The sequence below is a fragment of the Marmota monax genome, unplaced genomic scaffold (assembly GCF_021218885.2).
Source record: "Marmota monax isolate L192 unplaced genomic scaffold, Marmota_monax_Labrador192_F-V1.1 WCK01_AAM20220418_F8-fsc00615, whole genome shotgun sequence".
Taxonomy (NCBI): Eukaryota; Metazoa; Chordata; class Mammalia; order Rodentia; family Sciuridae; genus Marmota; species Marmota monax.
The window spans coordinates 88,667-160,755 of record NW_026695016.1 but is presented as its reverse complement, the minus strand read 5'-3'; the positions used below and the strand labels follow the sequence as shown (position 1 = coordinate 160,755).

Sequence of the window (72,089 nt, the reverse complement as noted above, 5' to 3'; positions counted from 1 at the left end):
AGGGGGGAGATGCTGAGAGCCATTAGCCAAGTAGGTATGATGCATGGCAATTTCCTTGCCAGCATACCCCATGTTGCTTAGAGGAAGGACTCTCCATTGTGGAAATGGCTTTGCCTTGGTCACTTGCAATGACTTTGCTTGAAATGTGACCTTGCTCAAGGACCAGGGCGGATCCAGGTTTAGGGTGTATCCTGCTGAGAATAGGGAGTATCCTGCTGCCTCAGGCGCGCCCACTTCTTGAGTTCCTGTTGAGTTCTCACGGGATTCAGAGAGTATTTTTGGGATACACTTCCGAGTGGAAGTGAGGATTTTCCCCAGAACGTGCGTGTAAAGTGCCGGTGAGAGTTCGGGAATAAAGAGTTGCTGTTTGAATCTACAAGGTGTGAGTGGCTCGTGATTTTGTGCCCAGCCAGACTGCGGCAATAAGGTAGCTGGTAGCTGCGGCCCCTAGATAGCTTCAGGTTAGGGGCTGGTCACCAGAAAGACCAAGCCTTGGTTAGAGTTGGAGCTTTCAGCCCTATCCCTACTTCCTGGCATCATCAATGGGTAATGATGTAATCATTCACTACCTCATAATAAAAATTCCATATGATCCTTAGATGACAAGGTTCAGAGAGCTTCCAACTGGTGAACATGTCCAGATTCTTGGGGGATGGATGTGCCTGGAGAGGACATGAAAGCTTCATTCTCTTCAACCACATATATATATATATATATATATATATATATATATCTTCCATTGGGTGATCCCTGAGTTGCACCCTTTATGATTAACCTGTAATAGTAAGTGAAAATGTTCTCTAGAGTTCTGCAAGTTGTTTCAGAGGAGGGGTTTGTGGAAATCCTTGCATTTGTAGCAAGTCAGACAGAAATCCCAGTTAAGCACCCAGGAATCAGTACATGAAGTTGGTGTCTAAAGTCAGTACAGTCTTGGGGTTCTGATCCCTTAAACCTGTGAAGTTTGAATCTAACTCTGGGTCATTAGTGTCAGAATGGAATTAAGTTGTGGGATACCTAATTGATTTTCAGTCAGACATTTGGTGTTGGCTAAGACAACACATATTTGGTGTCAATGGAGAAAAATAAACCATGAGAGGTTTACTTTCCTCAGTGACTAAGGAGATCAATACTAGATTAATATTAGAGCTTGGACCTCCCCAAGATCATCACCTGCCAGGTGGGAATCATCTTTATACAAATGGTGAACTGCAAAGGGAAAAACTATTTCCGTTCAGTTTCCTCCTGCAGCCCCCCACATTGTGACAAAAAGATTAGAAGTTCAGATGGTTTCTTCATTATAATGATTACTACACTCAAACTTTGTGAACTTGTAACTTTTGTAGCTATTGGTGAAAACTGGAATCCTTGACTTATTGTTTCTGAATTTGGATTTTTTGGAGACAGGAAAGTTTAAATAGTTGTTTGTAGAAAGAAATGGTTGAGATAAAATATGCTTTACAAAAACACTGTGGGGGGGTGGGGGGGGCCCGCCCGGCCCAGGGCTGGTTCCACCCTCTGGGAAGGCTGAGTATTTTCAGAAGCCAGGGGCGGGGCTTGGCGGGGGCGGAGATCCCCTCTCCAAGGCTTTCTGGAGGTGGTGAGCGAGCTAATGTGGGACTGAGCACAAGTGCGCTGGAGCTCCAGACCGGCATCCGCCAAAGTGCCAGGTGGATCTCAGAACATGACTGGGTCCTTCCTCCCCGAAGTTACCCATGCAGGGCACAGGAACCCCGTAGCCTCATCTGCTCCCGAGTACCCTAACGCCAGCATGGGCTGATGCCCTGCAACCGCTCGAGTTGGACAAAGCCCAGGGAACCCACTTTTGCCCGCGGCGGAGCTTTGGGAGCCCGAAGCTCTTGAGTCCAGAGACCAGGCTTTCTCTAGCCTCTTGATTGAAGTGTGTGGCTTCCCTTTTAAGTCTTTTTCTCCCTCACCGTCTAGTGTGGCTGAAGTGGCTTTTCTTGCGCTTAGGATTAGGGGCTCCAGCAACATCCCTGACCCCAAGTCCCGGGAGGAGGCAACCACTTGGAGCAAAGGGGCTCAGCCCCACAGTGGGTGGCATTTTCTCTTGGGGAAACCCTGTCCCCTAGGGGCCTTGTGTGGGCTAGACTGTGGATCCAGAAGGCAGCGTTGGAGACCTGCCTGGGGTGCCCCTAGAAAGCGGTTTAGTCCTCTTGGTGCAGACAAGGGTACCTATGGTCTGAGTACCCTTGGCCAGATTCCAGGCAACCTGCAGGTTTGGGGGATGATAAGCGGGGCGCGGGAGGACTGGAGGCCAAGAAGGTTCGCTTTAAGACCTAAAAAAAAAAAAAAAGAAAAGAAAGAAAGAAAAATAATGTGTGAGACACTCTAAATGCTTAAAGCCGTTTCTGTATACACTTTCCTTCCACATTCCTGCAGGCAGGTGAGAATTAGGGGACAGTTGCAGGCAAGGGGCACTTAGCTCTTCCCATGTCCTGATGCTAAAAGCCCTCTCTGCCACTCTGGCTGACCCAATGGACCAGAGGCAGCATGGTTGAGTGGCCTTTCCTAGTGGCGGCGGGCAGTGCTTGGGTTTAAGCAGATACTGACTACATCAACATTCTTAGATGACTTGATCTGGAAGAAGAAGTACATTTAAAACGCTGTCCATTGAAGCATAAACCATCTGGAGTGCACTATGAAATAAGTAACCCTCTTTTTTTCCCTCTGTATTTATTTATTTAATTTATTTACATATTACAGTGTAATGCATTACAATTCACTGGGCTTGACCCTCAGCACCACATAAAAATAAATAAAATAAAGGTTAAAAAGTGCTTTAAAACTTTTTTTTTTTTAAAAGAGTAGAATACATTTTTATTATATAACATTTTATTTATTTTTAAAATTTTCTTTTCATGGAATACATTTTCTTTTTACAATTCCCACAGTGGGAAAGTAATTTATTATCATTTTTAGTTTTATATTTGTGAACAGATTATTGTAGGACAAATACAACACATTGGAGAATTATATCTGTTTGGAATTTGTAATATTCTGGTATGTCTACAAGGAATACTTCTCTAACTTGAGCATCTCTAAATTCAGAAGCTCTCAAATCTTTCCTTCCTAGGATACAGAAATATGTAATTTGAGATTTTGGCATTTCCTAATTTTAAAGTTTCCCTAGGACATGAAACCTTTAGTAGCTAGTATCAACTGAACAGATAGGGAAGTTTGCAAAAGAAAACACTATCTAATTTTTTGCAAAGTCATGAATTAACTGTCTTTCCCTTTGTCCATTATTTCCAAGACAAATGCAGAAATGCTCGTATACTGATAATAATAAAGCTAAACTCTCTTTAACAGACTGACAAAAGCAAAAACTCATATATAAAGTTTAGTTATACCGTGAGTCTCATGAACTTGAAGACAACCCCATTAACTCACTAGAATGCAGAACTAGGTCTCATAATTTCTTGAATACATTCCCTCTCAAACCTCTTCCTCAACAATTAAATTCTAAAATAACCATGTGATTAGAAGATTTGCCCAACAATGAACTTTCAGTTATTTCCTCCTTATTGTGAGTTGAATGACAGAGCAGAGGCAGAGGCATACAATCAATTCCCAATTCAAAAATGTCAAAGCTTCCACAGCATGGCAACAGCTTTGCAGATGCCCACATTATGATAGTTGAAATAACCTCGGCCCAGCAAAGGTTAAAGCTGAGAGTGCCAAAAGGCCTGCTTTGGCAGCTTTCTGTGATGCATCCCCATGAACATAATCAGTGACAACTTGTCCAAGGTCCCAGTGACTATGAATAGTGAAGACTGCAGCCAAAGAGTAGTGCATTGCAGAGCAAGGATTCAAATATGCAGCTGGAAGCAGGCCCAGGAGCAAAACACTGACAACCTTCTCACTAGTCCAGTGAACAGATGCAGCCTTGGAACGAGAATGGCGGTTTGGTGACAGGTGAATGTGCTGTGTTCTAGTCCCTCATGGGGTAGGTTGGTCCTGGAGAAATGCTGAGACCTGAGCAGGTCTGACCAATGGGGTTCAGAGGAATAGAGCTCGGCCTCCCTGAGCACCACAGAGGACACCCAGCCTCAAGAGAACTGCCATCTCGCTTTTGAGGGTTCAAGGTCGTCCATCAACCCCTTAAAACTTTTTTTTAGAAAAAGTGGTAAATGATACAAATGTACAGCTAAAACCAGTGCAATGAAATAAATCATGGCACATTGTTTTAGAAGATGCAGATTGTTAGATTTTATCAGAAGTGATCTCACAGGGATTCAGGGAGGAGCAGGATCCAGGTGTCTTTGAGGCCAGATAATATTTCATTGAAGGGGCTGAAAATCTCAGTCTTAGTCTATTGTCTGGATTGCCAGAACTTTAACTTTTTCCCCTTTAAATTTTTATTACAGAAAACTCCTATATATTTAAAATTAGAGTATTACAGTGACCCTGCTGTGATCTGAATGTTTGTGTCCCACCAAAAATCATATGTGGAAACCTGCTATCTAGTGTCCTAATGTCAGTAGATGGTACCTTTTGGGAAGTCCTAAGGACTTCAACCTTTGAATTGGATTTTTGTTCTTAGGAATGAGGTTAAAGGGAGCATATTAGGCCTTTTTGCCCTTCTGCTTTCCTTCATGTGAGGACACAGAATTTGTCCCCTCTGGGGATGCAGCCACAAGGTGCTATTTCAGAAGCAGAGAAAAGCTCTTACCAGATACCAAACCTACTAGCACCTTGACCATGGACATCCCATGCCCCAGAACTGTGAGAAATATACTATTGTTTAGAAATTACCCAGTCTGTGATATTTTGTCATAGCAGCAACAATAGACTAAAAGAGAACACCCATATATTTTCACCTGGCTTCAATAGTGACCATATACTGTTATTTATTTTCATTTCCCCTGGCCTCCTTCATGGGTCCTAGACAGCCAACTTCCCCACCCCCTTTAAGTGTGTAAGAATTAAGTTTGGACAGAACTGTTTTTTTCCCCCACATAATCACAGTACTGTAGTACTGTTGTTACAGACAACAGCATCAGCCACCAGTCTTTCTTTTTATGTGATATCAGGTCTTCCTCAGTTTTCCAGCCATCTGGAAAGGGTCCTTCACTCATAGGGCATCCTATTTACCTTGGTTTTCCAAGTGTTTGCCTCTTCTCCCTGCCCCGGTTCAAATTGTTCTTTAGCCACACCCTAGTATTCCCTTGTGCTCTGAATTCCTGGAAGTACTGTTTTTTTCTGCATTTGTGTGGACCCCCTGTGTCCTGGCCACACAACTTGGGGCTCCTGTCTTGGAGGCTTGGAGTGTCTCTGACTCCCCTTAAGGTCATATTGCACACAGATATAGGAAAGTTAAGCTCATAGCACCTTGTGGTTACATCCCCAGAGGGAACAAATTCTGCTCAGCCTTGGTTACTCTAGGCTTCCCAGTTTCCTTGCTCCCCAGAACCATCTTTTGGTGTGTGCTCCTGGTACTCCTCCAGGAGAAGCATACTGAATCATACCATGGAATGGGCCATTCTCCACAATTCTTAGAGCCCTAGATTTATTAGAATAAACTGGACATTAGGGTGGGGAAAGGAGAAAGAAGAGAGGAAGGCATTTTAGCTTTTGGGGGTATCCTTCCCTCACTTTTACAAACAACAACAAAATACTTAGTTTTGTGCTTTTGGGTTTGAAAGTTTTGATATCTCACTTTAAATTCAGGCTGTGGGTGGATAAAGTGTTTACAACAATGAGAGCATATGAAGATATGAACATCCATGACATGCAAATAATTCATAAGAATGGCTGGGGGTGTAGCTCAGTGGTAGTGCTTGCCTAGCAGGTGCCAGGCCCTGGGTAATGTCTCCAGCACCAAAAGAATGGGGAAGAAATGGGACAAAGGTATAGTAGTTGGGTAGATTGCAGAAGAACACATACAAAAGGTCATTGACTTATAGGAAATTTTTGGTTATATTATCAAGATAGCATTGTTTGGAAAACAATGACCCTATGCTCTTCTGACTCCTCTAATTGGCTGATGTTAAAAGTGAGTAAGTAAGAGTGTGTAAACCTCAGTGTGGGGAGTGTGGCATTGTGGTGCATAAATTTTCCCATTTAGGGCCATTTGGCAATGCTTATTAGCATTTAAAATTACACATCTGTGGTCTGCTGAACAGTATGAGAACTATTCCTTGTGCATGCCACTGTAATGGTGCAACCTTGGAAACATCTACCTGTCTTAGTGAGAGCTAAATAAACCATGTGCCTTCTCAACTGTGGGTTAATACATAGTGGTTAACATGAATACTGAAACCAGTGTGTTCTAATGAGGGATATTTCAAAGATGTACTTTTCTGGATGGGAGAAGATCAAATTTATAGAATGACAGATTTACACTGCATATAACTCTCACTTCTCTCCCCATTTATCCATTGTTAGCCACCTCAAGAATAAGATGTTAAAATGCCTGTAATGCCAGCTACCCTGGAGGCTAAGGCAGGAGATTCTAAGTTTGAGGTCAGCAAGACCCTGTCACAAAATTTTAAAAAAAGGGGGAGGGGCTGCTGAGTATGTAGCTCAGTGCATCTGACCTGGGGCTTAATCCCCAGTATTGTTAGGAGGGACACTTCAGTGATGGGGAGGGGTCACCTGGGGAGATGAGGAGGTCAGCTCCTCTCTTACCTGCAGTTGTCTATTTACTTATTTATTTTAATGAGGAGGCCACATTCATAGGAGAACAAAAAGTTTGGCGTATTTTGTACCATTTTCACCTCCTATGCCTAGTGATCACCATATTGTATCCTTCCATTAAGCTCTCAGGGAAAGCATTTATCTCTATAAGTTGGAATTCAGTGGGCCCTTCACATCTGCAGATTCAACTAACTGCAGATTAAAAATAAATAAATAAATAAATAATAAAATAAAACAAACCAAAACTTCTAGGAAGTTCTAAAAAAACAAGTTGAATTTGCCATACATTGAATAGTATGTGAATCCATATAAATAAGATGATACATAAGCAATCTGGAGATGATTTAACTTATACAGAAGGATGAGTGCAGGTTATATGCAGTTTCACCATTTTTTGTAAGGGACTTGAACATCCCTGGTTTTGGGCATCTCAGGGGTCCTGGAACCAATCCCCTGTGGATACTGGGGGATGACTAAATGAGTAGGAGGTTGCCGACATGGTAAGTGCCTTTCCCTCATTGTCTTCCACCTTGCTTCATAAAATGTCCTTGTCTGGTTCTGACCTGAGGGGAAGGCAGGGAAGAGGTGGGATCAGTTTGTTGAGTAGAAATGCTGGCCATTTATAAACTCATTAGGGGCACATTTAGATCTTTGGGACATCTTATGAACAATCAGGGAAATGGAAGGTTGGTGTTGAAGGAAATTTGGCTTGGCTAGTTCTGTGGGTTTTCAGACTCCCCATAAGGGAATCTGGGTTTTGCAAAATAATTGGTGCACACTCCATTTTAGACATACTTAAAGATATCTGGAAAACCTCCATTCAAGTTCACTTTTAGCCAGACCAATACTGAGACCATGGGCATCTCTGGATATAGCTTGCTTTGATGTAGACTGAAGTAGACATCTTTGTATAGTTCCAGAACCTCGGAGTTTACTACACAAAATATGAATTGTGTAAGTGGTCACAAAAATCTGAATCATCTTGATATTCTGACAGTAAAGCAAAATACAGAAAATATAAAAGAATGTGGATGTGGAAACAGGATTATAGGTGTCTTTTGAAATGCAGTATCCAGTTTTTATGGCTATTAAGATGGAGTCACGTTTTGACTTTTTCATAAAGAGAATATTAGAGTGTTATGTGTTGAATTAAGGCCCTCCTGAGGTGGGGGTGGGGAGATATGTTGAAGTGCCAACTCCTAGTACTTTAGATTGTGATCTTATTTGTAGAAATAGTTTTTACAGAGGTGATAAATTAAGATGAGGTCATTAGGGAGGGCCCTCAAACAATAGAACTGTATCTTGTAAAAGGAGAAGTGGACACAGACACACTCATTGGAAGGAGGTGATATGGAAGAAGGTACTGAAGGTGACACAAGGGGACAGGGCTGTCTAAGTCAACAAGAGTGTGGCCTGATACTGTCTCTCTAAGTGCCCTCTGAAGGAGGCAACCCTGTCAATTCCTTGATCTGAGACTTGCGGTCTCCAGAACTGTGAGGCAGCAGGTTACTGTTGGTAAAACCTCCTGGTCCATGGTACTGGTTATGGCAGCTTTGGTAGCCCTTTTCTGATGCTATATCAATACTGTAGCTCAGTGGGAGAGCTGGTACCTGGAATGTGTAAGGCCCTTAGTTCCATCCCCTGTATCTGTTCCCCACCTGTAAAAGAGGATAAAGGATTATTTGGCTCACCATGTTTCTGGGGGTTGGAAAGTCTAAGAATGTAGTGCCAGCAAATTATGAGGGCCTTCTTGTTGCATTATAATAGCACACACATCACCTGCTGGGACAGGGCAAGTGTGCCAGCTCAGGTCTCCTTTCTTTTTCTTGGAAAACCACCAACACTCTCTTGGGGACCACACCCTCAAGACCACATCTAATCCTACCAAAGGCTCTGCTTCCAAATGCCATCAGTATATGACTTTGGGGATTATATTTTCAGTGCTTGAACTTCTGGGGGACACACTTGAAACACAGTGAACTTACATGCATGCACACACACACATAATGTAAGTGCTTGCTCAGCTGATACTGCTTGCTATGGGTTTTACTTTTAGAATTTCTGCATAAGAGTTTACTTGATCAGAAGGTTCCACTAAAGTGTTACTTTGCTGAGTGTTTGAGCTCTGGGGAGGTAAGCTGACTGAGTCTGGCCCCCAGCACTGGTCCTCCCAACCAAGGCCAGCCTTGCTGGATGAGGCATATGCCATGTGGAACAGCTGGGGTTGTAGGCAAGGAATTCAGTATGCCCCCAACCTGATGTGGTCATCAGTTGGCATTAGAGCATATCTCTGTTTTTCTGGAGAGCCTGTCATCTTGTACTCACTGTGGCATACACTGGCCACTCCTGCTTTTCAAGGCCTGTTCTCTAGATGTCATTGATTAACTGTCCATCTGCCTATGAACCCTCCTCTGGCTTGTAGCTCGGGAGAGATTGGCCTTGATTAGGTTTTGGGACTTTGATAGAGGTGTGTGATTCCACAGTGGGGTCTCCCAGATATCAGAGCTGAATAGGAGGCTCCCCAGAGATCATGCTGGTGGGAAGACACCCTCATTGAGCCTCCATGGCCTCCCAAGGCCTAGCTCCCTGATGCCAGTACCTCTGCCTGTCTTTTGGCTTTTGCTTCTTTTATAGGGACCTGTGCAAAAGAAAAGACAAAATCCAACAAAAGCAAGGATCCTTACCAGGATGGGATTATGTGATTGTCAGCCTGTGTGATTTTAGGGCTGTTAGTCTGTGTGATTTATGCAGGACCTGGAAACACTTGAAGTAGAAGCTTATACAGATAACTCAAAAACTGATACATTTTCAAAATGACCATTTTCTCTAAACCCTGATTTTGAGACATTAGAATCTGCCATTTTGATTTGACTCCCCCAGTCAGCTGAAATTGCTTGTGTTCAAAACAAGGTGCCTATCCACTGTAAGGCCCTGGGACAGGAGCATCTCTGTGGGGACATTGCTGTTTCTACACTACCAGCCCTTCTAAGATGAAGAGTCAGTTGCCCTTGGAAATCTCCACTCACTGCTGTCTCCAATGTGAAATATTACTGTTGTATATTAAGATTGCTGAAGCAAAAGTTAGTAGGACCAGGAGTAATTTCCTTTCTCTGGCATCATTGTAAAATATTCAGTAGTCATTGAATTAATTATCATCAATAATTTGATAAACAATACTTCTATTTTATACCTTTATCTTATTTATTTATTTATTTATTTATTTTTATGTGGTCCTGAGGATCAAACCCAGGGCCTCGCCTGTGCTATGTGAGTGCTCTATCGCTGAGCCACAAATCCAGCCCCAGATAAATAATACTTCTATAAAAAACTTTATGAATCCTAAATGCTTCCAAACTACATGGATTATTCACAGATATTTGTTTTTAAGAAGTGAGAGGACCACAATTGTAAACACCATCCATTTATCACTTAGGGAAGAAAAAAACCAAGATTGGTGCAAATAAGCATATAAGAACATCTGAATATCAGAAGCATAGTTAGGCTAAAGTGATTTTTATTTCTTAGCATAATAACCACTTATACAGTGATTCTATGAAAAAAGAAATCAGCTTTAGTGTGCACAGCTGAAAATAGACTCAAGGTTAGGTTTTTGAAACATTAACATGTTTTCTGAAGGAAAAACTCTAATTAGCTGTAATGTGCTTTATAAAGGAAAAAAAAAGCATAATGATTTTTCATTATTTAAACTGATTTCAGATCAGACTGTTAGGAATATTCTTGCAGGCATTTTTATACATCAAATTCATTTTTATGAAACCCTTAATCCTTGTCTCAGTATTTGCATATATTGTAAAGCCATTTTCATCAATAGCCTGTTGATGAAATGGCCTGTTGATCCTGACAAAAACAGTTTTACAATATTCAGCTTCTGAATTTTAGAAAACGTTTTTACCTACCTATCTACCGACCTGCCTACTTACCTGCCTACATATATTTATTTTTTCCAGGTGAAATCTTAGAAATTTGGAACTTCCTGCAGCTGAGGAAAATATAGTTTGCTTGTTCCTCCAGTCTAAGTAAGACAGTAAGAGAGTTTTCCAGGCCCTTGACCCCTTTTAGAATTACTTAATCTGCATATCCCCTCAAATGAAAAACAATTCTGGACAGACTTCCTTGGTTGACTACAGCCCCTCAGTAATACATTTGTTCTTACTTTCATCAGTACTTTAAAATTCTGTGTATACAAAATTGCATATAAATAATATCTTTTCTGCATGCATTATTTACTGAACTACATTTAAAAGTTGTTCAGAATATTCATGTATTTCATTCCTCAACACATCAAAATGGAACCTATTCTCTGGACTGAAAAAGAGAATGTATATAAACTCCTCCCCCCATGAACTTTGACTTTTCTTGCTCCTTTCAGAATGACAGTTTGAATGCCATCAGGTGCCTATTCTCAAGGCCCACTCATAGAGTGGCTCTCATTGTGTGGACCAGAAAGAAAATCTGGACTCAGGAGGAATTTTGCATACTTAAGGATCATTTCTATATTAGTAGGAAAGAGTTTTGGGACTAGTCTGTAATTCCAATATCTGTCATTCCTGATGGCTGGTGGCGTATGAAGGCCTCTGAGAACTTGTGAACACCAAAGATCACATTTCCCAAGGTTGTGCTCTCAACTGGCTTTCCATCCATAATCAAGCAGATTCCCAGTGTCCTTGCTAATTTGGACTCCAGTTCTGAACCAAGGGAAATAAATAAATGTTCTAACATACACAGTAGAGAGGATGTGGAAATCCCTATTACAGCACATTCAAAATTCATAAACTTGGCACACAGAATCCATGTTATGCAGAATCCAGCCCCACTGCATCCCTGTCCACCTGTGCCCTCACTTGCTTCTAAAGGTACATGCTGTGCAAGAGTCCCACATTGTCCCTGAATGCAGCCATCCTATGTGGGTAGACTTTGCACCATTTAGCATGACTAAAGCTTAAACCACTTTGCCAGATTCAACTGTTTAATTCCATGACTCTCAAACCCCAGTGAAATATACAATGGAGGAGGAGAGCAAGGATGATTTCTGAGATCTTATGTTTCAATTCACCATGGGTTGGAGTGATATACTATGGTTATATCTTGCATTACAAGGTCCAAAGGGGCACATTACTCCTGGTTCTAGGCTAGTATATTTATTTCAGAAATGTAGAGGACTTATTCGAGCCATAAGCCAAGTTCAAATGAAAGCACTTTTGTTTTCACATCTAGAGCTCCTTTCCTATTTTAACATTGTATTCAAGAATTACTTTATACATCCAGCTTCTGGCCATTGCCTTAACTCAGATATGTCATACATTTATCTGGATTCTAATGTTGCCTGTAAAATTATTTCTCAATGCTTAAGAATTCACTTTTAATTATAAATAATGTGGTAACTCTACAAGAACAGTTTCCATTTAAGAGTTGCAAGATAGCAAGTTAGTGCCCATCAATTGAAACTCTTATTAAATTGCATTTGGTATGAACTTAAAACAATAATTGATTTTATAATTAATGATGTCTCAAGTTCCCTTTAGTGGAGTAGATTCACACAGTAGTGTTTCCTTTTTAAGATCGTAGCATTTGTGATGTGCCTTACATACTTTTTGAGAAAAAAAATTAGAGTATGTGAAGTCCAAACGACTGAAAACATTTAGCTGAATACATACTTGTTTTTTTTATTAAAAAAAAAAAAAACTTCCTGTGAAATATCTGGGTTTGAACTTCCAGGAAAACCTGGGAAAAACACAAAATCTGTTTTTAAAGATTTATTTAAGATTTTATTCCAAATGCTGTGAATTCAGTTAGAAATAAAAGTTAAAGCACTGGGGCTGGGCTTGTGGCACAGCGTTAGAGCACTTGTTTAGCACATGCAGGGCTCTGGGTTCGATCCTCAGCACCACATAAAAATAAATTTGTAAAGGTATTATATCCAACCACAACTAAAAAATAAATAAATATTTTTAAAAAGCTCTGTGAATGTAGCTCAGTGATAGGGCAATTGCCTAGCATGTTGAAGGCCCTGAGTTCCATTTCCAGTACCATGTACAATAAAAAAAAATTAAAAAAATAAGACCAAGCAAAGGAAAAAGGCTATGGTTTAAAAGAGTGTACTGGGGAAGAACTCAAAATTGTAACCAGCTGAAGTTTTTTTTTTTTTTTTTTTTTTTTTAATTTGTTTTTCCAGTTACATGTCTAAGAGCCTATTTGGCCTAGCAACAGAAAGAATCAAGTATATTGCTTCCTGATTTTAAAATAATTAAAATCATGTGATTCTACAGAACCTCTAGAAAAATCAAAATTCTGGAGGAAGAATTGTTGCTGTCTTCTCACTGACTGTCCTGTTTCCTGTTCAGTACCTTATGAAGAAAAGATTTTCAGCCTGCTTGAAAGGCAAATTTTAATCATCCCAATTCTTATTCTCACCTGTCCACTGAAAACTTCTATTCAGCAAAAGTGTTATCACGTGGAACTATTAACACTAAGAGGAAGAAGATAGGCTCCACTGTTTGTGGATTCTCCCCAGTTTGATCAAACTGCATAAAATCCATTTTTCTTTTTTTCCATCTTTTTTAGCCTATTTGTTATGCAGGCAAGTAGATGAATCCAGCCAGCCAACATTCAGGCAAGGTTCATAGGTTAGGCTGCCAGAAGGAAGATCCTAAATGAGCAGTATAGTTCTAAAATTAAAACCAATATCACTTCAATGAATTGCCAGCTACATTTTACAGGATCAGCATATTTTTGTAAAGAACCAGTATGTAACTTTATTTCCTTGGCTTTTATAATATTTCTTGGTAAACAGTAGGTATTGAATAAGTTCTTCCTGGATTAAACTGATCAGGACTTTAGTTGGAGAGTTTTTTCATACATATTTTAAAACCTCTGTATCTAAGTTATATCAACTGTGACATATATTGAATTCAAAGCATTTGAAGAACTGAATTCATTGTAAGAAGACAACAAAGGGGTCTTAATTTTCCAGGTGGGTGTATGAGGATAAGTGATAAGAGGAGGCAGAAAAGCAGACTGAGAAAAGGGTTTCTCTCCAACTACCAGGAGAAGCTCCCCCTTTTAGAACTCATTTCTGAAGACACTCCTATCCCTGCTTAAATAAGAATGCTAGTAAAATTCAACAAGCCACCACATTCAGAAATGTCTCAGAAGGAATCCACAAATTAGAAGTTGAGGACATACCTGCATTAGAAGAAAATAATGTCTGTAGAATTGTCAAAATTGTACAATTCCATGCAGTAAAATTCAAAGAAACAGGCATCACAATGGTTTCTCTGATGCACACAGCCAGGAAAGTCTTTTCTACATGCTGAAACACTTGCCCATAAAGGAGTCAGAATTCAAGAGACCTTCTGGTTAAAGGGCTGAAGGGTAGTGAGACTGTACCTGTTTAGCCAATCCCAGGATCCCAGCAGGAATCTGGGAACCCTGAAGGTAAAGCAATAGTCTTCAAACTTGGAAATGAATATAAGTCACCTGGAACATTTTAAAAACTAACAATTCCTCACCTCCTCAACTGAAATTTTGACTTCCTAACTGAAACTTACTCTGAGCCCCATCAAACCAGAGCACTTAGGATACCCGTGGAGGGTATTTTTGTACTAAAGTACTCAAGGAAGTCAGACCATGAACTCCAAAGAAGAAAATGCACAGATTTGGGTCATCAACCTCCATATCTGTGCAGTGATGAACTCCTGGACTAGGCAGGGGAACAGCTCCCTGCAACATGATATTGCAGTTTGCACAAGGTTAGTCTTGGTGTCTACAGTGTGCTCTGTGGTTGAGGTTGGCACTACTACTGGACAGAGTGGGACAGTGAGAAGACACAATGCAAAACCCCAAATCCCAATCAAGGGAGTGCTTGGGAGTCACAACTGGGATGAATGGCTGTTGACTCTTATTATTAATGATTTTGCCCTTAATACTCAGTTTTAAAGATTTTAACTATCCGTAGCAAAACCAGCTGGAGATTATCTTGATTGCATAAATTTGATATACCAATTTCAAAGGGCAAAAATCTGTTAGTATAAATGCAAAAGTTACTGGATTCTATAAAATTCTCAAATTCCATATTCAAATTGTTAAAAGGCAATCAAGCATGAAATTGAAAAAAAGTTTTTGTTCACAAACTTGTTCACATGAATTACTAAAATTTTGTTAACTGTCAAAAATTCTGTTGGCAGAGGTCCTTCTCCCATCCCCGCCCTGGACCTAGTGTTGTCTGCTCCCCCTAGGGTGCCATGGCCTCAGCTCCTGCACCAGCTGCTTCACACCCTGGAAAGCGAAGGTGAGGTGGCAGTGGGCCCAGAGGCCGAGCAGTTCCCAGAGACCTCCGAGCTGGAGGATGCCACCGCCTAGGACCTGTCCTCCTGTCTCAGCAGCACCCTCAGCTTCACCAGCGCTGAGCACAACAAGGAGGCCGGCCCGACTGTCTCCCTGGACAGACAACGCGAGAAGACAGAGCGGAGTCCCTCACCTGATGGGCAGCGAGGCAGTCAATTCGTGGCCCGGCAGCTACAGGATTTCTGGAAGAAATCTCAAGACACTCTGGCGGGTGCTCTTTTAGGTGACCAGCGCCAATGTTGTCAAGGACCCGCGCTCCAATTCTACACCCTCGCCATGATGTGTCCAGGGCTACCAGATCGCCAGCCAGCCCAGATCTCTTGCCGCTTCTCAGACTTTGAGCAGCTGCATCGAAACCTGCAGCTGCAGTTTTGGGGCCCAATGGCTGCCATCTCCTTCCCCCCTTATAGGCCTGCACCAGAATTTTACTGAAGAAATGATTGCCGGCCTTAGCAGAGCCTTTGGACATTTGTTTGGGCCACCTGCAAGCCGTGCCTGAGCTACGCCATGTCCCAGATCTGCAGGACTTCTTTGTGCTGCCAGAGCTGTAGAGGGCACAGAGCCTCACCTGTTCCGGCTTCTATCGTGAGGCCCTGGCACTCTGGGCCAATGCCTGACAGCTGCAGACCCAGCTGGATGCCCCACTTGGGCCCAGACTGTCCTCTGCTGACCCTAGCCTGGCTGGCTGTGTGCCACCAGGAGCTGGAGGACCCTGTGGAGGCCTAGGCCTGCTGTGAGAAGACCCTGCAGCTGTTGGGAGAAAAGAGCCCCCATTCTTTCCTGGCACCCTTCCTAGAGGCTCATGCCTGGCTCCCCTGGCACCTAAGTCTGGACAAAGGCCACTCAGAGTCCCTGCTCCAGGACCTGCAGGAAGCAGGCCTTACCCCTATGCCACTCCCAGTCTCAAAGTATTGCTCATCAAGGAGGTGCTAGGCTAACCCTCACCTAATCTTAAATCCACTGTGGGGAGAAGGGCTGCCCCGGATTTGGGGAGCAGGGGACTGAAGAGGAGGACATGGAAAGCAGCTAGAAAGCTGCAGGGGTACTGAGAGCCCCCAGAAATTCCACAGAGAATTTGCAGTAGACAGAAGAAATTTTGTTGTTGACTTGGGCTGAGGACAAGCTTTGGCTGGGGGTTGGTACCCAGGGAATGGTACAAGGAGGAAGTCTGACACAGCCCCTCTAGCTTATTCACAGCCAGGGGCCATGGCCCAGGTCAGGATGAATGTGTTCTTTTCCATGGGCCTCTAAGCCAGCAAGTCAGCCTGACTGAAGTCTTGCAGTTGAGAGCCAGAGGAAGGGCTGTAGTTCTGGCCCAAGGAAATTAAAGACCAGCCACTCCAGGAAAAAAAAAAAAATAATTCTGTTAATTATGCTACAATAGAAACCCAAACACATTTCAAGGGTGCATATGTATATTTGTGTATGTGTATGTGTGTGTATCTAGTAAATGCTAAATTAACTGTTAATTATATGATTATAATCATGTTGATTTAATCATTCCACATTATAGATATGTACCTTTTAAATGTATACAATTATTATTTGTCAATTAAAAATAATATTGTTTTAGCTTTTCTTTTTCTTTCTTTTTTTTTTTTTGTCACTGTGACCAAAGTACCTGACAACAACTACTTAGAGAAGTAAATATTTATTTTGGATCATAGTTTTAGAGGTTCAGTCCATGATTAGCCGACTCCATAGCTCTGGGCCCAAGGTGAGGCAGAGCATCATGGTGGTGGAAGGCATAGCAGAGGAAAGCAGCTCAAGACTTGACAGCAAGTAGGAGAAAGAGAGAAAGCATATTTCTCTTCCCAGGGATAAAATATAAACCCCAAAGTTATGGCCCCAGTAACTTACTTCCTTCAGCCACACCCTAACTGCTGCCTGTAGTTACCACCTAATTAATCCATATCGGTGGATTAATCCACTTTTTAGGTTATAATCCTCATACTGTAATCATTTCACCTGTGAACATCCTTGCATTGCCTCACACATGCACTTTTGGGAGTCACCTCAGATCTAAAGCATAACAAACATTAATTTTAAAAATCATAGTTTTATTCTATAAATATTGCTTCCAAATGCTACCTCATAGAGCAACATATTTATTGTGTGAACAAATAATCTATTTTGAATAAACTTTAGACAAATTTTGCCCTGCAATACCTCAGTTTTCTCCAGTGAAAATAGAGGGAAAATTATATAATTCTTTCTCTCTTATATTATTGTTGAAATATTGGAAAATTGCTACACAAAGTTTTTAAAATGTAGAAAAGTCCTGAAAGAGTTCAGGTGATCATTTATGTAGAGGTATATTTTTCTAAATGACCATATCACTTTAAATACAAGAATTTAACAACTTTACTATCATATTTGTCCATAAATTTATAACAACTTGAATTTTGAGGACAAGACAAAGATTGCATGAGAATTTGTTTTCATTTTTATTATCTTAGAATGAATGTTTGGTAATTTGAGAATTTTGACTGAGGATAATTAAAGCAACATAAAAAAATTACAAAGCTAGACTCCCTTCTATTAAGCTAGGGACTCCCTACTTTATAATAAAATAGAAAAACAAACAAACAAAAAAAAATGCCATTGCCAAGATGTAGGTATTTGGTGTTTCAAATAATCAACTAGGACATTCTAAAACTGCCATATAAATTTTCTTGCATTGTTTTGTGATATAGATGTACTTCTGTCTGTTGCTTCCTGCCCATCTCCCTGCCTCCTTCCTTCCACTTTGAGAAAACCAGGAACAGTTCCCTGCTAAATGTGGGCATGTTCCTGGAGAACACACTGCTGTCTCAGGAGCTCCATCTGGGAAGGCTCTTGTTTCTAATGAAGCATATGATTTTCCTCAGGGCTGTGTCTTTGTGGTCACAGTCTCTTCATGGAAGGAAAAACTGGATTTAGGGCTATGATATGGTTTTATGTCAGCTGCTCAGAGCAAGTGCAATCAATCCATTCCTAGCAAGAATATTTATAAATGAATCCTCATAAAATATCATTTCTTTTTCAACCAAAATGGACAGTAATTTCTTTGATGTATTCAAAAAATGCATAAAAATTACATAAAGAAAAAAGGAAGAATTTTACTTTATTTTCAGAATTTGGATTCATATGATGCTGAAATTTTCAATGTAACTAATTTATGGGAAATTATTTCTAGTTTAATACACTGGGTTGTTGTCAAAACAACCTTAGTTTTGTGATTCTTCTTTATACCCCAGGTACTTGTATGTCCTTTCATAGAGCTGAGGATAGACTCTTCTACTATCTGGCCAACAGGCAGAGCGGGAGGATTCAGAGCAGGAAGATTGGTATTTCACCAACCAGCCACAGGATACTCTGTCTCTGATTTTTCCTAGAATGCATATGCTCCTGGTATATAGTACCCTTCCAGACATCAGACTCTCATTATAGCTCCCCTATTTAATGCAATGTTTATCTGAAATTATTTGAATAGTAATAGAGTGTCTTGAGTGTCTTTCTAAAAAATTTCCATGAAACAATCACTTCTTTTAGACAGGTGCACACATGCTTGTAATCCAAAGAGCTCAGGAGGCTGAGGTTGGAGAATTGGACCACACCTATCTTTTGTACTCACTTTCTTATTTGTATTTTTGGAGCTGGAGTTTTTCTTCCTGTCAGCATTATATTTTCAGCCTTCTGCATATTCCACATGTTAATTTACTCAGTCAACAAGTTTTAAAAAATTACAGAACATTTGCTATATTCTAATAAGTCAATATGCAGGTGGGAATTATTATTTGGATACACCTAATTAATTTCACTTTAGTCTATCAAGACAAAGACCTAATATTTTTGTTATTAATTTTATACCTTATAATAATTGGATATACTAATATTGTTGCTCAATCGTAGATGATAATACACTTATTTTTCTTCTTTGCTCCTTATATGTAAGCATCTCAACTATCTATTTGCCTTGCCAAAATAAGCTCAAAGGATAAATTTATTGAGAGAGATTTGGAAGAACCAGTTTACTCCAACAAAATGTAGTTTTTCAAAGGCACTGCTAAAAATGAAATGGCAAGTGCCTGGGAGTAAATATTTGAAAAAAATACAAATAGTTTGTGATTTTTTCAGTTTTTTTTTTTTTAATTTTTAGTTGCAGTTGGACAAAATACCTTTATTTTACTTATTTACTTTTATGTGGTGCTGAGAATCAAACTCAGTGCCTCACATGTGGTATACAAGCACTCTACCACTAAGCCACAACCCCTGCTCCGACTTATTCGGTTTTTGTCCAAACTCATAAAAAAATAAATTGTAATGGTAATATTGAGAGTCACTTAATTTGATAATGTTTTTAATGGAAACTTAATTTACCAAATAGTAATCCCACAGGTCAATTAATTGTACCACAGAGTAAGTATAAAGGGAAGAACTGTCTACATTTTCATCCATACCTGTGTGCATTTGTGTGTGCAGGTGCTCAGGAATTATGAAGGAGTTTACACTGTATGTAAGACATGACCCCAGGTGCTGGGGAGAGATAAAATAAATGTGGATGGTGGCAGAAACTGGGCTTGTCAGAGGTGCATGAGCTGTAAGAGGAGGACATGCTGGAAAACCTACCAAGGTGGAACAGCAGGTCAGAACCATAGAGGAAGGAATAGAGATCCCACAGAAGGAACACACACCAAACCATAGGAAGGCAAGATGTTCCAAGAGTCCACTGGGGGTGGGGTGGATACAGTCTTTTGAAGAGATGCCAGCATGGCTTGGTGGTTGTTGTTGAGGCCAGTCTGGGAGCAGTGGTAAAGAGAAGGGGCCTTTCAAGGAATGTGAGCATGTTTCATGTGATGTGAATGAACATATGAGTCCTGCCCAGGAAAGTAAGGTCATCAGGTAAATAACCTTTAGCAAGATTACTGTAGCAACAGGACAGCAAATGGATTAAGAGATGATTTGGAGACAGGGACACAATGAAGACAACAGTGTAAGTACCAAAGATATGGATAGATTGAACAAGCCTGTGACAAGATGATTGAAGAAAACCAGAGCAAATTCAGGAGATGGAACTCTACCTCATCCTTCAGCGTCAGACAGTGTTGTTCTCTCTAGGGACCCACACTAATGTCTCCTTGCATATTCAAGTGAAGATGGCATCCCTGTAACAGAGATACACTCACCTAGAGGTTAATACTCACTATCCTATCAGGAATGTTGTGGGATCTATGTTGGTGTCCAGACATCATATATTGTAGAAGACTTAAAAAAATATTCAGATAACAAGCAGCACATGTACCCAGGGTTTATTATCCTGACACAAACACCTGGACCATGTCCTGGAGAGTTTCTTTCAGCTAATAGAAAATATGTGAAGTTGAAAGAAGATTTAAACTGATTATGACAAGTTGATTCAAACAGCTAAAATCTGAGGGATTTTATTTACAGAGATATGGTATTCTAGAAAACAAAAATAGAGCAATATGCCATAGTAAGACTTTCTGACCTTGTACAGACTTTTTTAACATCCTTATTTTGTAATATTGTTATAATAGCACATTACTAGTGAAAATATTTCTGATAATGCAAATACCTAGTGCCAATACTTTGCCCTAAGATATTGTTTATTATTCTACACAAGGTCATGGACCAAGACTATGTTTCTGATTTTGTTCTTTAAATCAATAGGAGATAAATTTGATAAAATTCATTGAGAACATACTTCTGGGTTCCAGGCATGATATATGTATGTATGTATGTGTGTGTGTGTATGTATGTATATATATATATATATATATATATATATATATATATATATATATATATATATATATAATTTTATTAGGTAGGTTACTTGTATTAACTATATTTTCAGAGAGGAAAAATAAGATACCTGAGATTACACAGATGGTGTGAACCTGTGGAACCAGGCATCTGCTTATACCCACACCACTCCTATCAGAAAGTGTGATTCATCATGTTAGCACATCATGAAATTGCTGCTGGAATCATCTCTATAGCCTCCATTTATACCCCATATATGAAATTCTGAAAAATTAAATTAGAAAGCATCTTCATTTCAAAATAGAAATACTCGCTAATATCATCAGCATGTCATAGTGTCAGTAATGGTTTTGTTGAAAATGACCAGCCAGGAACCGACTCATAATCCCCCAGCACCATCCAGCAGTGTAGAGTCTACAAGCATAATGGGAACTTCTTTTGCTCTGAATGGTTAATGAAATGTCTGTGGTTTCCAACTCCAGAGGCAATAATAGCCCAAGTAAATTTGGCCTCCTGGGTGTCAAGGAGCGGAATGGATACAATGACCATGCTGAAATGTAATAACCCTCATCCACCTGCACATCCCCTGCCCTGCATTTTCCTTTCTGGTTCCCAACCCCACCCTGGTTTTTATCAGGCTTGTACATCTTGTATTAGACGCTGCTTTGAGTACCAATTAGACACTGCAAACCAGGCTTCTGGAAAACTATGGTTCCACACTGCTCCCAGGCATCCTTGCCACACTGAGTAGAATCTAGCCTGGCTTAGATCCAATTTGGAGTCTCAGGTCCCTGGATACAATAACTTTGCCTCATATGATCCTAATCCTTCTCTTTCTGCTCTTTGGTGTTGGGGTGATTTTCTTGACACTGTTCTTTCTCAGCTCCACTTCAGGTGCTCCTTCACCATTAGTAACATGTGCCATGATTCTTATGAATGCTTTGGACTAGAAATCATGCCACACATTTCACTACTAAAAGGAAATGAATCACTCAAAATCAGCCATCTGACCAATGGGTCAACAGATGAAAGTTCAAATACAAAATATTTCAACTACAAAATATTTATGAAATTCACATTTCCCACACATTTTCAAAATAGCATATTTAAATATATAGTCATATGTTGCTTTATGAGGGGCACACATTCTAGGAGGTGCTTCCTTAGGTGATTTTTTATCATTGTGTCAACAACATTAAAAGTGTATTTATACAAATCTAGATGGTATAATAAGCTACCATACTCATAGGCCATATGGTACAGGCCACTTATCCTTGGACACAAAGCTGTACAGCATGTTACTGTACTGAATATTGTAGGCAGTTGAAGCACAATTGTATCTGTATATTTCAACTTAAAAAAGGCATGATTAAAATGCATGACAATAAGAATTTTTTAGTTTCATCCTAATCTATTGGACTACTCTCATATATGCAGCTGTCATTTATGGAAATGTCATTATGGGGTGCACGAGTATATTAGTTTCTTCAGGTATTGGGTAATTACTGAGTACCATTAGTAGGCCACCACCAAGACAAAGACATGTGGTTCTGTTTCAGAAAGTTTAGAATCTGAGAAGAAGACACATAACCAAATATCTTTCACATGAAGCAGATAATCTGAAAATAAATGCTTTTCATAACATATTAAACTATTTAATGATTTGGTGCACTGTGATTTATTGTCAAGGTGATATAGATGAAGCACCTGGTCAAGGATCAGGTCACAATCACTTCCTTGTTCTACCACTAGTCAGTTGGAAGGACATAACCTCCTGTCAAGATTGTTAGGCCTGCTGGGGTTGTAGCTCAGTGGTAGAAGCATGTGTGAAACCCTGGGTTCTATATTCAGCACCACATAAAAAAATAAAAATAAATAAAATAAAGGTACAATGTCCATCTACAACTAAAAAAATACCAAAAAAATACTGAAAATCTTATATATTAAAAAAATATTGTTAGGTCTGTGAAGATCATTAGGTATGACCAGTTTTGCAACATGGGTTAAACAATGAAAATCGTATTTGGGGATTTTACTTTCCAAATACATACTGAAAACTCACTATTTCCCAGAACCTCCTGTATTCTCTAGAGTCAAACAAAACAAACATTCTCTGATTTCTTGGGACTTTATATGAAGGAATAAACAAATAAGTGCATTGTGTTTCAAATGGCAATAAGGGCCAAAGTCTAAAATAAAGCATTTCTCAGTCAGTGTGGTTGGGCAGTTTGACCTTGATCTTGGAGATGCCAAACAGTATTTTGCCTGAGGTCAGTTCAAAGTAGCAAAGACAGAGCTGAAAAGGGGTTGACACTGATGTCAAAATTTCATCACTTGAACCCAAATTTTAAATAAAGTATTGTGATTTGTAAAACAATTTGAGTCAACATCACTCTTGTTACTTAAGTCCATCTGGTCAGGTTTTCTATCTCTTATAACTGGGAAAATGTTTGCTACTGTAGTTAGTGTACAATTTGTAACTGAAAGGTACTTGGTTGGTGCTGCACTTTGAGTGAGTAAACCTCTAGAAAATCCATGTTGAAATCTGATTGCCACTGTGTTGGGAGCAGGACCTTGAAGAAGCTATTAAGTTGTTAAGATTGGGGACCCTCTTCCCCTCAGAAGTGGGTTTTTTCCACAAGAGAAGCAAAGCTGACCTCATATTTTGTCTCTTCTCCAGGAATACACTTGCCTTTCTACTTTTCTGCTATGTTATGATACAGCACAAGGCCCTCACCAGATGTGGCCACCCAATTTTTGACTTTTAGGCCCTAGAATTGTGAGGTAATGGACTTCATTCTTTATCAATTACTTTGTGTTGAGTATTCAACAGAAGGACTAAGACACTAGCCATATCCCTACTCTTAACATAAATATTTCTTGCTACTCTTTATATACATATTAAGTTTTGAAAATATTAGGATGAAGTAGTCACCATCTTACAACTTCAGATCCATGAAACTTGTAAATGGGATCACAGAGGAAAACCTTAAAGCAAGCAAATCTTAAGAAAAGCAGTGGGAGGAAGGGCACTTCTTTGGCTAGTCATATCCATAGAGTTCAAGCCAGAGAATCCATGGTGTCACATCCAGTCATCCTCCATCTGAGAACATGGTGGAGGAGAATGCCCATGAAGGATCCTATAGTATCTCTGAGGCAGGAGGAGCCTGTTTAAATTCTTCCCTAGAGAATTGGATTCTGGTTAGTGGGGTGTGTGTGTGTGTGTGTGTGTGTGTGTGTGTGTGTGTTTCATGTTGAGATGCATGCTATCTGACAGCTTTTCCACTTCTTCCTGCTTTACCCATGGTCACAAGAAAAATCCAGGAATTTAGAAGAAAAATCAATGAAATCAATTATCAACAGTGACATCAATCTCTCAAAGATTGGATTTTCAGATTTACAAATCTGCAATTCACCATGACAAAGAATAATAAATTACTGTGACCATAAGTTTATTTATATGATACAGAAAATAAAGCCTTATACTACAGTTCAATAAAAATCATTTCCCTTTATCCAAAAGGTGTTTGACTCTTAAATCTGTTAACTGTATTGTGTTCTATAGCTGATATTTTATTTCCCATATTTTCCTTTATATTTTAAGAAAGGAAATAGTAATTTGGGGTTTTTTCTCTTAAATTTTCTTAAGTAAACCTAAAACTCTTGTCAATGTATCACCTTCTATCCCAAATTTTAGGCCTCTTACTCATCACTGTACATCTTACAGCATAAAAACATGTTCTGAAATGTCAAAGTTCACAAGCTGTTCTTATCAGAACATCCATGAACCAAAACAACACTGCAAAGATGCCTAAAATCCCAGACACAGAGTACCTCCCTAGATTTATGACATTACACAGGTATTTGTTTTTATTTTCATTTAGTACTACATTAAGTACAGCAATTTTCTTATACTCAAGTTTTAGAACAGATAGTCTAGCAAGTATAAAGCCATACAACAAATGTTCAACTCTGATACTCTCCAAACATCTGAAGGAAGGTCTACAGATACATACTGTTTTTCTTAAGCCAGCCAACTCTGAGAAAACAATAGTCAATAGCTATCAAAATATTTTCTTCCAGAATATATTTGATTTAAAACATTTTCTTTGAACTGAATCTAATTATTGATTTGTTTTTGCTAATTGCATTCTTATTGTTTTAACTGTTGTTCTATAACCTGTAGCCCACCAGGCATTCCCTGGGGTAGTGCTGTGTTCACCAGAATCAGGAGGAGCACTGTGCTGGACACTTGCACACTAATGTTCCAGGACACAGAGAAGGCACTTCAGTAAGTGAAGGCCACATTTCAACTGGTTGGGGGCAGATGGTGGATCTTTATTGCTCATAGACTCAGAAACCAAGACTAGAGAATATCCCTTTTTCATGGTAGCAAGTAAGAAACAACTCCATTCCATATAACTGAATTCTGCTTCAGTCACCTTTGCCTTTCTTGTCCCTGCCAACTGCAGCAATTTCATCCACAGAGCTCTCTACCCATCACCTCCTCAGGACACACAGACAGACACAGAGGTATATAGGTGCACAGGTGCACAGCAGAATCCCCAAGAAGGATCCCATTGGCAACTGGACCTGAACTCAGGAAACAGCCTGATAGCCATTTACTGACTGTGCTTGTGAGTTCCTGGAGGGGCCACAGCTAAACTCAGTGGGCATATCACTGTACCAACTGCCAAAACAAGTGGTCCCAGAAGTTCTCAGTTTTTGTTTTGTTTTGTTTTGTTTCTGCCTAGACCAACCAATGAACAAGGAGCTACAAGTCTCCCCTTTTATCTTGAATTATTCCTTATCTTGAATTCTCCTGTTGACATCAGTGATGGTTTTACTACTTTGCCCATCAGTTCACCACTCCTAGAAATGCTGTATTCAGTTTAACTTTACCAAGCTCCTAGACCACCCAAGGATTTATTGATGCTAACAAAACAAACGAGTTCTTTAAAAGCTTGAGTCCTGCAGGCAGCACCTAATCTAACATCATCAGGAAGCAGGTTGCCCTGCACAACTCCAACAAGTGGATCTACTGCTTGCTTACATGTTAGAGAAATTCTCTCTTAGGTCTTGAACACCCCAAGAAATGAGAGTTACAAAGGAGCATGTGGGGACCTTCAATCTTAGCCAGAGCTCTAGGGACCACACAGGGCTATGAAATCATGATAGAATATCCCAAACAAGGTCCACCAGCCCCAGGAATCAAGGTATTACAAATTCCTTCTTCAGAGAAGATAACCAACAAGTCAGGTGATGGAACTACATACAACACAGTTTCTGAAAGCCAAATCCTTAAAAAAAAATGTTTTATAAATTTAAATATCTGACATTCATAGTATTCTCCTCAAAGAAATATTAAAAAATATTATATTTGTCAGTCAAATTCCAAACTTTTTCCAGGTTTCTCTTCATGAGTTAGATATAACTAGTACTCCTTCTGTATACTTCATTCTGAAGTATGACCAAATAAAAAATGTTTAAAATTCACAGCTCAGATAACATATATTATACTTCTTTAAAAGTTGTGGCTTTCATATCAATGTTTAAAGCAGCACAATTCACAATAGCTGAACTATGGAACCAACCTAGATCTCCTTCAGTGAATGCATGGATTTAAAAAAATTGGCAAATATACACAATGGAATTTTACTCAGCATTAAGAAAGAACAAAATCATGGCATTTGCAGGTAAATGGATGGCATTGGAGAAGATAATGCTAAGTGAAGTTAGCCAATCCCCCCCAAAAAAAAAACCAAATGCTGAATGTTTTCTCTGATATAAGGAGGTTGATTCATAGTGGGGTAGGGAGGGAGAGCATGGGAGGATTACATTAATTCTAGATAGGGAAGAGGGGTGGGAGGGAAAGGGAGGGGGCAGGGGATTAGCAAGGATGGTGGAATGTGATGGACATCATTATCCAAAGTGCATGTGTGAAGACTTGAATTGGGTGTCAACATACCTTATATACAAACAGAGATATAAAAAATCGGTATATATGTGTATTAAGAATTGTAATGCAAAAAAAAAAAAAAACAAAGTGCATGTATAAAGGCATGACTTGATGAATATACATGAATATACAGAGATATTAAAAATTGTGCTCTATATGTGTAATAATAATTATAATGCATTCTACTGTTGTATTATTATTTAAAAATAATAATAAAATCAAATTTAAAAAGTTGTGGCTTATAGTGTTGAAGAAAATGTGAAGGTGGATTCTAAACAACTGGTATAATAATATAATACTTATTTAGTTTCTAATTCAAAATACTTAAAAATGTCTACTCTTTTATGCTTCAGTTATTTTATATCAGCTGCTCAGACTGAAAATACTCATTTTCCAAAGATTCTTCCTCCAAACTCCAAACTCATATTCCAACCAAAACACTGATCCCTGCTCTGAAGTCATTTCCCCAACATGTTTGCCTGGATCAAGAATAGCTTCCCATTTACTTTTATTTGGGCACCAGCTCTCATAAGTAGCCTTCCTACACCAGTTGATTTAATTTGGAACATAGAACTCTCCAGGCAAACATCAAACATGCTACTGAGACAAGAAGAGTTTGACTCAGTTACAACATCAGCAAGGAGCTTAGTTGCTATTAGCCAAGGTGATAATTTCTTTGTACAGTATGTTGATCCTTGTAGCATATATGGAATTATTTGAGATTGGGTGTGTTCCTGTAGCAATAAAGAGTGTTGACAGCACTTATCAAATAAGGACAAACAATCCATGTCTACTAAATGACAAGATTCTTGAAAGTAAACTCTTGGAAAAGAGACATGTGAAAAAAAACACTATTAGACATGTATGTAGATAAATGCTCATGACTTTATGCTTTTAGCAATGGGAGACTCTGTTAAGAGTCTCCATTCTGCATGCCCATGATTTGCACCAAGTGTTTAAGGTTGATTGTGTTTTCAGGTAAGAATAACTTGCATTCTACAGCTGTCTATTGTGACACTGTGTATATTTATACATGAAACTGATAATATTGTGCAAGAACTTATAGGATTAATACACTGTCACCAAATATGATATAAAGTAATGCTTTTCACAGAAGAGACCTGATGCTTCAATGAAGAAAGGGTACAAATCTTCAAATCAAGATATCAACATGATTATTCCTCAGGTAAAGTGCTAAGTATTACATGAAGATCATGAGTTTGTTTCCCACCATGGCTAAAAAAATAGGCTTAGTCTGCAACCCTAGTCATGGGCAGGGACATCTCACAAACAGGTTTTTGAACTTAACAGAGAGGAGGGGAGACATCAATGGATGAAAACATTATTACTCTCAGAAGAGTGATTCAAAGTGCGTGTCCTACCTGTGGTGCGGTGGGCCAGAAATATGTGTTTAGACTTTATACTTGAATGTGAAGGGCACTTTTGACTGGGGTAAAAAGCAAAGGAGGTTTCTAGAAAGAAATTACAGGTGTGGAGATTCCAAGTCAGACCTACCCATTGAATTGACTCCCTGGATCTCTAATTGTGGTCACTCATCAAGTATCACCATCAAGGACTGAAATTGTTAACATGCACTTCAGTCCTCTTTGGGTTAGTGATGGTGCAGCAGCTGTCAGTCAGAGATTGTGCTCTACCCCTGACTGACAGCTGTCAGTCAGAGATTGTGCTTTACCACTGATCCAGCTGTGAGTTAGGATCCAATTGTGTAGTTGCTACATGGGAGCAAGGTGAACACTGTTCTTTAGAGTGACAATCAATCTATGAGACACATTCTCAGCAGTGGATAAGCAACCAAAATATGAACATTTTATTATTCACCCTCTTCTTCCTCCAAAATTTCCTGAAATTATTAAAGAAATGGTAGATTCACAGGGAAAATGATGAAACAGAGAGCTACCTCCTTCCTCCACTTGTGCCTCCCATTAGGAAGTAAAGGAAATGATAATTGCTTATAAAGAAAACAGAACTCTAACTCAGAATCCTATGTTCAGATATCCTCTGGAGTTCCCTTTGAGAGAACAGCTCAACATAAAACACTTTCATTTTGACTAAGAACAGATAATTTGAGAGGGCACCCCAGATAGTTGTTCACATTTTTAAATATCACATTCTATGTTATATTTTGTAGGTTGTATATCATTCAACTTAAACTAAAAACAAAACACCACACAAGCACATGCTACTGGCTATGAGAAACATTTTTCATCCTGTGTAGAATAGCAGAATAATTCTTTTGACTTATTGCCTACATTTTAAACCATCTTGTCAAAATATGCCTAATCTCTAAGAGGACAAATGCTTTAAGCAAGTCCTGTTCTGAGAGCTTGTCTTAGGACCAGTATTGGGTCTATGGGGAAGATTATTTATACATTTTTAAAATTTACATGAAGTTCTCATTACTTTCATGTTGATGCATAAGAACATTTCAGTATAGTCATAAAGCTTATAGGAAAGGATTATTTGAGTTCTCAAAGCACTTCTTAGGAAAATGAAGGTTAGCTTTCAAAAGGGTTTAGCAACACTGAGGTCCATGACTTCTTATTGAAACCTGAAATTTTACCCTGTCTGAAAACTCCTCTTTAAAATTTCTCACACCTAGGAGGCTGAGGCAGGAGGATTGCAAGTTTGCAGCCAGCCTCTGCAAATTAGCAAGACACTAAGCAACTTAGGAAGACTCTGTCTCAAAAATTAAGAAGGATTTGGGATGTGGCTCAGTGATAAAGTGCCCTAGGGTTCAATCCCTAGTACAGTAAAATAAATAAATAAAGTATCTTACAGAATGGGACAGAAACTAGAATACATTTCTACCATGACTTGCTAATAACAAATTTCAAATACAAGTTTAAAGTGCCTCACTTGTACATACACACACATATACAAATACTTCCCAAACAGGAAACAAATATTAGCTTATATAATTAGCTCATCTAATGAGATTAATAACATTTATTCACCATTATTTCTATTTGCACAAGTCAGACTATCAGAAAGGGAACCCTAATAAATTATCAAATGTACTTTTTCTAGTCTCTATGAACCTTGAAAGCCATAAGCCATTTAAATATAATCTTAACATTTAAAGAACTATCAATAGCCATCTCTTCTCTGTGGGGATTGACCTTATTATCTAAAATGGTTGTGGCAATGTAAATTTATTTTTTAACATTTAGTTTGAAAATTTAAATATATCTAAATAAAAAGAAGGCAATATATGAAAGCTAGTGTTGATATTTAGAGTCAGCCAGACAGCCACAGGGAGCTGAGCTTAGAAACACATTCACTGCAGGCAAGTGTACTGCCTCTCCCCACAGAGCACCTGCACATGTGAACCCTTAGCAAGAATGCTCAGTGTCAGAAGGGGCACCCTCTTGGGTTTCAGGGAGTGCAATACAAATGAAAAACAAAGAGTAAAACTGCTAACAACGTCAATATCAAAGCGGTCTGCTCCTCTCATGGTAAAGGTTTCTGAAGCCAAATTTTCTCCAGTGACTTACATTTTAACTGTAGTATAAATACTTTTCTACAAGCAAATTTTTAATTTCTTAGCAAAATGACAAGTGCTTTCTTTCAGTACCTGAGAATTAGGTTTTATGTAAATGAACTATTTTAATTTATTCCTGGAGGTGGTCACTTAATGCTAAGTTAATATTATATTGGAATCCCCAATTAGCATTTCAGTGACTGCACACACATTACTTCCTTAAATGAGTGAATACTAAATTATCAATCTATGGGGCATGAATAAATGTGGGTGGAAAGGATAAGTTTGTAATACTATTCCTTCAGATTAACTTTCCTGATGATGTTTGGGCTGGACTCCTGTCCCCCAAATATAAATCTGGATAATCAGCAGCAAGGTAAGTTTTCTAACTTGCCTTTCAACACTTTATTGAAAGGCTTACTAGTTTGTCTTAGTGTTTACATGGGAAAGGAAGAGAGACAGAGGGGATTTTCTGAAGAAAAACCTCAAGGAAAGCCCTATGATGGAGATTTTGATCTGAATGAAAATTTTAAAAATTTTGTTAATAAGTGTCAGATTGAAATATCTTAAAGTCTGCTGAATCAGTTTATCTAGTATCTCATAGCTTAACCCAGAACTGAGAAATTTATGTGGCTGAACTGAACCCACAAAATTTGTAACCAGAACAAATCACAAAACTCAACCATATGAACTTTTAAACGAAATCATGATATGTCCATATATGAAAATACAAGGCAAATTTTTACATATAATTATACTGCACTGATTTTAAAATAATAGAAGGGAGAGCAGTAAGGGAGAGGAAGGGAGCCAGGGGGAGGAAGAACAGGAGGGAAAGAGCAGGTACTAGGGAATGAGGTTGATCAAATTATATGATGAATGTATGTATGAATATGCCACAATTAATACCAGTATCATATATAATTATAATGCACTAGTAAATACCATGAAAATAAATGAATCTGAATGGCAGGTTGCTTTTTCTTTAAGCAAAAGCCATTTCCTGGGAAGGGGTGGATACTTCTCTGAATATGCCAGAAAGATCCAGTTCAGTAACTGAATTCTCTGTTTTCTGGTCCGCCCCTTTGTGCAGAGCACCAACTTCATGCATCTAGGCTATGAAGGAGAGAGTTGGGTCTGTTGTTTCTTTTTCTCATATACTTCTTATGAAGCACATTAATAATAAAATGGCATTAAGTGACCACAGTGTCATGCTCTTCTCAGTACTTCAAGAAGTCCACTCACCTTATCTCTCAGTATTCTTATGCTAATTTTCAGTTTTATTAGAACTTTAACTTTCTCAAAGAATCCACAAACCAGCCGCTTAAGTGAAAAGCATGATTTATACATGTTAGATATGACAAGAGGAAAAACTATTGTAAAACTGCAATTGCATACAGTGAATCAAAATGCCTTCTGCTGTCATATATATCTAATGAAAATAAATAAAAAAAGTTTAAAAACTATTCTGTCTTAGCAGTAGTGCTTAGAGGTATTTTTAATGCCTCATTTTCAGAAACAGGCCAGTGATTATATTTGTAAATATTAACAATAACAACACAATTTCTAAGTTTTCAATATAAGTTTTAAAAGACCCTGTACTGAGCGCTGCTGGTCTGCAGAGACAAAAGAGCGAGTATCCAGAGGAAGACTCCCACCATAGGCTCCATGTCCACATTCTCAGGGGCGCTCCCACCCACATCCACATTTTGCTGGGTGCAGAGGTCTGGTGCGCACCCTCCTCTCTTCTCCTCTTGGACCCGGAGTGTAGGTACAACCTACAGCTGAACCCACTCACCCAGCCACCCAGCGCTCCTTGCCCCTGACACCAGTGGATCCCCGCGTTCCAGTCGGCTCTGGGCCAGCCCTCCTCGGGTGCCGCTAGAGCCCCTGGTGGCAATCCAGAGAAGTGCAGGAAGCGGAGAGGATCCAACAAGGCGGCGGGCGCGGAGAGATCAAGTCTCTGACCTCTCCAGCTGCGCGGGCATAGGGAGTCGTAAATTGTCTAAATGCTGATTGCTCAGGATCACTAGGCAATGCTGAGCTGACGTGGATCTGGGGAGAACAGTCTGGGGCCCTCAGAACACACACACACCAAGCATTCAAGTTGGCCTGCTTCTCGTGACTCAGCACTAACAATCCTGCTGAAATAACTGGTCGGCCCGTCTGAACATACAGAGGTAAAAGCCAACCGAGCCTACATAGGCAGTGGCCACAGGATTGAAACAGGGCTTGGGAAAGTCAGTCAGGACTCACCCGTTGCATTGGTCACCCGGCAAAGGGAAAGAACAGTCACCATTTGCACGGGATACCACCTTGGCAGAGAACTGACGAAACGGGCGGAGGAGATAACTTCATTGAAACCAACGCGACAGGTGTGTAATCCCCTAGCCATCTCTCTCCACACAGCGGGGAAACCTTAAGAGCCCCTCCCAGCTCTCCCGTAAGGGCCCCTCCTAGCTCTCCTGTGAGCTCGATAGCCAGACCGAGGGAATCAGGAGTGGCGCGGGACTAGCGGCGCAGAACTCCCGGCTACCGCTCCCACCAGTGCTAACAACTGAGGTCTCTTGCACCAGCTACTGGGGACGTGGCTACCGGAGGGCAAGCAAATTCACTGGGGGTTCTCAGCCCCAAGCTCTACAACCTTAGGGTCTGAGGGAGGCAAACAGGGAGAGTGTGCCCAGGCGTTCATGAAAACAGGGCTCCCAGGAGCAGCAGACCTGGCGTGTAACCAGTATTGTGGTAAGTGTCACAGGTGAGTGGGGCCTGGCTTGAGGAAACACAAGAGAAGGCCCTAGGCACTCAGGATTGGAGACCCGCTCAGTCTGGGACGAAGAGCTGCTGCACAGTGAATGGTTCCCACCTATTGAGAGGAGAAGCTTGGCCCAGTGGGCACAGCTCCACCTACTGGAAGAGAAGTTAATCGAAATCTATGACTGCATTTATTACTATTATTATTTTCTTTTTCTTCCATTTTCATTTTTTTTGTTGGTGTTGTTGTTCTTTAACTTTTTTAATGTTTTTAATGTTTTAAAATTATTTTATTTTATTATTATTAGTATTATTTCTTTAAATTTTAATTTTCATTTTTTTATTATCATTATTATTTTTAATTTTTTTTCTTTCTTTCTTTCTTTTCTATTTTTTTTCTTTTGTCTTTCCATTTCTTTTCAATTTTCTTATTCCCCCTTCCTTGAATTCTACCTGCCTACTCTCATTCTCTTTAGTGACTTCTTCCCTTCCCTTCTAATATATTTCCTCCCAAGCATCAAATAAATTTATAAGAGTAAACAGTAACTCAGCAGTCAAACAGAAAAAGAAGTAACATGAGCAGCATAAAAAACCAAGGAAGAAAAGGAGTACAAACAATGAAGGACAGCCTAAATATTCAGGAGGATCTAGAGTCATTAGAAAAATGGTCATATAAAGAACTCAAGGAATACCTTAGACAGATGGAATGGAACCTTAAAGAGGATACAAGACAGCAAATCCAAACAGTGAAAGAACACATTGAAAATGAATTACATAAACAGATAAAAGAAGGAGTTAAGCATCTTTATCAAGAGACAGAGATCATAAAAAAAATCAAACAAAAATTCTAGAAATGAAGGAAACGATAAACCAAATTAAAAACTCAATTGAGAGTATCACTAACAGAGTGGAACAAGTAGAAGACAGAACGTCAGATAATGAAGACAAAATATATCATCTTGAAAAGAGTCTAGCCAACTCAGAAAGGCTGGTAAAAAATCACGAGAAAAACATCCAAGAGTTATGTGATAATATAAAAAAAACCAAACTTATGAGTCATCGGGATAGAGGAAGGTACAGAGATTCAAACCAAGGGAATGAGTAACCTGCTGAATGAAATAATTACAGAAAACTTTCCAGAAATAAAAAAGGAAAAGGATATACAAATTGTAGATGCATACAGGACACTGAGCACACAAAATCACAGTAGACCAAACGCCAAGACACATTGTTCTGAAGATATCCAATATACAGAACAAAGAGAAAATATTAAAAGCTACAAGAGAAAGGAGGCAGATTACATTCAGGACTAAACCAATAAGTTTAACAACGGATTTTTCATCACAGACGCTGAAAGCGAGAAGATCCTGGAACAAGGTATTTCAAACACTGAAAGACAATGGATGCCAACCAAGAATTCTGTATCCAGCAAAATTAAGCTTCAGGTATGACAACGAAATAAAAATCTTTCATGATAAACAAAAGCTAAAAGAATTTGCAGCCAGAAAACCAGCATTGCAAAGCATCTTGAGCAAAACACTACATGAGGAAGAAATGAAAAACAATAACTAAAACCATCAATGGGAAGTGCCTCTGTAAAGACAGAGGGTGGGGGGAAAGCTAATCATGGAGAAACAAACTAAATTACAAAAAAGAAGAAGATAAATAATCAAACATGGCTGGAAGTACAAACCATATATCAATAGTAACTCTAAACGTTAATGGCTTAAACTCTCCAATAAAGCGACCTAGGCTGGTAACATGGATTAAAAAAACAAATCCAACAATATGCTGCCTCCAGGAGACACATCTGATTGGAAAAGACATACACAGGCTGAAGGTGAAAGGTTGGGAAAAAATATACCACGCACACGGTCCTCGTAAGCAAGCAGGGGTGGCCATCCTCATATCAAATAAAACCGACTTCAAGACTAAGTTAATCAAAAGGGATAAGGAAGGACATTATATACTGTTAAAAGGAACCATTCACCAACAAGACATAACAATTATCAATACTTATGCACCAAATAATGGTGCTGCGACGTTCATAAAACAAATTCTCCTCAAGTTCAAGAATCAAATAGACCACAACACAATAATTATGGGTGACTTCAACACACCTCTCTCACCATTGGACAGATCCTCCAAACAAAAGTTGAATAAAGAAACTATAGAACTCAATATCACAATCAATAACCTAGACTTAACTGACATATATAGAATATATCAAACATCATCAAGTGGATATACTTTTTTCTCAGCAGTACATGGATCCTTCTCAAAAATAGACCATATATTATGCCATAGGGCAACCCTCAGTAAATATAAAGGGGTGGAGATAATACCATGCATTTTATCTGATCATAATGGAATGAAACTGGAAATCAATGATAAAAGAAGGAAGGAAAAATCCTACATCACATGGAAAATGAAAAATATGTTACTGAATGATCAATGGGTTACAGAAGACATAAAGGAGGAAATCAAAAAATTCTTAGAGATAAATGAAAATACAGACACAACATATCGGAATCTATGGGACACAATGAAAGCAGTTTTAAGAGGGAAATTCATCACCTGGATTCCTCAAAAAAAGGAAAAACCAACAAATAAATGAGCTCACACTTCATCTCAAAGCCCTAGAAAAGGAAGAGCAAAACAACAGCAAATGTAGCAGAAGGCAAGAAATAATTAAAATCAGAGCGGAAATCAATGAAATTGAAACAAAAGAAACTATTGAAAAAATTAACAAAACTAAAAGTTGGTTCTTCGAAAAAATAAATAAGATCGACAGACCCTTAGCCATGCTAACGAAGAGAAGAAGAGAGAGAATTCAAATTACTAACATACGGGATGAAAAAGGCAATATCACAACAGATGCTACAGAAATACAGAAGACAATCTGAAATTATTTTGAAAACCTATATTCCAATAAAATAGAAGATAGTGAAGACATCGATAAATTTCTTAAGTCATATGATTTGCCCAGACTGAGTCAGGAGGATACTCACAACTTAAACAGACCTATAACAATGGATGAAATAGAAGAAGAAATCAAAAGACTACCAACCAAGAAAAGCCCAGGACCAGATGGGTATACAGCGGAGTTTTACAAAACCTTTAAAGAAGAATTAATACCAATACTTTTCAAGTTATTTCAGGAAATAGAAAAAGAGGGAGCTCTGCCAAATTCATTCTATGAGGCCAACATCACCCTGATCCCGAAACCAGACAAAGACACCTCAAAGAAAGAAAACTACAGACCAATATCTCCGATGAACCTAGATGCAAAAATCCTCAATAAAATTCTGGCGAATCGGATACAAAGGCACATCAAAAAAATTGTGCACCATGATCAAGTAGGATTCATCCCTGGGATGGAAGGCTGGTTCAATATATGGAAATCAATAAATGTTATTCACCACATCAATAGACTTAAAGATAAGAACCATATGATCATCTTGATAGACGCAGAAAAAGCATTCGACAAAGTACAGCATCCCTTTATGTTCAAAACATTAGAAAAACTAGGGATAACAGGAACTTACCTCGACATAGTAAAAGCTATCTATGCTAAGCCTCAGGCTAGCATCATTCTGAATGGAGAAAAATTGAAGGCATTCCTTCTAAAATCTGGAACAAGACAGGGATGCCCTCTATCACCACTTCTATTCAATATAATTCTCGAAACACTGGCCAGAGCAATTAGACAGACGAAAGAAATTAAAGGCATAAAAATAGGAAAAGAAGAACTTAAATTATCACTATTTGCAGTTGACATGATTCTATACCTAGAAGACCCAAAAGGGTCTACAAAAAAACTAATAAATGAATTCAGCAAAGTGGCAGGATATAAAATCAACACGCATAAATCAAAGGCATTTCTGTATATCAGCGAAAAAACTTCTGAAACGGAAATGAGGAAAAACACTCCATTCACAATATCCTCAAAAAAAAAATAAATAAAATACTTGGGAATCAACCTAACAAAAGAGGTGAAAGATTTATACAATGAAAACTACAGAACCCTAAAAAGAGAAGTAGAAGAAGATCTTAGAAGATGGAAAAATATACCCTGTTCATGGATAGGCAGAACTAACATCATCAAAATGGTGATATTACCAAAAGTTCTTTATAGGTTTAATGCAATGCCAATCAAAATCCCAACGGCATTTCTTGTAGAAATAGATAAAGCAATCATGAAATTCATATGGAAAAATAAAAGACCCAGAATAGCAAAAGCAATTCTAAGCAGGAAGTGTGAATCAGGTGGTATAGTGATACCAGATTTCAAACTATATTACAGAACAATATTAACAAAAACAGCATGGTACTGGTACCAAAACAGGCGGGTGGACCAATGGTACAGAATAGAGGACACAGAGACTAATCCACAAAGCTACAACTATCTTATATTTGATAAAGGAGCTAAAAGCATGCAATGGAGGAAGGATAGCATCTTCAACAAATGGTGTTGGGAAAACTGGAAATTCATACGCAACAAAATGAAACTGAATCACCTCCTCTCTCCATTCACAAAAGTTAACTCAAAGTGGATCAAGGAGCTAGATATCAAATCAGAGACTCTGCGTCTGATAGAAGAAGAAGTTGGCTCCGATCTACATATTGTGGGGTCGGGCTCCAAATTCCTTAATAGGACACCCATAGCACAAGAGTTAATAACAAGAATCAACACATGGGACTTACCTAAACTGAAAAGTTTTTTCTCAGCAAGAGAAACAATAAAAGAGGTAAATAGGGAGCCTACATCATGGGAACAAATTTTTACTCCTCACACTTCAGATAGAGCCCTAATATCCAGAGTATACAAAGAACTCAAAAAATTAGACAATAAGATAAAAAATAACCCAATCAACAAATGGGCCAAGGACCTGAACAGACACTTCTCAGAGGAGGACATACAATCAATCAACAAGTACATGAAAAAATGCTCACCATCTCTAGCAGTCAGAGAAATGCAAATCAAAACCACCCTAAGATACCATCTCACTCCAGTAAGATTGGCAGCCATTATGAAGTCAAACAACAACAAGTGCTGGCGAGGATGTGGTGAAAAGGGTACTCTTGTACATTGCTGGTGGGACTGCAAACTGGTGTGGCCAATTTGGAAAGCAGTATGGAGATTCCTGGGAAAGCTGGGAATGGAACCACCGTTTGACCCAGCTATTGCCCTTCTCGGACTATTCCCTGAAGACCTTAAAAGTGCGTACTACAGGGATACTGCCAAATTGATGTTCATAGCAGCACAATTCACAATTGCTAGACTGTGGAACCAACCCAGATGCCCTCAATAGATGAATGGATAAAAAAAATGTGGCATTTATATACCATGGAGTATTATGCAGCACTAAAAAATGACAAAATCATGAAATTTGCAGGGAAATGGATGGCACTAGAGCAGATTATGCTTAGTGAAGCTAGCCAATCCCAAAAAAACAAATACCAAATGTCTTCTTTGATATAATGAGAGCAACTAAGAACAGAGCAGGGAGGAAGTACAGGAAGAAAAGATTAACATTAAACAGAGACATGAGGTGGGATGGAAAGGGAGAGAAAAGGGAAATTGCATGGTAATGGAGGGAGACCCTCATTGTTATACAAAATTACATATAAGAGGTTGTGAGGGGAATAGGAAAATAAACAAGGAGAGAAATGAATTACAGTAGATGGGGTAGAGAGAGAAGATGGGAGGGGAGGGGCGGGGGATAGTTGAGGATAGGAAAGGTAGCAGAATACAACAGTTACTAATAGGGCATTATGTAAAAATGTGTATGTGTAACCGATGTGATTCTGCAATATGTATTTGAGGTAAAATTGGGAGTTCATAACCAACCTGAATCTAATGTATGAAATATGATATGTCAAGAGCTTTGTAATGTTTTGAACAACCAATAAAAAAAAGAAGTGCAGGAAGTGACACAACACTTGCCTGAGGAACTTTTGCAATTAAAATAATAACAATAGTGATAAAACAGGAAAAGATAATTTTCATAGTTTTCTAAGACCAGTGTTCACACTAGTAGTACTAGAATTTTAGCTGAAACATGTAAATTCTGACTGACTTTTCATCTATCTTCACTCCTTCTTAGGGCTTCAGGGAATCGGGAAAGCTCACCATCCAGCAATCAGCAGTGATGAGGAAAACACTGACAAGAAGCTTGCTGGGAGGGTGCATTTGTTAATTAGAAAAATGCTACAGGAGTTAGAATGATCTTCATTCATTCATCAGATGCTTTTCTGGTGCCTCCTGCATGTCCTGGGATCTGAATCTTTAATTTCTAATCTTAAAGCAAACATAAATTAAGGATTTATGTTAAAGGTCCAACATTAAAAAAAAAAAAAAACACAAACTATAAACCAAGCATTTGTGTGTTTGTGTGTGTGCATGCATAGAGCCAAGTATACACCAAATAGGGGAAAGATCTTGAAATTGGCATGAGCCTCCAATAAGAGAAGAAACCAACAGCTGATATGCAGAACCAACTGTCACTAATAAGGAGAACTGTAGATACAGTCCTCCTTAAAGAAACGGAAAACTTGGCATTTCTTGACCAATGCCTTCAGTCCTCTTCACACAGCTGGGCAAGCCCAGGGCACTGGGAAGCTTGAGGACCTGCCTCTGAGAGGAAGAAGGATCATGTTGGCCAGCTGCTGTGAAGGCCTGTCTCAAGGTTCTTCACAGGTTAAACACAACTTCACTCGTCTCCCTTCTTCATTAGCTATTTTCTTCCTATAAGTTCTTATATCTTTTTTTTTTAATTTTTTTATTGTTGGCTGTTCAAAACATTACATAGTTCTTGATATATCATATTTCACACTTTGATTCAAGTGGGTTATGAGCTCCCATTTTTACCCCATATACAGATTGCAGAATCACATCAGTTACACATCCATTGATTTACATATTGCCATACTAGTGTCTGTTGTGTTCTGCTGCCTTTCCTATCCTCTACTATCCCCCCTCCCCTCCCCTCCCCTCCCCTTTTCTCTCTCTGCCCCCTCTACTGACATTCATTTGTCCCCCTTGTATTATTTTTCCCTTTCCCCTCAATTCCTCTTGTATGTACTTTTGTATAACTCTGAGGGTCTCCTTCCATTTCCATGCAATTTCCCTTCTCTCTCCCTTTCCCTCCCACCTCTCATCCCTGTTTAATGTTAATCTTCTTCTCATGCTCTTCGACCCTACTCTGTTCTTAGTTACTCTCCTTATATCAAAGAAGACATTTGGCATTTGTTTTTTAGGGACTGGCTAGCTTCACTTAGCATAATCTGCTCTAATGCCATCCATTTCCCTGTAAATTCTATGATTTTGTCATTTTTTAATGCAGAGTAATACTCCATTGTGTATAAATGCCACATTTTTTTTAATCCATTCATCTATTGAAGGGCATCTAGGTTGGTTCCACAGTCTTGCTATTGTGAATTGTGCTGCTATGAACATCGATGTAGCAGTGTCCCTGTAGCATGCTCTTTTTAGGTCTTTAGGGAATAGACCGAGAAGGGGAGTAGCTGGGTCAAATGGTGGCTCCATTCCAGCTTTCCAAGAAATCTCCATACTGCTTTCCAAATTGGCTGCACCAATTTGCAGTCCCACCAGCAATGTACAAGTGTACCCTTTTCCCCACATCCTCGCCAGCACTTGTTGTTGTTTGACTTCATAATGGCTGCCAATCTAACTGGAGTGAGATGGTATCTTAGGGTGGTTTTGATTTGCATTTCTCTGACTGCTAGAGATGGTGAGCATTTTTTCATGTACTTGTTGATTGATTGTATGTCCTCCTCTGAGAAGTGTCTGTTCAGGTCCTTGGCCCATTTGTTGATTGGGTTATTTGTTATCTTATTGTCTAATTTTTTGAGTTCTTTGTATACTCTGGATATTAGGGCTCTATCTGAAGTGTGAGGAGTAAAAATTTGTTCCCATGATGTAGGCTCCCTATTTACCTCTTTTATTGTTTCTCTTGCTGAGAAAAAACTTTTCAGTTTAGGTAAGTCCCATGTGTTGATTCTTGTTATTAACTCTTGTGCTATGGGTGTCCTATTAAGGAATTTGGAGCCCGACCCCACAATATGTAGATCGGAGCCAACTTCTTCTTCTATCAGACGCAGAGTCTCTGATTTGATATCTAGCTCCTTGATCCACTTTGAGTTAACTTTTGTGAATGGAGAGAGGAGGTGATTCAGTTTCATTTTGTTGCGTATGAATTTCCAGTTTTCCCAACACCATTTGTTGAAGATGCTATCCTTCCTCCATTGCATGCTTTTAGCCCCTTTATCAAATATAAGATAGTTGTAGTTTTGTGGATTGGTTTCTGTGTCCTCTATTCTGTACCATTGGTCCACCCGCCTGTTTGGTACCAGTACCATGCTGTTTTTGTTACTATTGCTCTGTAGTATAGTTTGAAGTCTGGTATCGCTATACCGCCTGATTCACACTTCCTGCTTAGCATTGTTTTTGCTATTCTGGGTCGTTTATTTTTCCATATGAATTTCATGATTGCTTTCTCTATTTCTACATGAAATGCCGTTGGGATTTTGATTGGCATTGCATTAAACCTATAGAGAACTTTTGGTAATATCGCCATTTTTGTGATGTTAGTTCTGCCTATCCATGAACAGGGTATATTTTTCCATCTTCTAAGATCTTCTTCTATTTCTCTCTTTAGGGTTCTGTAGTTTTCATTGTATAAGTCTTTCACCTCTTTTGTTAGGTTGATTCCCAAGTATTTTATTTTTTTTGAAGATATTGTGAATGGAGTGGTTGTCCTCATTTCCATTTCAGAGGATTTGTCGCTGATATACAGGAATGCCTTTGATTTATGCATGTTGATTTTATATCCTGCCACTCTGCTGAATTCATTTATTAGCTCTAATAGTTTCTTTGTAGACCCTTTTGGGTCTGCTAGGTATAGAATCATGTCATCTGCAAATAATGGTAATTTAAGTTCTTCTTTTCCTATTTTTATGCCTTTAATTTCTTTCGTCTGTCTAATTGCTCTGGCCAGCGTTTCGAGAACTATGTTGAACAGAAGTGGTGAGAGAGGGCATCCCTGTCTTGTTCCAGATTTTAGAGGGAATGCCTTCAATTTTTCTCCATTCAGAATGATGCTAGCCTGAGGCTTAGCATAGATTGCTTTTACACTATTGAGGTATGTTCCTGTTATCCCTAGTTTTTCTAGAGTTTTGAACATAAAGGGATGCTGTACTTTGTCGAATGCTTTCTCCGCATCTATCGAGATGATCATATGGTTCTTATTTTTAAGTCTATTGATGTGGTGAATAACATTTATTGATTTCCATATATTGAACCAGACTTCCATCCCAGGGATGAATCCTACTTGATCATGGTGCACAATTTTTTTTGATATGTTTTTGTATCCGATTTGCCAGAATTTTATTGAGGATTTTTGCATCTAGTTTCATTAGAGATATTGGTCTGTAGTTTTCTTTCTTTGAAGTGTCTTTGTCTGGTTTAGGTATCAGGGTGATGTTGGCCTCGTAGAATGAATTTGGAAGTTCTCCCTCTTTTTCAATTTCCTGAAGTAGCTTGAAAAGTATTGGTATTAGTTCCTCTTTAAAGGTTTTGTAAAACTCTGCTGTATACCCATCCAGTCCTGGGCTTTTCTTAGATGGTAGTCTTTTGATGGTTTCTTCTATTTCCTCAATTGATATTGGTCTGTTTAGGTTGTCTATATCCTCCTGACTCAATCTGGGCAGATCATATGACTTAAGAAATTTATCTATGCCTTCACTATCTTCTAATTTATTGGAGTATAAGGATTCAAAATAATTTTTGATTATCTTCTGTATATCTGAAGTGTCTGTTGTGATATTGCCTTTTTCATCCCGTATGCTAGTAATTTGAGTTCTCTCTCTTCTTCTCTTCGCTAGCATGGCTAAGGGTCTGTCGATTTTGTTTATTTTTTCAAAGAACCAACTTTTAGTTTTGTCAATTTTTTCAATTGTTTCTTTTGTTTCGATTTCATTAATTTCAGCTCTGATTTTAATTATTTCTTGCCTTCTACTTCTTTTGCTGTTGTTTTGCTCTTCTTTTTCTAGGATTTTGAGATGAAGTATGAGATCATTTATTTGTTGTTTTTTTTCTTTTTTTAAGGAATGAACTCCAAGCAATGAATTTTCCTCTTAGAACTGCTTTCAATGTGTCCCATAGATTCCGATATGTTGTGTCTGTGTTTTCATTAATCTCTAAGAATTTTTTAATTTCCTCCTTGATGTCTTCTATAACCCATTGATCATTCAGTAACCTATTGTTCATTCTCCAAGTGATGTATGCTTTTTCCTTCCTTCTTTTATCGTTGATTTTCAGTTCCATTCCATTATGATCAGATAGGATGCATGGTATTATCTCTACTCCTTTATATTGTCAAAGAGTTGCCCTGTGACATAATATATGATCTATTTTTGAGAAGGATCCATGTGCTGCTGAGAAAAAAGTGTAACTGCTTGATGTTGGGTGGTATATTCTATATATGTCAATTAAGTCTAGGTTATTAATTATGTTATTGAGTTCTATAGTTTCCTTATTCAACTTTTGTTTGGAAGATCTGTCCAGTGGCGAGAGAGGTGTGTTGAAGTCTCCCATGATTATTGTATGGTGGTCTATTAGACTCTTGAACTTGAGAAGAGTTTGTTTGATGAACATAGCTGCACCATTGTTTGGGGCATAAATATTTATGATTGTTATGTCTTGTTGGTGTATGGTTCCCTTAAGCAGTATGTAGTGTCCCTCTTTATCCCTTTTGATTAACTTTGGCTTGAAATCTATTTTATTTGATATGAGTATGGACACTCCTGCTTGTCCAAAGTCCATATGAGTGATATGATTTTTCCCAACCTTTCACCTTCAGCCTATGTATGTCTTTTCCTATCAAATGCGTCTCCTGTAGGCAGCATATTGTTGGGTCTTGTTTTGTGATCCATTCTACTAGCCTGTGTCTCTTGATTGGTGAGTTTAAGCCATTAACATTTAGGGTTATTATTGAGATATGGGTTGTTCTTCCAGCCATATTTGTTTATTTATGTTACTAAACATGGTTTGTTTTCCTCTTTGATTATTTTTCCCCCCTTTACTGTCCTACCTCCCACTGTTGGTCTTCATTGTTATTTTCCATTTCCTCTTCCTGTAATGTTTTGCCAAGGATGTTTTGAAGAGATGGTTTTCTAGCTGCAAATTCTTTTAACTTTTGTTTATCGTGGAAGGTTTTAATTTCATCTTCCATCCTGAAGCTTAATTTCGCTGGAAACACAATTCTTGGTTGGAACCCATTTTCTTTCAGTGTTTGAAATATGTTATTCCAGGATCTTCTAGCTTTCAGAGTCTGTGTTGAAAGATCAGCTGTTATCCTGATTGGCTTACCCCTAAATGTAATCTGCTTCCTTTCTCTTGTAGCTTTTAAAATTCTCTCCTTATTCTGTATGTTGGGCATCTTCATTATAATGTGTCTAGGTGTGGGTCTCTTATGATTTTGCACATTCGGCATCCTGTAGGCTTCTAGGATTTGGGATTCTGTCTCATTCTTCAAGTCTGGGAAGTTTTCTCGTATTATTTCATTGAATAGATTGCTCATTCCTTTGGTTTGAAACTCTGTCCCTTCCTGTATCCCAATGACTCTTAAATTTGGTCTCTTGATGTTATCCCATATTTCTTGGATGTTCTGCTCATGGTTTCTTAACAGTCTTGCTGAGCTGTCTATGTTCTTTTCAAGTTGAAATACTTTATCTTCATTGTCTGATGTTCTAAGTGTTCTACTCTGCTGGTAGTATTCTCAATTGAGTTTTTAATTTGGTTTATTGCTTCCTACATTTCTAGGATTTCTGTTTGTTTGTTTTTTATAACCTCTATCTCCCTGTATAGTTGATCTTTTGCTTCTTGGATTTGTTTATGTAATTCATTGTTGGAGTGATCTTTCATTGTCTGATTTTGCTGTCTAATGTCTTCCTTGAGACTCCAGATCATCTGAAGCATGTATATCCTGAATTCTTTATCTGACATTCCATCTGCTGCATCTATTACCTCTTCTAACGTTGAGTTGACCTGCATTGCTTGTGGTCCTTTCTTTCCTTGTCTCTTCATACTGTTCGCATTCCTTTCTACTTGGTGAAACTGTTGTGCTATTGAATTTTCCCCCTATATATTTATATTGGTCTTGTATAGTTGCAAAGTCTCCCTCGCAGGCGCGGGCGGCGGCTCTGCCCCTCCTCCAATTGGGGCAATGTGCCTACCACGCCGGCAGGCCGCTGGGCCTGCTCTGCCGGTCGGTAGCAGGTCCGTCTACCTTGCAGGCATGGGCCGCGGCTCTGTCCCTCTGCGGGCCGCTAGGCTTGTTCTGTCGGTGGTCGCAGTTCTGCCTGCTTTGCAGGCGCAGGCAGCGGCACTGCCCCTCTGCAGGCCTCTGGGGCTGTTCTGCCAGTGGGTCGCAGGTCTGCCTACCTTGCAGGCGTGGGGGGGGCGGCTCTACCCTTCCTCAGGCCACTGGGCCTGTTCTGTCTGTCGGTTGCAGGTCTGGCCTGTTCTGTTGGTGGTCACAGTTCCGTCTACCTTGCATGCGCGGGGGGAGGGGGCGGCTCTGCCTCTCAGCAGGCCGCTGCTCCTCTTCTGCCGGTGGGTCACAGGCCCGCCTACCTTGCAGGAGTGATTGGAAGCTCTGCCCCTCCGCGGGCCACTCGGCCTTTTCTGTCGGTGGCCACAGTTCCGCCTACCTTGCAGGCACGGGGGGTGGGGGGCGGCTCTGCCCCTCAGCAGGCCGCTGGGCCTGCTCTGTGGGTGGTCACAGTTCCGTCTACCTTGCCGGCGCAGGGGGAGGGGGCGGCTCTGCCTCTCAGCAGGCCTCTTGCTCCTCTTCTGCCGGTGGGTCGCAGGCCTGCCTACCTTGCAGGAGTGATTGGAAGCTCTGTCCCTCCGCGGGCCACTGGGCCTTTTCTGTCGGTGGTCACAGTTCCGCCTACCTGGCAGGCGCGGGGGGTGGGGGGAGGCTCTGCCCCTCAGCAGGCCGCTGGGCCTGCTCTGTGGGTGGTCACAGTTCTGTCTACCTTGCTGGCGCAGGGGGAGGGGGTGGCTCTGCCTCTCAGCAGGCCGCTGCTCCTCTTCTGCCGGTTGGTCGCAGGCCCGCCTACCTTACAGGAGTGATTGGAAGCTCTATCCCTCCGCGGGCCACTGGGCCTTTTCTGTCGGTGGTCACAGTTCCGCCTACCTGGCCATAAGTTCTTATTTCTACATGTTTTATTTAAATCTGAGAATGTATTTAATTTAACTTTCACACTGGCAGCCAATTTGTTATTAAATCTTCTGAATATGAAAATATTGTGAATAAAATATAGAATTATTACTATTAAAAGTAATTTTTCCCATAATCACTCAAGCAACACTTCCTGGGGAACCAATAGACTTCAGAGAGAATAAATGTCACCTTTTTGTTAAAACTACACATCTCAGCATCTATTTGGGTTCTGTCTGATAAGCTGTGTTCTCTGTAATTAGTTCTTGGAAACTTGGGCTTTAACAACCAACAGATGATGCATCAGATTACAAAAACCTCAACTCAAGAAGAATATTATCATAGGCTACATGTTTGTGTTTACCCCCAATGCACATTCTAGGTATTTGAGACTTTGTTTCAAATCCAGCCTGCCCAGCCTATGAGGACCTTCTGTAGCTAACAGTGGTGTCTCAGACTTGAGAAGTTCAAGTATACAAACAATACTGAAAGGATATTTTGAAAAGTGCTTACAGAAACATTTTGTCTAACTATATAGAGACAGACTCACAGACATGTTCCTGGTGTTCTGCAGGAATAGAATTAGAGTTGTCTGGGATTAAAATGGATATCAGAGTTAACAGGCCAACACTCCATTCAAACACTACCATGTCCTCAGTGTGGTCCTTGATGGTGTCCACCTGTGAGAGCCGCTGGAATTTCTTTAGTGCTCAGGCAGGTCCACCAGGGAAAAAGGGAGACAGAACCTCCTTCAATCACAGCATGAAGACTGTCATTCACTGACCCACCATAGGGGATTCCAGGGGGAAGATTCTAGTGAATGAAAGACATAAAAGGTGACTCTGATTTATATTCACTCCTTTGGGAGTAGAGAGAAGGGAACAGAGCTGAAAGTTTTTTTTTTATTAAAAATGAAATTAAAAATCTAATCTGGATGTATAAAGAACATTGAGTCATAAAGAGGCAAAGTTTCTAAACATAATTTTATTTTTTTACTGGTTGCTCAAAACATTACAATGATCTTCACATATCATATTTCATACATTTGATTCAAGTGGGGCATGAATTCTTATTTTTCCCACATGTACAGATTGCAGGATCACACTGGTTATACATCCACATTTATACATACTGCCATACTAGTGTCTGTTGTATTCTGCTGAAAACATAATTTTATAAATGAAGAATATAAACTTCACATATTTCAATATATAAAGTTTAAAAAAGAATAACACCAATAAGTTTGGATTGAAGATCTCATTTACTAAATGGAGCAATTAGTATAAAAACAGAATGCCAGTCTACACAACGCAACAGTTTCAGTAGAAACTGAAAGAGAGTTTAAAATGTTATGAGTTTAGGTATTGAAATTGTTAGGGCAGATGGCAAAAAGCTAAGAAACTCATCTGCAAATGTATATACTTAAATTCTTGTTGACCTCAAACAAGTAGTGTGAAGTAAGTATATATTTACTCTGGGACAGGTAATTTTTTTTTTGGTGTGTGTGTGTGTGTGTGTGTGTGTGTGTGTGTGTTTGTGAGGGGGCTACTAGGGATTGAGTTCAGGTGCACTCTACCACTGAGCCACATTCCCAGCTCTATTTTATTTAGAGATGGTCTCACTGAGTTGCTTAGTGCCCACAGTTGCTGAGGCTGGCTTAAGACTCAGGATCCTCCTGCCTCAGCCTGCTGAGCTGCTGGGATTACAGGCATATTCCACCACACCTGGCACAAGGGATATTAAAAAAATTGGCAGAGAGAATTGAGTTTAGATTCCATCTACCTGGAGATACTGCATTATTCACACTAACCAAACATATAAATATGTGATAGGCTCTAATTACCAAGTAAAGTTTTTTTCTTCAAAAAAGCTGGAAGAAAAGAGTTGATGTGTGTTTTTTCTCCTATGAAGTTAACAGATTAATATTATCATAGGCTTCATGTTTGTGTTTTCCCCCAATGCATATTCTAGGTCTTTGAAATAAAGTTGTATATAAATGTGATTGTGTTATGAGGTGGGGCCTTCCCAAGATGAGCTTGACATATTCATGCTACACTCATGAATGAGATTAGTGTCCTTATTAAAGAGATTCCAATGAGCTCCCTGGTTGGTTTTGCCATATGAGGGCACTTAACAAAGATGCCATGTACAAAGGAGAAAGTACGTCCATATAATTCAATATTATTCAGTCTTAGAAAAGAAGAGAATTCTGACATCACCACATGGATGAATCTTGAAAATAGTAATGACATAGACACAAAAAGAAAAAAATATTTTTTTGTGGTGCTGGGGATTGAAAAAATAAAATATTGAATGAGTTTATTTATTTGAGATATACTAAAATCCAAGTCTACTAAAGTCTGCTATGGAAAATTTGCATGAAACCTAAACATATTATCCAGTATGCTTTAAATAATTTGTAGATTGCTTATAATACTTAGTACAATATAAAGGCTATGTAAATAATTGTTATATTGTACTATTCAGGAAAAAATATCACGACAAATATCTACATGTTCAGTACACATGCAATTTTATTTTCAAAATATATTTACATGTATATTATAAATATGTATTTGAAAATGCAAATTTTCAAAGGTAAATTTTCATTCCTTAAGACAATGAAGCACATCATATCATGAAAGATTCAAAGAGTTAAATACACTTATCAAAAAAATCTTCCAATCTTCACTCCTATGTTTGCTACCAGAAGTGCCTTCGAGTTGATTAAGGGAGTTATTGGTCAACTTTAATGTGGATGACTATAGCTCTGGGAGAATAAGGACATTCTCTGACTAGGAAGAAGAAAATCTGGAGTCACAAATCCAGCTTTGTAATGTTCCAATTGGTAGCTGGAAGTAAGCACTCAGCTAGAAGGTAGGATTTTATTCATAGAGTAATCAACACATGTATGGAGGCATGGGTTGACTCCACTTGGTAGCTGGATTACAGGAGACAGGTCTGGGAAGCAAAGTCATCCTATTCTTCTGATGTGAGGCAGCTTGCAAAGAAAAGACCAAGTTCACACAGCAACTCAAGTTTTCAGACCATAGTCTTCAAGTAAAAGGTACAGAGAAGACAATTCTTGTGTTCATTTAATTTTCAGATTATAAAGAATCAAAAAAGAAAGGCTTAATGTGTCATGACTGACAGTGCATTCAGTTTCCAGAACTCTACAGCTTGGCTACTAATGATTGACAGCGTGGGGATGATAACAGATTATGATTTCTGCCAAAACTGTGGATAAAATCAATGCTAGAAATCAAAACACATGAAGAGGCACTGCCTATCAATATGTGGTAAATAACCCTGCAAACAAATTCTTCTTTTCACAACTCAAAGAAGCTAGATAGGAGCTGGGCATGGTGGTGCATGCCTGTAATCCCTGTGGCTCTGGAGGCTGAGGTAGGAGTATCGTGAGTTCAAAGCCAGCCTCAGCCAAAGTAAGGCACTAAAGAACGCAGTGAGACCTTGTCTCTAAATAAAATACAAAATAGGGCTGGAGATGTGGCTCAGTGGTCTAGTGCCCCAGAGTTCAATCCCTGGTTAAAAAAAAAAAAAAAAAAAACTAGAATAGCTAAAGCTGGAGGCATCAGAAAAACCCAGTTTCAAATTATACCAGAGAACCATGGTATAGCATAAAAACAGACACATAAACCAATGGAATAAAATATAAAAAAAAAAAAACCAATTACAGTTATCTGATTCTTAAAAAAAGTGCCAAAAATATACATTTGAGAAAAGATAGGCCCTATAATAAAAGGTACTGGGGAAACTAGGAAGTAGTACATAAAAGAATAAATCTAGTTTCCTATCTCTCGCTCTGTACAAAAGTTAACTCAAAATGGAACAAAGACCTAAAAATTAGACTAGAAACTTTGCAAACTACTGGAAGAAAACATATGGATAGCACTCTAACATTTAGGTATAGGCAATGATTTTTTCAATAAGACTCCTAAAACTCAGAAAGAAATACCAAGAAATTGATAAACAAAATGACACAAAATTTAAAAGCTTATGTGCAACAAAGGAAACAATGGAATGAAGAGAGAGTCTATAGAATGGGAGACAATCTTTGCCAGCTACTCTTCAAACATAGTATTAACATGTAAATTATAAAAAGAACTCAAAAATCTCAATCCCTGTCCCCCACACAACCAACCAAATAACCCATTCAGGAAATTAGCAAATGAACAGAACAGACACTTCTTGAAAGAAGTAGAGATGGCCAACAATTACGGAAAGAAAAAAATGTCATCTTTAGCCATCAGGAAAATGCAAATCAAAACTACATTGAGATTCCATCTACTTCTAATTAGGATTGGCAATCATCAAGAACACAAAAAACAGTAAGTGTTGATGAGGATGTATGGAAAAAGAGTTCTTATACACTGCTAGTGGGAATATAAATTAGTACCACCTATATGAAAATAAGTATGGAGGGTCCTCAGAAAACTAATGACAGAGTTACCATATTATCCAGGTATACCACTACTCAGAATTTATCCAAAGAATTAAAGTTAGCATACTTGAAATGTACATGCATACCAATATTTATTTCAGCACAATTAAAAAGAGTGAAGTTATGGAATCAGCCTAGGAACTCGTAAACAGATGATTAGATAAAGGAAATGTGGTATATATACACAATGGAGTTTTATTCAGTCATGATTAAGAATAAAATTATGACATTTGTAGGAAAATGAATGGAACTCGAGATGATCAGGTCAAGTAATATAGACCAGACTCAGAAAGACAAATATTGCATGTTTTCTCTCTACATGTAGACTATAGGAAGAAAAGAAGATGATATGAAAGCAGTAGGGAGACTATCAGGGAAGGGGAAAGAGATAAGTGGGAGGTAAGTAGGAGAGGAGTAGATACATCAAGCATGTTGAATGCATGTATGCAAATTTCATATTGAAACCAATTATTTTATGCTATAATAAATGTATTGAAGTAGTTTTGGTTTACTGCACAGTAAAGCAAAACCCTTAAAACTGGTCTTGAAAGAAGTTGCTAGTTGCATAAGCCATTTCCTTGAGAGGATAGCTGCTTTCCAGAGGAGCAAACTCTTTCCTGGTCATAGTTTTTATTGTTTTCCAGATTTACCTTTGATATGATAAGTCCCTAGAATATAGGGTGACTCCTGTTGACAGGACACAGTCAGCTATGTGGCTGGAGGTAATCTCATGTCAAAATGTCATTTTTTATAAATTTTTACATTTCTTATTCTTGTTTTTCATTTGAAACATATTCCACTTTAAACATATTCTATGTAAACAGATTTTCCTTACATTCTCCCCTTAAAAATGTTTATTAAGCTGAGTGTTGACTGACTTGAGAATTATTAACTCCTGCGGGCTCAGTGTGAGGAGGACCCTAAGATTTTACGGACTTTACCTCTTGAAGGCCTGCCAAGTTCTTAAAAGTGAAACTCATGTTTTTGACAGAGAGAAGGGAAAAGTAGCATTTTGAAATAAGCCAAGAACATTCTACACAGAAAATGACTATCCTACAAGGTGAACGACTTCACCAAAGCTTTATTCAACTTGGGGAAAGGGAAATTATCTAACTCTAGCCCTCCATATCCATCCTGTCTCACCTAAGAGAGACAGTAAAGCTAAGAAGCACCAGTGAGTGGCACAGCTCAGAAGCTCAGGGCTACTAAAATACTGAGACTCAAAAGATTCCAGATGCATCTTCTCTTCCATACAACATGAATAAGGCTGCTGTATAATAATAGTGGATTACATGTGGAAGAACTGCAAGAGTTGGATTTCATCTATGAGGTGATTTCTAGTGACACCCAAAACAATAGACTAGATACAAAGACACTAGAGGAAATTTTATCCTCTCACATATACAGTTAATGGAAACAGCAAGTATAACCTAACTGCTAGATAGATAAACATAAAATCTCACAACAGTAGCTTATATAGTCATCCTCCCTTACCCACAGAGATACTCTCAAGATCTATAGTGGATGACAGAAACCACAAGAAGCACCAAATCCTATATATGTGTACTATGTTTTTGTTCTACATATATACCTATGGTAAACTTTAGTTTATAAATTAAGCACAGTAAAAACTTAACAGTAAATAATAATAAAATAGAACAACTAAAATTATACTGCAAAACTATACTTAAATATAAAACTATACTTAAAAATTAAGTTAGTTTATCTGAAAATATCTTAATGTACTGTACTCATCATCATCATCATCATCATTCTTCTTTTCTTCTTCTTCTTCTTCTTCTTCTTCTTCTTCTTCTTCTTCTTCTTCTTCTTCTTCCTCTTTGATGATGTGAGATGATGCCAGGTATATGTTATAAGATGCTATGAGTGAATGATATAGGCATAGTGAGGCAGCATTAGGCTACTAATGACCTGAAAATACGTGAGAAGGAGCTTCATGGGCTTTGAGTACTCTGGATTATCAAACCTTTATGGTGTTGAGTATGAAGCATATATGGTATAGATACGCTTACCATAGGAATAATTTACATCCTAGTTAGAGCAGAGAAGAATGACATGAGATTTTATCAAACTACTCTGAACAGTGAACAATTCAAATTTTAGAAATTATTTACACTTTTCCACTTAGAATTTTCAGACCATACTGGACCACCAGTAAATAAAACTATATAAAGTGAAATCATGGACAATGGGGCAACCCCTGTACCTCATTTCAGAGCCTTATATATTATGTATGACTCTCAAAGAAAACTGACAAGAATGCTTAATGGCAAGAAAAATCATAATTTGGAGAGACCCAAAGCCAGCATGAAAATCAGAATCAAACAAGATAGAGATGTAGGAATTATGAGACAAGAAATTTAAAATAACTATGGTTACTATGACAAATGTCTACTTGAAAATAGTGGGCAAGATGCAAAAATAGAGAGGTAATGCAAGCAGAAAGGTGGATAATCTAATAAAGACTGAAAAAATTGCTGGAAATCAAAATACTACAGGAAAACAATGACTTTCTTTTTGATTAGTTCATCTGTAAATTGGACACAGTCAAGGAAAGGTTCAAAAACCCTGAAAAAAGGTGAAGAAAAACATTTCAATCTAAAATGCAAAGAGGGAAAAATTGGAAAAAAAAAGAATTTCCAAGATCTTTGTGACAATGACAAAAGTGTAATATGCACAATGGGAATTCTAGAAGTTAAAAAATGATGAAAAGGAACAGAAATTTTAAAGCAATATGGATGGAAGAGTTTTCTAACATTAATGACAGCCACCAAACCACAAATTCATGAAGATCTGAAAAGTACTGCATACAACATTCTTCACATAGGTAAATCATATTCAAACTGCAGAAAATCATAGGAAAAAAGTGTTCAAAGCCAGAAAAGTGGAACAAAACTTTAAATATGAACCAGTTTGAGACTTTTATCAAACTTGTCAGAAACTATACAATCAAGAAGGAGAAGTAAAATATCTAAAGTGTTATAAAAACCAAACAATAATTATGAATGAAGGCTGCAAACAAAAGTGCACCACATCATGCCCTGAGTCTGGACCCATTGGGCCCATAGTGAGGTGCGGTATCACACCGATGTCTAAGCTTGTAGGGGGAGGATTTGAAGATGGCAGGCATCCACAAGAAGATGGCCTAGACCATCAGCATCTTTGTGGACCCCAGAGGTGGAACAAATGCACCCTTTCGCATTCAGGTCAACCTGTAAAGGCTGAAAGAATACTGCTCCAAGCTCATTCTCTTCCCCAGAAAGCCCTCCACTCCTAGATGGGATACAATTCTGCTGAAGAACTCCAACTGGCCACCAGCTGACAGGCCCAGTAATGCCTATCAGGAACATGTACAGAAGGAGAAAGTCAGAGTCTAGGCATTTGCCAGTCTCCTCATGGCTCCAGCCAATGCCCAGCTCTTTGGCATCTGGGCAAAAACGGTCAAGGAAGTTGCAGAACAGGAAGTCGAAAAGAAAATTAAAGCACTGTGGGGCTTTATAATAAGTGTTCTCTGTGAAGCTAAAAAAATAAAAAGGAGAAAAAAGTTAAGAACAAATAAAGACCCACTGAAATATAAATGGAGGAAATTTGTTAATAGCTCAAACTTACAAAAATTTTTAAAGGAGATTTTCTGATAAAAGGAAAATTAATAAGTAAGAAAGTTGGATCTACATAAAGAAGGGAGACCATTAAAGAATGAAGGTAAAATAAAATCCTCATTTTTTTATTCTATATAATCAAATAGAAAAATATTAATTGGATTGTATTGGGCAATAATAATACAAGGGTATACAAGAGTAGGCAAAATGAATGACAGAAATGTTATGTTATATGAGAAAGAAACTGGGAATACCCTGTTACAATGTAACAGTGCTAACCCTGAAGTTATATAGTGTTATTTGAGAGTGGATTTTGAATAGGTGTGTGTGTGTGTGTGTGTGTGTGTGTACCACACTAACACTAATCTATTTATAATTATTCATGTAAAAGCAAGGCAATAAACTATGTAAGGAAATACTGAAAAAATTGCAAGCAGAAATAGGTGAGTTATTTTTTTTTACTTGGAGAACTCAATGTCTTTCAATGAATAATCAACAGAACTAGCATTGAAACAAACAGTTCCATATCATTATGGTTTACAAATAGGTCTCATCCAAAAGCTCATGCATGAGACAATGCAAGAATTTTCAGAGGTGAATTGATTAGATTATGAGAACTTTAAATTAATTGGTAGATTAATCCACTGATAAAGATTCACTGGGTGGTAACTGGAGGAATAAGGTCACTGAAGGCATGATTTGGGGGTTCATATTGTATTACACTCTGACAAAGGATTTGTCTACAAAGTCCTGAGACTTTCTGTGAGGCTTAGTTTAGATGTAAGAGGCTAATTAATCTGGTGGAGAAAATTTCAAGGCAGCGTAGCATTCAGGCAGAGGCTTATATATTCCTGGGGGTTTTTAGCCAAGTTTACTATGATAATCAGGAGTAGAAAACAGAGAAGAAAGATTTGAAAAACTTGCAGTGTAGTCATAAAAGTGAGAATAAAACTAGGGATAAGGGAGATGTGGTTTTTAAAAGACACAGCCACTAAAAGGGAAGCTAGAAACAATAAGAAAGATGGCTTGAGGACATATAAGGACTGGCAAGATCATACACATCTCAGGCTCAAGGGTATAAAAGTAAAAATTTCTCTGAGAAGAAGCCATGGAGAATGCTGCTTAAACAGGGGGGCTTAAAAGTTGTTTCACAATGCTAAGCTACTCAGGCACTCAGAAGCAGCTGTAGCCATGGTCCCAGGAGCTTTAACTAGTGCTTGAGATTATGGCTTACCTTGGTGTCAACACATGGTGTTGATTCTGCAGGTTTGCAGGATACTGGAGTTAGGGGCTCAGGAAGCTTCCACTGAGATGTCAAAGGAAGTTCTGATAGGCCAGGCAAAGTGTAGCAGGGTTGAAATCCTCAAAGGCAGCCTGAGAGGGGTGATGCATGAAGATGTGAGAAGGAAGCCAGAGCTTCAATTGAGAATCCAAGATTAAGAGATGAGAGTAATTTGAAATGTCTGCAAAAGAAAGCTGCAGAAATCAAGGAAACCGCAACCAGAAATTCCACAGGAGTGGAGCTACACAAGCTCTTTGGATGGAACATTAGGATGCCTTGTGCTCCAGATGCTGGACATGGGCTACAGGACTCATTTGCCCACCTGGATTTCAGTCTTGCTTTCTTTGGTCCCATTTCTTCTTTCTGTGCTTATTTCTCTCCTGTGGAATGGAAATGTTTACTCTGTGCCACTCTCACAGCTAAGAGCTTGTCTTAAGTCTCAGATGAGATTCTGAAGTTGGACTCTTGGGCAATACTGAAAATGTTAAAACTAACGGGACTTCTGGAAATTGACTAATTGGGGAGCTGGTGGTAGAATGTTATGGTTTAGCTATAAAGTGTGCCCCCAAACTCATGTGTGAAACAATGCAAGAATTTTCAGAGCTCAAATAACTAGATTATGAGAAGTATAAACTAATCAGTGGATTCATCCACTGATAAAGACTGATTGGATGGTAACTGTAGGCAGGGAGCTTGTGGCTGGAGAGAGCAGATCACTAGGGGCATGAATTTTAGATTTTCATTTTGTTCTTGGTGAGTGGAGCTCTCTTTCTGCTTCCTGGTTGCCATGTGCTCTGCTGCTTCCCTCCACCATATCCTTCTGCCATGATGTTCTGCCTCACCTCAGGCCCAGAGCAATGAAATCAACCATCCATGTACTGAACCTCTAAAACCTCAAATAAACTTTCCTCCTTTAAGTCCTTCTTGTTCTGGCCTTTTGGTCACAGCAATGCAAAAGCTGACTAAAACACAATTATTAACTGGAAATAATTGACATCTATAGACTACTCCATCCAACAACAGCAGGATTCACATCCTTCTCAAGATCACATAGAACTCTATCCAAGATAGATCACATGCTAGGATATAAAATGTAACCGAACAAATTAAAAGAATGATTATCATATAAACCATGCCCTAGACAACAATGGAGCAAAGTAGAAAATATAATAGAGTAATACAACAAAATTCCCCAGAATTATTTTGAAAATTAAGATACTTGGTCAAAATTTGAGGAATGTAGAGAAAACAGTACTTAGAAGAAATATTTTAGCACTGGATGCCTATATTAAAGAGAAGAAAGATATATCATTGATAATTTAAGCATTCACATTAGGAAAATATACAAAGGGCCTAAATAAAGCTGAAAAAAGAGACAAAAAGTTAGAACCAAAATCAGTAAAATATTTAAAAAGGAAATCAATATCAAAAAGTTCACAAAATTCAAAGCTAATTTTTAAAAGATCAACCAAATTGATAGAAACCCATGCCAGGATAACTGGGAGAGAAGGGGAAACAGCAAAGAGAGAAGAAGGAGGAGGTAGGAGGAAGAGGAATGAGAAGAAGAAACAGACATAAAAGATTTTAAAACTACTAATATTAGAAATAAAAAAAGAAATTCATTGCCACTGATGTCATGGACATTAAAAGGTTAACAAAAGAATATCATGCAAATCATATATGTTTACATATTTGAAAATGGACTGATTCCTTGAAAGACACAAACTACCAAAACTCAGTGTTCTCATGTATTCATGAAGCTATAATAGAATACCACAAACTGGGTGAATTGACACAGATACCTATTTCTCATCTTACTGGAGGCTGAGTGATTCCAAAATCAATTCAAGCAATAATCAGTTTCAGTGTCTGATGAGGATCCACTTCCTGGAATATAGGAGGATATCTTCTCACTGTGTTCTCACATGGCAGAAGGGGTGAGGACCCCTGTGGCGTCTCTTACCAAAGCACTAATCTCATTCATGACGTTCCACCCTCAGAAATTAACTGCCTTTCAAAGTCCCTACTTCTTAATACCATCACATAGGAGATTATGTTTCAACTAATACATTTTAAAGGGACACAAACTCAGTCTATAGCATTCACAAAAGAAGAAATAATCTTGTATAGGTTTATATTTGGAATAAAAACAGGTGACTAATAAACAGCCTTCCAAGGAAGAAAGCACCAGCCACACACATACAAAAAAATTAATTGTGAATTCTACTGAAACATTAAGGAAGATATGACAATAATTATTTGCAATCTCTCGCCAAAAATGGAAGAATAGGGAACATTATTCAAATCATTCCATGGGTTTATAAAGCCAAAACAAGATAAAAGCATAAATAGAAAAAAATATGTGCTGGCTTAATATCTTAGATGAACATAGATTTTTAAAAATCCTCAAAAAAGTATTATCAAACAGAATCTAGCAATACATAATAGCAATTCTACACCAAGACCAAGTGATATTTACTCCAGGTGTTCGAGGTTGGCTAAACATTCAAAATATAGTTAAAGTGATTAACTCATCAATCAGACTAAAGAAGAAAAATCATTTGATCATATAACCAGGTCCAGAAAATGCACTTGACATACTCCAATGTTCATTCATAACTAAAACTTTCATGAAACTAGGAATTTAATGGAAATTCATTACATTAAAAATTCATTACAACTAAAAATTTATCAAAAACAAAGCAAAAGCCCCAACAGACAATCTTATACATAGTGTGAAAAACTTGCTCCTAAGATCAAAAGGACAGCATGTATGCCTCCTCTTACTGCTCCTGAATTCTTAGCTAATGCAGTAAGACAATAAAATAAAATGAAGGGTACATAGATTTGGAAGAAAAAATATTAAATGATCTTTATTCACAGATGAATTGACTTTATACATTGAAAATCTCAAAGATTCAACCAGAAAAACTTCTATATTTAATAAGTTATTATATAATGTTGTATGATATGAAGTTACTATACAAAGTCAACTACTTTCCTATATAGCCTTAATGAACAATTGCAATATAAAATTTAAAACCTAATATAATTTGCACTAGTGTCAAGAAAAAAATACTTGGAACATAATCTGGTAAGTATGGGTCAGGGTGTCTGGGGTTGTGGCTCAGTGATAGAGTGCTCACCTGGCACTTGTGCAGCACTGGGTTCCATCCTCAACACCACATAAAAATAAATAAATAAACTAAAAGTATTGTGTCAATCTACAACTAAAAATATTTTTAAAAACTGCTCAGGGTCTATATGAGGCTGGTTTTAACCCTCTGATGAAAAGAATAAATGAAGAAATGTATGATATGTCAAGATAATTGTACTGTCATGTGTAACTAACAAAAAAAAAAGCAACAAAAAAGAAGCAGTCAACATCCCCCCCCCCCAAAAAAAAAAAGAATTAAATGAATGAAGAATTGTACCGTGCTCATAGATAAGAAAAACTCAATGTTGTCAAGAGGTCACTTTTCCCCAACTTAACTATATATTAAATACAATTCCAGGGAAGGCACCAACAAATTATTTTGTGGAAGTAGATAAACTTATTCTAAAATTTGTATAGAAAGGCAAATTATCCTTAATAGTCAACAATACTGGAGAAGAAGAAAAATGTTGTTGAACTTGCAAATTGATCTATGGAACAGAATAGAGAATCCAGTAATAAAAGCACATAAATGTGGTTAACTGTTATTTTACAAAAAAAGCAAAGGTGATTCAATTTGGAAAGATAGTTTTTTCAAATTGAATGAAGTCATTGTATATTTATACATAGAAGGAGAGGAAGAAAGAAGAGAGATGAAGAAGCAGCAGAAGTAAAAGAAAAGGAATCTAGATACTATCTGTGTTTTTCATTTTTTCATTGCTGTTATTAAAGTACCCAGCAAAAATCACTTAGAGAAGGAAAGATTAATTTTGGCTCACAGTTTCAGAGGTTTGAGTCCTTGTTTGGCTGACTCAATTTCCTGAACCTGAGGTGAAACAGAATATCATGGTGGAGGGCTTAGTGAAAAAAAGCTGTTTAGTTTAGGGCAGCCAGGAAGCAGAGAAAGAGAGAGAGAGAGTGGGGCTCTGGAGAAGATAAACTCCAGGTCAACTCCAAAGTGACCTACTTGCTCCAAATAGGTCTCACCTCCCAGATTTCCATTCAGCTATCACTGGATTAATCCCCTGATGAGTTCAGAGCACTGATGATCCAGTCTTTGCCTAAAAGCTCCACCTCTGCACCATGCATTCAGCACATGAGCCCTTTGGGGAACATTCCAGATTCAAACCATAACACTAACATAACCCTTGCTCCTTTCAATGAATCAATAAACATTAACTCAACCTGTGTCTTAGATCTAAATTTTATTAACATCATTTTGAATTGAGAAATCATAATTGTATATAATAATGTGGTGCTATGTAATTTTATACACACATGCACACACACCACACACATACAATTTGGAATTCTTAAAAAGTCAAGTTCATTAATGTATCTACTTAGTCCTTTGCTGATCTATTATATTTTTGTGGTGAAACATTTTAAACTCACTTTGAGTTATTTTGAAATTTATAATAAGGGACTTGCTCAGGGTATAAGAACTGGGTGAAAGCAGGATACTGCCTACTGCTGCTGCACAGCTGCCTGAAAGGCTCAGTCCACTGTGAGATACTGTCCTTCCACTGCAGCCTACTGGCCCTGGACCCTGACCTGGGCCCCAGCACCACCTGCTGTGGGGCACTCATGGTGCAGTCCATGTGCCGATCAGTTTCAGCCACAGTGTCAGGTGTTCGCAGATGGAAACAGAAGATTTGAGACACCACAACAGAAACAGAGACATGCACTTGGGAAACTGATGGTGTGGCCATTGGCTCATGGATGTTTGGGAATAGCCAAAGCCTGCATGCCCCAAGGACTAACAGACAAAGCAGAACCTGAGGAATAAGATGCAGCTGTTCTTTTAAAGTTGATCAACTCCTGTGATTGCTTTTCGGTTGATTGAAAGAAAGTCACAAAGGTGATTAAGTGTCACAATGAGATCATGCAATTTTTAGAGAGGAAAGTATTATCTACTTGGTTCCCAGACTTTCAGATAAAGATCCAAAATTCTTGAATGAATTTAAGAATATCCCAAAGATTGTGGTATGACAGTATAGAATAGAACAGTTGACATCTGACTGGGCTGTTAACATCTCTAAGATCAGCAAGATGGGTATAAATGTAAAACCAGAAGTTACCTGTTAGGGTCCATAAACAAGTCAAGATTGCGCCTGGCACTTTGCCAGAGGGAGTGGTTTGTGAAGTAATGCCAGCGAGCCATTAGGATGATAGAGATTCCTTAATGACTGACTGCTGTGTCTATATTATGTCAATTAAGTTAAGCTGTGTGTAATCATTAAGAAGATGATTCCTTATTGGTTGACTGCTGTATCTAGTTTATGTTAATTAAGTTAAGCTGTGTATTCAGTTATGTATATACACTTCTCTGTCCCATAATAAATCGGCTCCTGCTGCTTCAATCTTCAAAAGTTGATCGTCACTCACCCCCCTGGCTATTTTGCCCAGCCAACTGGGCTGCAGCAGATGGTGGCCCGTACGGGGAGCCCCAGGACACTCAGGGGTGAGTGATGAGGAAAAACTGCCTGTCCCTAGATAGGACGGGAGCAAATCTGCTCGTCCCTAAGCAGACAGGGCGAGAGGAAGTATGGCCACTTTAAGAAGATGGAGAAGATAGATGCAGTATATTTGTGTCTTGTTTTGTCTCAGTGTATTGTATTGTCTTTGTGATGAAAATATGGAAGGGGTGATAGGTAAATTGATAAGGGAAAGAGGCACCCCAGTGGAACCAAGAACAGTTAGGCATGTGTTGATAAAAGCCCAGGAACTCTAATCAGAAAGAAGAAGAAAGTTCAAAGGAGGAAAGATTATCAAGGAAAAGATTGCAACAAAAGGCTACTACTAAATACTTTTCATTACCAGAGGATGCGTGAAGAGGCGCCGAGGCTGCTGCATGTGCGAGCCAGACACAGTGCAGCAAGGACTTTTCAAGCGGCAGCAGCAACGGGCCCTTCCCCACCCCAGCCCGGGGAGTGGGACGCCACTGCTGCGAGCCCAAATCCAGACCTGACCTGGAGGCACAGTCTTGCAAGCTTTCACTCCCTGTGCCTGGTGGCAGTTTGAGTCCAGGACACTCCCCGGGCCATCTGGGACTGCCAGGGGATGCTACAGCCGGCTTGTAGGATGCGCCTGATGCCCCTGATGTTTGGTTATTTCCAATGTCAATAACTACAATGGTTCTCCCACACCTGGAGGCTAATGAGTAATGAGCACCTTTAAGGCCTATTTCAAATATAAAAAACCTTGAGATAATGTACTAAATTGTTCAGAAGGGGTTGTTTTCTTAGTGGAATGCTAATGGATTTTCTTTAGCCAGCATTGCGGGAGTTCCTGCCTTCGCCCAGTGCCAGTGAGGATGAGGGTGGAAGAATTTCCAGTGTTGCTGAGAACCAGACAAGACTTCGGATCATCATAAGCTAGCTGCCTGCAGAACTTACCTGGACTGCGATTTAAGCTAGCTGTCTGCAGAACTTACCTGGACTGTGATTCAACTTACCTGGACTGTGATTCAACTTACCTGGACTGTGAATTTACCTAGACTGTGAATTTACCTGGACTGTAATTTACCTGGACTATGTGTTAGTTCACAATGCATATAAGTATCTGTGGATGCAACGAATTGTGGTAGTACCCGGTATCTTTGCTGATGGTGTCATCTGTGGTACAATTTTTCCAAGGGCTTCTTACTTGGAGCCATCAATTGGCTTGGTATCCTGGCATTTTGTATCCTCCCCTTCTGCTTGTGGCAGATTATTTATGGTGTTTGTGTAAAAACCACTATGGTTGTTATCCACAAGTGTGGCTGAGTGTGTTGGGCCAGTAGTCAAAGACGGGTAAGATCCAATTACAATGGTACCAAACTAAGACAGGAGGCTGACGATTTGAGATCAGACCACCCAGTGATGGTTAAGGACCGTATGTAGTATTGGACAACCTAAAACAGGCACAGTACCTAAGCCACATACTTGTTATTTAAATTAAACAAAAGGGGGAGATGTTAGGTCCATAAACAAGTCAAGATGGCGCCTGGCACTTTGCCAGAGGGAGTGGTTTGTGAAGTAAAGCCAGTGAGCCATTAGGATGATAGAGATTCCTTAATGACTGACTGCTGTGTCTATATTATGTCAATTAAGTTAAGCTGTGTGTAATCATTAAGATGATGATTCCTTATTGGTTGACTGCTGTATCTAGTTTATGTTAATTAAGTTAAGCTGTGTATTTAGTTATGTATATATACCTCTCTGTCCCTTAATGAAGCGGCTCCCATTGCATGAATCTTCACAAGTTGATAGTCACTCACCCCACCCCCCACCCCCCACCCCCCGGCTATTTTGCCAGCCAGCCGGGCTGTGGCAGTTACCTGAGTGCAAGCCAATTAAATGAAATCAAAATGGATTACTAAAGGAAGAACTTCAAGAGATGTATCTTCAAGCATAAGAACAAGAGGTGTTGCCTGAAGTGATCTCAAATTGCCTGGAAGTGGTGAAGGAATTTTGGAGAAACAATGAAGATCTTAGAAATGATCTTAGATCTTAGAGAAGACATGCAGAAGCTTGACAGCCTCCATGCACAGGATCAAAAAAGAGATTCCAAGGAACCTGGGAGACAAACACCTGGAAAGAAGGACTGAGGTTGGCCTTCAACAAATGCAGGCAGGTATTGTGAAATTCAGCATGGCTTCCAGCCCAGGCATCCTTTTTGTGCAAAAGAAATATATGTATGTGTGTGTGTGTGTGTGTGTGTGTGTGTGTGTATATATATATATATATATATATATATATATATATATATATATATATATTCACAAATTTGGGGTTGTGTAATACATACCAGTTGTGTAATACATACCAGTCTAAAAATATTAGATACTCTTCTGCCATTGCTGTTAACATCCAGGGATTTTTTACTATTTCAAAGTTGAGATTCTTTTCCGGTCCTGGCCTGTAGCTGTTTATCATGGTAAAGGCCAGGCTTTTTTCAAGAGCTCACACAGAGTGCTCTGTCCCCTGCTAGATGTGTCATATCCCCCTGCTTGCTGACTGACTGTGTCACTCATGGAGATGGCCACGGGTGGGCCAAATAAATGTTGAGATAGAAACTTTCCCATTTTGGAAGAAGGCAAGAGGAAAAACTGCCTTGAAGGCTATTTTTTAGCCAACTTAATTCAGAGCTGAATTGTTACTAAGGAGTTTGAATAGACTGAGGTTGGAGGCCAGGGGAAAGCCATGGTGGTCAGTGTAGGACTGGATAACAGTGAGTGACTTTACTGACCAATGTAGTGGGAGGGCCCAGGCCCATGTCAGGGGAATCACGGGGAAGGCTCAGTTGGCAGCTTGTTTGTGATGTACTTATGGGAAGTAAACTCTGTGGCAGCCATGGTTATATTTGTGTAGTTATATATCTAATGTTGGGTGCAGGGCCTGGCCCTCATTGCCCAGTGGGTATTCATTTAGCTGAATATTCATCTGTTGGCCTTTGAGTATTTATAATTATAAATGTCATACTGTTAATTAAGCTTGGTCCTTAATTATAAAATTTAAGAATGAAATTTCAACATTCTTATAAAATTAAGATAGCATTTCATTTTAACAGATGCACAAATTCATTTGTAGTTACTCCCACCCCAAATTTCCCACTCCTGACTTCACCCTATTTGTTCCTGAATCACACAAGCACTGTACCATTGTATCAGTGGTCTATGGGGTAGGCCTCACTTTCACCTTACCCTCCATATGGTCATTTGCAAGGCCAGTGGTACTAAACTGGATCAGATTAACTCTGAACCCATGTTCCCAGAATTTTGCTTGGAAGAAGTGCACCATACCAAGCCTGAGCAAATGTGACCATGCTCCTTTGCCTATTCAGCTTCCCATCAAGGCTGTAATTTGTAAAGAATGGGTAGAGGGAGGAGGTATATTTGACATATATGTTTACATTAAAATGCATTTAATATAATTCTATAAAACCTGGGTGAATGCAAATATGCCTAAAACTTCATGCTTTACTGGGAATGGAGCCACCATTTGACCCAGCTATTCCCCTTCTTGGTCTATTCCCTAAAGACCTAAAAAGAGCATGCTACAGGGACACTGCTACATCGATGTTCATAGCAGCACAGTTCACAATAGCAAGACTGTGGAACCAACCTAGATGCCCTTCAATAGACGAATGGATAAAAAAAATGTGGCATTTATACACAATGGAGTATTACTCTGCATTAAAAAATGACAAAATCATAGAATTTACAGGGAAATGGATGGCATTAGAGCAGATTATGCTAAGTGAAGCTAGCCAATCCCTAAAAAACAAATGCCAAATGTCTTCTTTGATATAAGGAGAGTAACTAAGAACAGAGTAGGGACGAAGAACAGGAGAAGAAGATTAACATTTAACAGGGATGAGAGGTGGGAGGGAAAGGGAGAGAGAAGGGAAATTGCACGGTAATGGAAGGAGACCCTCAGGGTTATACAGTGGAGGGGGTAGAGAGAGAGGAGGGGAGGGGAGGGGAGAGGTGGGGAGGGGGGAGGGTGGATGATGGGAAAGGCAGCAGAGCACAACAGACACTAGTATGGCAATTTGTAAATCAATGGATGTGTAACTGATGTGAATCTGCAATCTGTGTATGGGGTGAAGGTGGGAGTTCATAACCCACTTGAATCAAAGTGTGGAATATGATATGTCAAGAAATTTGTAATGTTTTGAACAACCCACAATAAAAAATTAAAAAAAAAAAAAACTTCATGCTTTAGTATTCCCAATTGCTATGCAGTTTTTAGTGTAGTGTTTTCTTCATAGTTTTTCCTTCATTTCATGGAATTCTTTGAGAAGCTTTCAGTGATGAAGAAGGAATTTCATTCTGCAACTTTACCAAACTAAGGAACTTTAATGAAATATCTCCTAGCTTCTAGCTCTGAGATAAACAATGTGGAATCAAATGGAATCTTGTTGATTCAGTAACGAGTTTAAGTCCTGATTTCTAACTCTAGGAACTTTGGGATGTGAACTGTTCCATTTTGTACCTGTGTCTAGTTAAAATTTCCCCATTTATCCAAAAAGCACTTATTAAATGTCAACTATGTTAGATACACTGAAGTAGATGCACATATAAGGATTTATAAAGTATAGATAATGACATACTAGCTGTCATCTAGTTGGATTTGTCTGCTTTGAAAAATCAAAGGTATTGTTCAGAAAACTTTATATCAATAACTTTTAAACAGAATGGAAGAAATGTCCAGAGAGGGCTTTAAGACAAATGTAGCATATACAAAGATATCAACCTGAGTATAGCTCTTTGGCAGAGATGGGCCCAGGGTAAAAACAAAAGAATGCACAGTAGCATTGTTAACCAGCCATATATAGAAAGAGAACCAGTTAAAGAAAGTCTAGTGCATCAATCCTGCAGCATAGTATGCAGCCATTAGGAAGAAATAGATGGCACTGCAGTTCCAAAATACGGAATGATCTGTAAGACATTAAATAGGAAAGCAGGGCTAGGGGGTACAATGCAGTGGTGGAGCACTAGCAGGTGAGGCCCTGGGTTCCTTGCAGAGCACCAATGCCAATAATGGATAAATAGAAAATCAAAATGTTTAAGAGCACATAGCATGATATAAGACTATTTTATGTTATAACAGTAGGTCTGGAAAGTCGTGTTTTTTCAGAGACTTTTTGCTATGCTATATCTATAAAGAAATGGGGACCTGGGGTACTTACAAGATATTGATTTTTCTGTTTTGTATATTCCTTTTCTTGTTGTTGTTGTAGATGGCCATAACATCCTTATTTATTTTTATGTGGTGCTGAGGATTGAACCCAGTGTTTCACACATGCAAGGCAGGCACTCTACCACTGAGCTACAGCCGCAGCCCCTATTTTGTATATTTCTATATGAAAATTTTAAAACAAATATGCATTAAAATTTTCTTAATATCTTTATTTCAAAATAATAAAGAGAGATAGAGTATAAAAATGAAATATATAATAAGGATCTCATTTTATTCTTTTACATACTTATCCAGTTTTCTCAATACCATGTGTTTAAAAGGATGTCTTTTCTTTAATGTGTCTTTTTGACGTCTTGTCAGAGATCAGATGACTGTACATGTATGCATATATCTCTGTCTTCTATGATATTCCACTGTGTATATGTATGTTTTGATGCCAGTATTTGCTAACAATCATTTTACTCTCTACTTCTATGAGTTAAAATTGTAGACCTAAATTTAAACATAAAACTCTAAGACATTTATAAAATATCATGAAAAATTATCTAGGTAACCTTGCATTTGACAGTGATTTAAAAAACAATATTTTTAGTTGTAGATAGACAGAATGCATTTATTTATCTTTTAATATTTTTTAGTTGTTGAAGGGCCTTTATTGTTATTTATTTATTTATTTATTTATATGTGGTACTGAGAATTGAACCCAATACCTCACATATGCTAGGCTATTGGTCTGCCCCTGAATTATAGCCCTAGTTTTTGACAGTGATTTTTTTTTTAAAAATTCAATACCAAACTATAACAAATGAAAGAAAATACTGGTAAATTGGGAGTTTGATAAAATTAAAAACTTTAAGAACCGAGGAGGTTGAGGTGGTAGGAGCACAAGGGTCCAGGAGTTTAAGACAAGCCTGGGCAACATAGTGATACCCATCTCAAATAATCAATCAATCAATAACTTATGATCTGAAAAAGAAAATGTTAAGAGAATGAAGAAACAAACTACCAACTTGGAGAAAATATTTGCAAAACAAATACCTTATTAATACCTGCATCCAAAATATAAAAGAAACTCCAAAAATATAATAATAAGAAAACAACCTAACTAGTAAATGGAGTTAAAACAAACAAACAAACCTAAAACCATTTTACCGAAGGAAATCTACACATGGAACAAAAGCTTATAAAAAACTACAAAATACCAGGTGTCACTAGGGATTTTCAAAATGATGCTACTATGCCACAATTGAAATGACTAGTTTTTTTTTTTTAAATGACAAAATCAAATACCCGAAAGGATGTGAAGTAAATCAAACTGTGTTTGGTCAGAATGCAAAATGATACATTCATTTTGGAATACCATTCTGAAGATTTTTGCAAAGATAAACATAGTTGTACTTTACAATCCATCAATTTCATGCCTAAATGTTTGTCCTAATGAGTCAAAAATTTATCTTCACACAAAAGCCTGCTCATGAATATTTATGGAGTGTTTGTTCATAATCACCAAAAATGGGAACCAGCTTAGGTGTCTTTCAACTGGTTAATGTATGAACACATTGTACTTCATTTTTACAACGGAATATTATTCAACAATAAAAATAAATGAGGTATCAGTCCACAAGAAGACATGGATGGATCATAAATGTATACTGATAAATGAAAGATAGTTATCTGAATTTGCTGTATACTTGAAAGTTCCAAATATGACATTTTGGAAAAGGTAAATCTGTACAGAGAGTTAGAAAATTAATGGTTACCAGGGACTTAGGAGGAAATGAGGGAAGGATGAATAGGTGAAGCACAGGGGCTTTTAGGGTGGTGACTCTATTCTACTGAAAACTGTAATGGTAGATATATATCATTATACATTTGTCCAAACCCACATAACTGTGTAACTCAGAGTGAAACAATATAAGTTCTAGAGTACAGCTAATAATGTAGTGTCAATTTGGGGTCATTAACTGCAGCAAATATGCCACACTAATGAAATATGGAAATCACAGGGGAAAGAATGTGAGGTAGTAGAGGGGTGGGTACGTGTGGATACATGTCACTGCATGTGTTATCTGTCCAAATAATTTGTGTTTATAAAGCTGTAATGAAAATTGCCTACTGATTCTTTTTAAATCTGTATCAAAAAGATTACTAGAAAATATGCAAATAATTGAAGTAAATAACATCATAAAAATAATTCATAAGAAAAAACAAAATTAATAAAGAAATTAAAAAGTGTTTTCAAATCATGAAAACACATCATGTCAAAAATTGTGAGGTGCCACTAATGCACTACTCAATAAATGTTTATAGGACCATGTGCACCTGTCAGAAAAGAAGTGCTCTGAGCAGAGTTCTCAGTTTCCACCTTAGAACAGCAGAAGATGAAAACAAACCAGAAATGAATGAAGTTAAAGAAAAAAGAAATATCAGCATAGAAATAATTTAAATAAAACACTTCTAAAAATGGGGGAAATCTATAAAGTCAAATTTAGCTCTTGAAGATATATAGTAATATTGATAAATCTCTAGAAGGATGACATGGAAATTTAATAATTGTCACAAATTACCAATATCAGGAATGAGAAACATTTTATCACTAAATATTCTACAGATATTAAAAGAAAATATCTGTATATGCTTGTAATCCCAGCAGCTCAGGAGACTGAGACAGGGAAATGGCAAGTTTGAGGTCAACCTCTGTAACTCAATGAAGCTCTAAGCAACTTAGTAAGACCCTGATTTGAAACTAAAAAAATGAAAAGGGATAGGGATGTGACTCAGTGATTAAGCACCTTTGGGTTCAATACCCAGCACCCAAGTCCTGCTCCCCTAAAAACAAGTTAAAAAAGAAGAACCAGAAAATATTATGACTTACTTTATGCCATTACACTTGACAACTATGACAAAATGAATAAATTCTTTAAAAGTTATAAACAACAAAAGCTCACTCAAGAAGAAATAGATTCAACAAAAGCTCACTCAAGAAGAAATAAATTCATCAATATTCATGTATATATAAAAGAAATTGAAATTGTAGTTAAAAACCATTTTAACCAATAGGAAGACAATTCCAAGTTGCAGCAATATTAAATCCCAATTATTAGAGGAAATGTAATGCAATTCTACACAAAATTCTAAAGAAAGCTGAAGAAGAGGGACTGTTTTTCAACTCATTTAATGACCCAATATCACTATCATTTTGAACAAAATCAGGAAAGGGCATTACAAGAGAAGAATAGAACAAAATGAGATTCCCTAATGAGTCTTGCATTCCATTATCTTTTTAAAAAAATATTTATTTTTTAGTAGTAGTTGTCAATGAACATTTATTTTATTTAATTATTTATATGTGGTGATAAGAATAATACCCAGTGCCTCACATATGCCAGGCAAACAGTCTACTACTGAGCCACAACCCCAGTCCCCTACTGACTGTGAATGCAAAAATTCTAAGCAAAACTTGCAAAGAAAATTCAAGAATATATGAAAAGTTTAATTATTATTACAAAGATTTACATAGAGATATAATGTTGATTTAACATTCTGAAACTTATCAATATAATTTCCCATATTAATAATCTCGAATTATACATATATGTAATATACATATGTTCATAAAATCACCTCAATAAATGAAAAAAAATATTTTCTTATAATTCATATCCATTTCTGTTTAAAAGTTTTAGCAAACTAGGAATTGAAGGAAAGTTCCTCAACCTGACACAGAGTATCTATTAAAAATATAATCAAAAACATAGTACTTTGTGGCAAAAGACTGAATACTTAACCATATCCTCAGGAAAAAAAAAGGGCCATATACATTCTATTTCTTTTCAGTTTGCTACTAAAGGGTCTGTCAATGCACTAAGTGAACAGGGGAAGAAAACACTACAAAGCATACAAATGGGAAAGAAAGAAAATAAATTTATTTTATTTACAGAAGACATGATCATTTATATAAAAAATCAGATTGAATCTTTTTTTGTTATTGTATTTTTATATCTTTGTTTTATTTATTTATTTTTATATGGTGTTGAGAATCAAACACAGTGCCTCAAATGTGCTAGGCAAGCATTCTACCACTAAGCTACAACTAACTGCAGGGCTGCAGATTAAGTCTTTTAAAAACTTCTAGAAGTAATAAGTGCATTTAGCAATGTTACAAGATTCAAGAACAATATACATATAACAATAAATTTTGCAATATGGTAGTAGTGAACATTTGTAAATAGGAATAAAAATGATGTTATTCAAGAAAGCATCAAAAATATAAAATGTGTAGGGCTAACTTTTACAAAACACATGCAAGGTCTGTGCATTGAAAATTGCAACACATGACTGAGGGAAATTAAAGATATAAATAAATATAAAAATAAACCATGATGGTTAAACATTCAATATTTTTAAGATGTCAGCTGTATTCTGTTTACTCTATATGTTCAATCAATCTCAATCAAAACACAGCAGACTGGTACAGAATTTTCAAGATGATTCTATAAATCACATAGAAAAAAAAGATTGAGAACACTTAAAACTACTGAGGAAAAATATATTGGAAGATTATACTCTTTGATTTTGAAGCTTATTAAAAGGTAAATGCATTTCAGCATAATGCATTCAGAAAATAAATTGTGCTAAAAATACTATTAGGAGTACTGGAACAATGTGGTTTGCATTGAAAAAAAAAAAGGCAAAAAGTCAACCAACCAACCAAACAAACAAACAAACAATAATTCAAAATTTGACTCATACTTCAAACTTCTTAGAGAAATTGGCTCAAAATAAATCGTAAGTTTGAATATTAAACCTAAAACAATATTATTTCTAGAAGAAACATGAAAATTGTTTTGGTGATCTTGAATTAAGTAAATATTTCTTATATAAGTCTCCAAGATCATAAAACATAAAAAAAGTAATTCCATAAACTGGAATTTACCAAAATTAGTGATTCTGCTCTTTGGCAGAAGCATTTATGATTAAGAGAATAAAAACAGTAGCCATAGACTGGAGAAAATTCTTGACAATAATAAAATTATGTATGAAGAACTCTCAGAATCCAATAATAGGAATCAAACAACCTAACATTTAAAAAAACTGCAAGGGATTTGAATAAACACTTCACAGATGAAAATAAATGAAAATGCAAATTAGCATGAAAGGGTGCTTGGTCTCATAGTCAGGAGTAAAAGGCAAACAAAATTCACAATGGATACAACTACAAACCTACTAGAACAACCAATGTTTAAAGGAGTGATGGTTGTAAGAGTTTATTGGCAATAAACCTGAACTGGAAATAAGCAAAATTGTAAACAACTGTGAATTAAAGTAACTCCCCAATTAAAAAAAAATCATTAGAGTTAAGTGCAAGAAATGGATAAATCACAAAATAATGATGCAGGATGAAAGAAACCTGACTAAAATAATAATGCATACTCTATGGTTCTGAACCAGAGCCTATTTAAATGTAATAGCAACTTCCTGAAAACTTGCTCTTGCTGAGAATGAAGACTAGAAAAACTACCTAAGCCCTATTCTGGCCAGGCACCAAGGGGTTGGCTAAATATAGCCCTGCTCAGCCTACACATGAATCATCAGCCTTTAGTTTCTATAAATTGTAACAGCTTC

At 38.1% G+C, this 72,089-nt stretch overlaps 3 pseudogenes; 2 read left to right on the top strand and 1 right to left on the bottom strand.

The window, feature by feature from the left end:
* Positions 1-3,361: 3,361 nt before the first annotated feature.
* LOC124081410 (succinate dehydrogenase [ubiquinone] cytochrome b small subunit, mitochondrial-like) lies at positions 3,362-4,086 on the bottom strand (annotated as a pseudogene).
* A 10,221-nt stretch (positions 4,087-14,307) lies between these two features.
* LOC124081414 (sorting nexin-21-like) lies at positions 14,308-16,414 on the top strand (annotated as a pseudogene).
* A 14,161-nt stretch (positions 16,415-30,575) lies between these two features.
* LOC124081413 (uncharacterized protein CXorf38-like) lies at positions 30,576-63,367 on the top strand (annotated as a pseudogene).
* Positions 63,368-72,089: the final 8,722 nt, after the last annotated feature.